This window comes from Magnolia sinica, chromosome 13 (assembly GCF_029962835.1).
Source record: "Magnolia sinica isolate HGM2019 chromosome 13, MsV1, whole genome shotgun sequence".
NCBI classification, from domain to species: domain Eukaryota; kingdom Viridiplantae; phylum Streptophyta; class Magnoliopsida; order Magnoliales; family Magnoliaceae; genus Magnolia; species Magnolia sinica.
The window spans coordinates 44,658,733-44,730,821 of record NC_080585.1 but is presented as its reverse complement, the minus strand read 5'-3'; the positions used below and the strand labels follow the sequence as shown (position 1 = coordinate 44,730,821).

Sequence of the window (72,089 nt, the reverse complement as noted above, 5' to 3'; positions counted from 1 at the left end):
CAACGGGTAGCTGATCCTGATTGGATCTGGATCTGGGTTTGGGTCCTCAAGAATGAGACTCGGGCACGAAACTGACTAAGACTAGGGGTGTACACGAACCGAGCTAGCTCGGTTAGCTCGCTCGACTCGACTCGAAAAAGCTCGATTCGACTCGGTTCGAAGCTTGGTTCGAGCCGAGTCGAGCTGATTTTGTGAGCTCGAAAATGAGTTCAAGCAGGCCCCAGCTCGACTCGACTCAACTCAGATCAAATATAGCTTGAATCCAGCTCGAATCGAACTCGGATCGAACCAGTTCAGTGACTCGGTTACTTTGCCATTGATGTTGCTCACCAACTTTGATAAAATGACTCAACAAAATGTGGCTGGTGGCAAGGCAGGTTTGGGGAGAGAGTGTGTTCACTTTTGAAGACCAACTACAAATATGGTTTGGATTTTGCTTTTGTATGCGACGTCAGCATCTGTGCCCCCCTCAATAGATGCTTATGCGGTACACTTTTTGGGCCTGTTTGGATATGACGAATCCACAATGTTGACATGGATAGCTGTTGTATTATCTTTTCAGCACTAGCCAAGTGGATTTAAAAAGGGTGTTGTTTGGATAGTAAATGAAATATGAGATTTATTAGATAAGAGTCATTTTATATCTTGAGCAAGGTAATGTAGACAAGAGTAACACTATTGTAGATGGAAGTACTGGTTACTTTGCTAGGCCGTAGTTTTCTTTGTAGTCAAAACAACAAAAAACCAACAGAGAAGAGAAACGTTTCCTTCTCGTCTTCATGTGAATTACTTGTGTCTAGGGGTGCACATCGAGTTGAACCAAGTCGATAGTTTTCTTTATAGTCGGTGGGGCTGTCATGAAACAAATACCTTTTTTTCTTTGTTTTTTTGGGGTTTTTATGTTACTTAGAAGGTGTTTGATAAAATACCTGTAAAACCATTGCCCCTGTTTGTAAAACAGTGGGATTTTGAAGTTGCAGTTCAGGTGTTTGTGGAAATGCCTTAATGGCAAACTCGGCTCGATCTTGACTCGAACTCGGCCCGAGCTGCTGACCGAACTGAGCCGAGCTGGCCAGTCAGGCTCGAGGACAGAGCCGAGCTGAGGTCAGCCAGTGTTCGAGCCGAGTCGAGCTGAGGCCAGCTCGACTCGGTTCGACTCGATGTACACCTCTAACTAAGACCCAGTAAGATGTTAACCAGTTAAGTCAGGAACAAGTACTATAGGACCCAACCTAAACCCAACCTGTTGACAGCCCTTGCTTCTTTTCACTTAAATCCTTTTCTTTTCTTTCAGATGGTGCCAAGAAGTAAGCACAAGCATCCACAAACCCTCCATGAACCATAGAACACACCAAATTTGATTGTAGGATTAAAAAAATAAATATCTACATCAGCCTCCAGACTTGAATCACAACTTCAGAACCTCTTATCAGTTGAAATCCAACTATGACAAGAGTGTCATAAACTCACAAACCAGAATGCCTCTTGATCCATGCACCCTGGAAGGCTGGAACAAACACAGGCACCCACTTCACTAGATATGCATAATTGGGGACAAAAAGGTTCATTTAACACAACTCGAGTTCCCATCCATCAGACAGTATCCTATGCATGCATCTGTTTGTTACGCTATTTGTGTGCATTCATCACCAAAGACATGCAAACGGGAGGGAATCCATCAAAATCTAACTGACGTTTATGTGAGAGTTGAGCATGCAGATCAAGAGACCTTAAAAAGGAGTCATCATTTGCTCAAACATTCTACCATGACCGTTGTTCCATAGCCACAGTACGTGTTGCAGCAGAAATTTATGGCCAGTGTTTGGATGAGGCAACTAAGTAATTTGCTTGAGATCACAATTGAGTATTAGAATGTTTGTATGACTCTCAAATAAATCAAGGGTTCTCCACATCAATTCAATTCACCATTTCGGCAGTCAGGTACGTGTCTAAAAAATTCAACAGTCCCCACACCTTAGAGATTAACCTGATATCTAATAATATGTAGATGATAATAATATTTGGCAACTACCATAGTGATTTGGTCCTAATTGCACGAATCTATGATGAAACCGTGAAGCATCTATTCGGTATTTTGGTTTGGTAATGGATCCTAACCATTCAAATGGATGCTTCACAAAAAGACAACCAGTTATCCAAATTGAAAAGTCAAAATAAGGTTAAGGCCTTTGAATCAGTCAATTTTTCATATTTTTATGATATGCTTATCCACAACAGGCCCATGATTTGGACAGCTTGGATTCACATACGTGACTACGTCATAGCGGATGAGTTGTCACCAATAAATAAATGTTGTGTATTCAGTACAATGAATTGGCCCTTTCTTTTGCAGAAATATTTTGTTACTCTGGCGAAGTCTGATGCTCCACATGCATGCATGCTTGCAATAAAAGGTACTTTTTTTTTAGAGCTAACACCACTTTTATTAAGAAAAAGAGAGATGATGAGAGATCAACAAAGAGTTTTTTTTTCTTTTTTTTTCTTTTTTGTTTTTGAAAGGTATCACCAAAGAGAAATTGCAAGCAAGATAAAAAAGAATCAAAAGATGCTCCATAAATGGAGGCAAAAGGCTCGAGAAACAATGCTCCAGATGAGACATCCACATTCGCTCACCTGAAAATCTCATCAGGGCACCACTGACGATTGCAAAAATACCTTTCCTTACGCTCAGCCCAAATCGATCATAAACCGGCAAGATGAGTAGCATACCAAAAATTCACTGAAAACGTGATCATATCTGCTCCCCAGCAGACATCTAATGGATGGTTAATGCAGAAAATACTCAACTGTCCAAATTCAATAAGCAGATGTCCATTAATTTAGGGTCAAGATGAATCGATCAAACATTCTAGGACTATGCCCTACCTACGCTGGGTCCCACTATTTGGACAGTCTAATTTAAGGTACATGTCGCGTGAACAATTTTTATGTGCAAGTGTATGGAGTATCATGCTTCGCCAGAGTAACAAATGAATCTACTTTCTTCCAACAGTAAAAGGAAGAAAAGAAAAGAAAGAAAGATGCTTTCCTGATCGTATTAATAGCAGAAACGCTGAAAATCAACTAACCTGGCCGCTGCAGAAAGGGCCAGCTCCAATGCCTATGGTGGGGATCTGAAGGACAGAGGTTGCAGCAGCAGCTACAGGTGCAGGCACGCATTCTAGCACAACTGCGAAACATCCAGCCTCCTGTAGAGCGACCGCCGTCTCCACAACCTGCAAGACCCAACAATCAGCAAGACACAGAGGGGGGGAAAAAAAAAAAACCTTGGAGGAAGAAGACAACCTTGATGGCACTGGCGACATTTCGTCCCTGAGGCCGGAACCCACCAAGGACGCTAATCGCCTGCGGCGTGAGTCCCACATGCCCCATGACTGCAATTCCAGCTTCTACAATCCCCCTCGCCGCTGTAATTCTAGAAGGCGCCCCTCCTTCTAGCTTGATTGCATCCATGCCCCCTTCCTTCAGCACCCTCACCGCAGTATCAACAGCCTATCCATTTTTTTTTTTTTTTTTTTTTTTTTTTTTTTTTTTTTTTTTTTTTTTTTTTTTTTTTTTTTTTTTTGTGTGGGGGTGGGTGGGGGGGGGGGGGGGGGGGGGGGGGGGGGGGGGGGGGGGGGGGGGAACCCAAAAAAAACACATTCTTTTTTAATTTCTTTTTTTCATAACCAGGAATTTCAACGTGCCGAAAGGCAAAAGGGCAAACGGGTGGGAAGCCGAGGGAAAATAAAAGAGGAAGGGGAAGGCAGGGTGGGGTCCGGAACAAAGGAATTTGAAGTCGGAAAGCAGTTCTCCCCGGTTAGGTGAGGCCGACCGGGTAACCGAGGGGTTACCTTGGAATGGGGGCCCCTTGAGGTCTTTGTCTTAATTTAGGTCCACCTTTTTAAATATTTTAGGCTTTGGGCCCAAACCAATAAACAAACCGGTGGCCTTTCGGAAACATTGGTAATCACCATTAAAACTTCTGGCCAAATTTTGGTCCAATGGAAGGTGGTTTAATTTGGGAACCATAAGTTTGGAGGAAAAAACATTCTTCTCTAATTCTTTTTAAAATAGAGAATTCTCAGTATTGTTTTCTATGGAATGGTTCACCTAAGATTTAGATCTACTTAATTTTTTAAATAATATTATAAAATAAGCTTTCAAAATAGATGGACGGTGTTGAAGTCACACCTCGAACCACCCAGACCGCGCTGGGAAGCAGATTTCGTGCGGAAGCCTTTCGCAACGAAGTTCATGCGAATGGATGATGGGTGGGGCCACTGCCATGTTTGTGGGAAATCTACCCTGTTCATCCATTTTTTGAGATCATTGTAGAAAATTGTATAAAAAATGAGGTAGATCCAAAAGTCAAGTGGGCCACACAAGAAAAAACAGTGAGGATTTAGTGAGCACCATTGAAATAATCTTATGGCTATAAAAGATTTGTACCATGTTATAGTTTTCATGTTTTCACTTCATCCTAGCTGTATTGTCCTTATAAACGGTTTGGATGACATAGAAACGTGGAGTTGGAGCCCCGGAGGGTTTCAACGGTAGAATTTCTTTTCCCAAATTTCCCTCTCGTGTGACCCACTTGAGTTTTGGATCCAACTCATTTTTTATTACATGTCCTGAAATGAGCTCGTAAACGGATGTACGGAGTGAATTTCTTACAAACATCACGGTGGGCCCCACCAAGCATCCTTGCGCAGGAACTTGGTGCAAAAGGCTTCCGCGGGAAATCCCGCCCGAATTAATGGAAGCGTATTACGTGGGTCCGGCCTCACCCAAACGGTGCGGCCTTTAGTGTGGGTCTACCTTGGTACTTGTATTCTATGTCCGCACCGTCCATCAATTTTTCTATATTAATTTAAGGCACGGCGAAACAATGAAGTAGATCCAGCCCTAAGGTAGACCATGCTACATGAAACATTGGTGATTGGACGCCTCACCATTAAAAACTTATTCCAACCCACAGTGATGTTTCGTTAATGTTCATTTTCCATTTGACGAGGTCTTCGATGAGGTCACATAAACCTCTACGTAAGGAGGAAAAAAAAAAAAAACAAACATTAAGTTAATCCAAAACTTTTGTATGCAGCAAATTTTATATATATATATATAGAGAGAAAAAAATTACCAACCCACCTACAAGACCATTCCTCACATGTGGCGCTGCATACAGCCAACTAAACCATTAAAATCAAATTGATCAATATTTATAATTATTTTTGGGAGAGAGGGGCCGCCACCGCCACTGAATAGAGAGAGAGAGAGAAACATTCAAAACTCATTTTGGGCCCACCAAATGTTTTTAAATCCAATCTTCCATTATTTGTGGTTCCCACTTGGATAGGGTTGATTTTGAAATTCAAAATTTAAGGGGCCCACCAAATTTTAAGTTTTTGGATGGTTTCACAGATTTAGATGGGGCCCACCAGTTCCGATAGGGATTTTTGGATTACCATAATTTAAAAATAAATATTTATTAAATATAATATAATTATATATGTTAGTTTTATTTTAATTATTATTAATTATTAAATATTATAAATATTATTAAAAATATATTATTTAATCCCATTTGAAGGCAATGCCCATCTTTTAAAATAAGTTGGAGAAACGGTATATTCCATCTTAGATCTGTTTTATGTTTGGGGCCATCTTGTAAAATAAGTTGGAGAAACGGTATATTCCATCTTAGATCTGTTTTATGTTTAGGGCCATCTTTTACAATAAGTTGGAGAAACGGATGGGCAGCACCTAATCCACTCCCAAGAGGAAGAGTCGTAACGTCGGATTTGAAATCGGAACTTCTCCAAATTGGATTGGGGATTACTCATGGCACGAGGTGGCCCACGCTCCATGGCCCACCGTATATATGTTTTATCTACCCGTCTATTTATTTTTATAACTCATTTTAGAGATGTTTTATTCATCCGCCTACTTATTTTTATAGTACATTTTAAGATATGAGCCTAAAAATAATGTGAATCTAAATTTCAAGTGAACCACACAGTTAAAAAATAAAAAGTTTGAAGCCTACTTTTGAAAACTTTTTAACCACCACATAAGTTTTGCATGGACTTTGTATTTCTATTTTCCTTTGTCGAAGTCCATGTAATCTCACAAACAAGTTGGATAGCTAATAAACATTATGGTGGGCCTTAGGAAAGTTTTATTGGTGAGCGTCATTATCCCCACTGTTCTCCCATAGTGTAATCCACTCGAAATTTGTCTCTACTATTTTCATGTGTTGCAGTTCATTTGAAATTTGGATATACTTCAATTTTGAGCGCATATGTGGAAGTAATAAAATAAAATAGATGAACATCATGGATAAGGCACATACATAACAGTGGGCTCCGTAGAGTCTACCATAATACGGTCACATGGTGAAATAAATTTCTACTAGTATGATGAGCTCTGCATTAACCTAAATGATCTTATTGTAATATACCATTCACCCTTTTCATATTCAGACATCATAACAATATTTTACTATAAGACTTTTTATATAGCACTTTATCGCATATGATGACTGTTGAGGTCAAAATCTGGTCAGCACTCCCCTCAGTCTCCTGAACCGTAGACCATTGCAACGTCTTGATCCTACACAATGACAACAGGCAAAGGTGACCCTGGCTAAGTCGGAGGACCCTCCGATGCCTAAGTCAGGTCAAGGGAATTTGGGTCTAAGTGGGGAGTAATGGAGGATGTCAGATCTTACGTACCTATAGTGGTGGGGTCTCAATGTTTTATACCTGACTATTGGACAGTCTGGGCCCGCTATTGTTGGCACGATTTACCCAATCAGCGGGATTCTGACATCATGGGGATATCATACACAAGCCGTGGATCGTGTAGCACATCGTGCGGATGATGCGTATCTGGGAGCGAAGTATTCGACCACGTTCGCTTATGGTAGTTTCCGAATTTGGCAGACAGAGTACCTGCCTCAGCATATTACCTCAGCTCAGCTCGTCTTGACAAGACGTCACTTAGCCTTGGTCATTTAGCTTGCTGAAGCAAACTTTCTTGGTCCCAGTCAAATTAGTGGACCCAGCCTCTTAATTGTCAAGCACTTTCGAAGCTTTCTTTGGAAACCTTTTACTTGAAGTCCGGGGCAAGATGTCGGATTTATCTTATCGAGTCGAACCTCTTATAATCGACGTCAGTGATCGGATTGTTCGTCTTCCGTCAGATGTTAGGAAAACAACTTATCACTTCCGATCGGAGTGTTGAAGTCACTCCGATCTGCAGTCTCAAAGTAAGAGCACCTTTATGGTGAACGACCTCTTTAGGGACGCTCACACCGGGTCAGACGAGCATCGCCTACGTCGTTCACGCACTTGGTTGAATCAGTTTGGTGCATACCCTTGGATTTATTAGAGACTCAGATCTTCCCATAACAGAAGCCCCCTACTCTTCGAGTTCAAATGTGGACTCGGAGAGTAATTACATAAAAGATCACCCACCCAAACTAATGTAATCATGATCTTCGAATTCGAAACATCATATTCTCAGGATTCTGCACCTGTGGCTTGCTTTTTAGTGGACACGTGGCGGCGGTTGCGATTCCGGACAGTTGCACAACCTATGACGAGTTGCCACGTAAGCTCCAGGAAGAATCACTGTGATAGTTTCACCTACTCAGGCGCCGCTTCGTGTATCCGAGCACACCTCTCAATGTCAGAACCATGCTACCTGGCAGGGGCTCGGCCAACGACAGACAACCACGTGTGCTCGAGAATCAGCTTGCAACGATTCGTCTGCAGCCATCACTCCTCACCATTAATGCAGAGATTTTGTATGGCTTATATAAGCTCCTTTCGGATCTGCCCTCCTCACTTGGATCCAAAATTCAGACGCGTACCAGAGGAGGCGATTTCTGGTTAAGGCGATTTCAATCGACTTGAAGTTTCCGGTGGGCGATTCCAACCAACCAAGCTTTTCCGGCAAAGGCAATTTTCGGTGGTCATACGGTGAGTTTCTTCCGTTACTCCTTTTACTTCTCTCCCTAATGTCATTTGAACTTGAAACCGTCCGGGAATATGATGATGACTCCGAGTCGGAGAGCTCAGATGATAGAAGAGGGGCCTCAGAAGGTCCCTTGGAAGTTGTACCCTTACAACCTTTGCCTCAGAGACAGAAAGAGGCAGGGGCTCGGACTCAACGGGCTGACAAAAGGAAAGCTGCCCGGGCCTCACAGGCCACTACCGCCGAGGCTGCTGAAATGCCCACTCATGGGCAAGCTTCGAAGGCAGTCCCCGGAGGCTCCGTTCTATCGAGGTCTCAAATGGCTTAGATCCGTTCGGAGTTCCAGATCCCAAACTCCGTTCGGATAAGGGCCCCGGAGCCCACGGACACCGCTGACGCCCCTGCTGAGGAGGAAGTTGCAATCTTCCTCTGTGCGCTACAATGCGGGCTTCGGCTCCCCCTACATCCTTTCATCCGAGCCATAACAGCTTACCTCGAACTTGCCCTGGGACAATTTACCCCCAATGCTTGGAGGGTGTTGATCTCTTCCTTCATCATTTGGCGCCAAGTTGGGAATCTGGATCTGACCCCGGAGGAGCTGATGAGCTTGTACCTGGTTAAGCACGACAGCTAAGAACCATGGTACTACTTCGCAACCCGAGGCAGCAAAGGGTCGGGGCTGGTGATGAACCTTTCGTCTTCCAACAAGGATTGGAAGAATAAGTGGTTCTGGGCTGCGGGCGAGTGGGAGGCGCCAGCGGCGGAGCTTGGGACTCTAACGACTCGAGTTCCCACCCGATTCACGAAACCAGGTCAGCTTTTGATTCTTTTTTCCTTCCATTTTTTTAAAAAAATCTCTTTTTGCTTCGGTCATAATAGAGCCTTCTTTATCCTTGTAGATTTTTTGAGGGGCACGCCACTCCTTGACTCGGCCCAGAAGAACCGCATTGCCAAGGCTAGGGCACGATCGGGGGAGCTTCGCTCTTGGACGGACCTGATTACCGCGGCTAATCTTCACTGGTCCGGGCTTTGCAAGTCCCAGCCTCTCCCCACATCCTTCAATGAGTTGTCATCTTATTACATTTGGTGAGGTTAACTTCATTCACTTGGTTGTTGATCCTTTATTCCTCACGCAGGCATGGACGAGGCGTCTGGTTCTTGGAGGAGGAAAGCCGCTCCAACGGCAGAGGAGATGTTGAGGACCGAGTCGAGGATGAAGACTACTGTTCAGAGGAGACAGGCCGCCCCTCGCGGGGAGGGCCCTTCTACTGCAGTTCCAATTGTCACGACTCCTGCTGTAGTGCTTGCTGATATGCAGGTTCCTGCTACGGTGCTTGCCGATACGCAGGTTCCGACAACCATTGTTCCCTCCTCAGTAGTAACCATTACTCATTCCTTTCCTCCCACCGCCGTTCCTCCTATCGCGGAGGCCCCCCACCTGCAGCCCCCGAGCCCTGCATTGTTGTACCCTCTTCCTCTGAACGGGAGGAAGCCATCAGGATGACTGACGATATGCTCTCTCCCCTCGACGCTGGAAATGAGTTCGGAGCAGAGGCCCAAACTTCAGTAGGCAGTCGGGCTGGGGCTGAGGAGGCAGAGGTTTCAGTCGGGCTACCACTTATCTTGTTTGACACCTTGGGCCGCCAAACACGCCCCCAAAGAGGAGATAGCCAAACTCCTTACCAAGTTGGATAGCTCCTTCCTGAACAACATGGCTTCCGTTTCTATACAGTATTACTCGTTGATTTTCTGCTCCTTTTTATCTTTGTTTCATCCACATGCTCATTTTTATATCCCTGTTCAGACTGTCCCGAAGCTCCTTTCGGTTCAGGAGAGAATACGGGAGCTCGAGAGGAGGGATGCCGAAGTGGAGGCTCTCCGAAATGAGGTGGGGATTCGCAGGGATGAGGCTACCCTGTTTCAGCTTGAGCTGGGCCAGCTACGTCGGCAGCTTGAAGATGGGAAGACTAGAGAGCTCCGGCTGCAGAAGGTTATAGGTGGCCTCGAGGTCCGATGCGGGGCGGCGGAAGCTGAGCTGACACGGGCTAGGACTCATGCGGATTCTTTGGCCAAGGAGATTACCCGACTGGGAGAAGTCCTGGAACGAACTAAGACCGAGACGGCAGAAGAGCAGAGCCGAGCTGTCTACCAAGCGGTGGAGGCTCAACGAGTCAAAGACGCGGCTTCCCTGACAGGAGCAGTGGCGGTCGCGATTGATGCCTTCAAGGCTTCAAAGGAAAGGGATGCTGAAGCCAACAAGTTTTACAATTGTGGCTATAATTCTTGTCTTGAAGCGGTCCAGGATTTATATCGGGACCTTGACCTTGAGCCCTTGTTGCCTGATGACGCTGGAGAAGAGCTCGCCGAAGACGCCCGCCTGGACTAAGCCCCTGATTCCCAAGCGCCCCCGACTGCATAATTCTCAATAGCCCCTTCTCCTTTTTTTTTTTTAACGGATGACATTATTATTTTTTGAATAGATTGTATATTTTTTTGACCCTTTGGAAAGGGCTCTCGAATGATGATCTGTTAATTTTTGGAGGTTTAATGTTAACTGTTGATTGTCGAACTAAATCATTGTCCTGTCGGTTTATCTTTAGACATGGCCGAGCCGAGCCGGTCCTTGGACGGGTCGGCTCTCTCCAACGCCTTTTCGATAGATCCTTTTTTTTTAAAGCTTTCCTAGCTTGATTATCATTGAGTTCGAACCCTTGAGGGTTTGACTATTCCCACAATTGGCGAGAAACTTCTGCTCTGAGGGTTAGTCGGATGATGAGCCGATTACCCCATAGGGGAGTCGGCTCATCTTTTGGCTTTTCCCGTCTTGGAGGGGATGTCATGTCGAGTTTTCGTGGGATTACGTTCTGACCCCTTCTTTAAGGGATCAGTCCGTTCAGTTCGCCTCTGATTATGAGAGGCGACTTTTACTTGGTAGATAATTCTGTTTGTGTAGAGGATGAATCATGAACTTTGTTGAAAGCCTTAAAGGCTGGTCGCTCGGAAGTACGCACTTATTAGGGGCCTTAGAGGCCAGTACATTAAGGATAGTAGATCTTCAGATGCTCGGCGTTCCAAGGATGGGGTAGCTGGCGGCCCTCAAGGTCTTCCAAGTGGTAGGAGCCTGGCTTTGTTGATCGGTCCACTTGATATGGACCTTCCCAGTTCGGCCCGAGTGCTCCAGTCCCCGACTCAGTTGTGTTTTGGAAGACTCGGTGAAGGACTAAGTCCCCTGGGTGGAACCGCCTGACCTTGACTTTAGAATTGTAGAAGCGTGTCACCTGTTGATGCCAAGCGGCAACTCGGAGCCTCGAGATGTCTCGGATTTCCTCAAGAAGATCCAGGTTAGCCGCGATCTGTTCAGAGTTCTGGTCCTCTTGGTAATTTCTTACCCGAGCAGTAGGAAGACCGATTTCTATTTGCACCATTGCTTCCGAGCCGTAGGAGAATGAGAATGGGGTTTCCCCAGTAGAGGACTGAGCTATGGTCCTGTAGGCCCAAAGGACAAATGGGAGCTCCTCGGCCCAATTACCTTTTGTTTTTTTCAAATTTGTCTTGAGATGGTGTTTGATAACCTTATTAACCGCTTCCACTTGTCTATTGGACTGTGGGTGCCGAGGCAAAGAATATGCATTTATGATGCCGAGGCCTTAGCACATGCCTCAGAACTTGTCGCTATCGAACTGTCGACCATTTTCGGATACGATGGTGCGGGGAATTCTGAATTGGCAGATGATATTTTTCCAGACAAAGTCAATCACTTTCTGTTTGGTGATTTTCTTGACGGGCTAGGCCTCAGCCCATTTGGTGAAGTAGTCGACTGCGGTGATGGCAAACTTGACCTGTCCTTTCCCGATAGGCAGAGGGTCGATGATGTTGATCCCCCACTGGTCGAATGGCCACGGTCCACTCATGGGGGGTCATTTCTTCCGCTGGTTGCCTCGGCACAGCCGCATGACGTTGGCATTTGTCACATTTTTGAACATAGTCATTTGAGTCCTGCTTGAGGGTCGGCCAGAAGTATCCTTGGCGAAGTATCTTCTGGGCCAGGGCTTGGCTACCGGAATGGTTTCCGCAGATTCCTTCGTGAATCTCTCGGATCACGTAATCGGCTTCATCAGGTCGGAGGCATTTGAGGTAAGGCTGGGAATACCCTTTCTTATACAACATGCCATCCAGGATGACGTATCGAGCCGCTCTGACTCTCAGTCATCTCGCTTTCAATTTATTAGGGGGGATTTCACCGGACGTGAGGTAGTTGAAGATTGGGTCCATCCGGCTCGGAGTAGTGTGTACTGAATTGACTGTCTCTGCCTGGCCAATGCTTGGATGTTCTATGAATTCAACGGGGATGAATCGCGTGATCTTCCCCTCTGCACCCGAGGCGAGCCTCGCAAGGGCGTCGGCCCATGAGTTCTCTGCCCTTGGGATTTGCTAGATAGTGCAGCTCCAGAATTTTTCAATCAACTTCCTCACCTCGTCGAGATAAGTGATCATCCTTGTCTCTTTAGCTCCGTACTCCGTGGAAATGTGGTTTACCACCAGCTGCGAATCGCATAAGACCTGGAGAGACTGAACGTCCAAGCTTGCCGCTAATCTGAGTCCGACCAGTAAGGCTTCATACTTTACGTCATTGTTAGAGGCTTTGAACCCGAGTTTGATTGCATATTGGATAATCGTAGAATCGGGAGTGTACAGGACGATTCCAGCTCCAGCTTCTTTAGCATTGGACAATCCGTCAACATGGAGGACCCATCCCGGGTCCAACACTGCCTTTCGGTCACTTAAGGAGACAGGGGGAGTCATCTCAACTTCGGTGCCGATCTCATCTGCATTTGGAGTTGTGAACTCGGCAATAAAGTCCGCCACAGCTTGGCCCTTAATTGCTGTCCTTGAGCGAAATTAGATGTCGAACTCTCCGAGCTCAATGGCCCACTTGGTCATCCATCCTGAAACCTCGGGTCTCTGGAGAACTTGTCTTAGTGGATAGTCGGTCAATACAACGATGGAATGAGCCTGGAAGTACAGACGCAACCTTCGGGCTGAAACAACAAGGCTGAGTGCTAATTTCTCCAGGGATAGATATCTTGTTTCTGCAGGTACCATTGCCTTGCTCACGTAATATACCGGGTATTGCTTGTTTCCGACTTCTCAGATCAGGGCCGAGCTAACAGCCTAGGCCGAGACTGTGAGGTACAAGAATGAGGGCTCACCTTCTTCAGGCTTGGATAGGAGGGGGGTGAGCCCAGGTACTGTTTTAGCTGTTAAAAGGCTTGCTCGCATTCTGACGTCCAATCTGCCTTCTTATGACCCTTTAATTGTTAAAAGAAGGGGAGGCATTTGTCTGTCGCTCTGGATATGAAGCGTCCGAGTGAGGCGACTCTTCCCGTGAGACATTGTATTTCCTTGATGGTCCGAGCTGAACTCATGTCAAGGAGCACCTTGATCTTGTCGGGGTTTGCCTCGATGCTCCGCTGACTGACTTGGAACCCAAGGAACTTTCCCGATTCAACCTCGAAAACACACTTTGTGGGGTTCAGCTTCATCTAGTATTCTCGGAGGACACTGAATGTCTCCCTAAGATCTGTCAAGTGATCGGACGCCTTAATACTTTTCACCAGCATGTCATCGACGTACACTTCCATGATGCGTCTGATCTGTCTTGCGAACATTTAATTTACTAACCTCTGATACGTCGCCCCAGCGTTCTTCAGGCCAAATGGCATGACCCAGTAATAATAGAGTCAATTGTCTGTGACGAAGGTAGTCTTCTGTCTGTCTGGGCAGTGCATCACAATTTGGTTATACCCGGAATAGGCATCCAGGAAGGAGAGCAACTCATGACCGACTGTACTGTCCACCAGTTGATCAATCCGAGGCAATGGGAAGCTATCCTTGGGACATGCCTTGTTCAAGTCTTAGTAGTCTACACAAACCCGCCACTTCCCGCTGGACTTTCTGACAAGCACCACATTTGCAATCCAGTCGGGGCAATACACTTCCTCTATGAAACCGGCATCGAGTAGGATGGAGACCTCCTCGGTAATAGCTTCATAGCGCTCGACGTCGAATGGTCTTCTCTTTTGTTTTACTGGTTTATGATCTAGGTCCACGTTCAACCTATGGACTAAAACATCAGGGGAGATCCCTGGCATATCTGCATGCGACCATGCGAAGATGTCCTTGTGTCGTCGCAGGAACATCAACATTTCGAACCGTTGCTCGGAACTTAATGATGTATCGAGCTGAACAGTCTTGCTCGGGTCTGCTTCATCGAGGGGCACTTTCTCCAGATCTTTTACAGACGAGTTCCTAACTGATCCTCGGGGGTCCAGAACGTTGATAGTAATTGCTTGTTTGACGGATCCCTTTTTGACTACTATCGCGTAACATCTCCGAGCCTCGCGTTGATCACCTCAGATGTAGCCTATTCCGCCCTTAGCTGGAAATTTCATCGTTAGGTGATAAGTAGAGATGACTGCCCTCATTGCATTGAGGGAGGGTCGGCCTAGGATGACATTGTGCACCGATGGTACATTGACAACAAGAAAGTCCACCATAAGGGTGACTTGGTGTTGTCCTTCTCCAACAGTTACTGGGAGGGAAATGGCTCCTTCAGAGATCACTCTTTCTCCGACAAAGCCGTGCAGGGGGGGTCTTCACAAGTCGGAGGCGTAACCGGGGAACCCCCATTCTTTTGAAAGCTTCAGAATAGTTCACATCGGCCAAACTTCCGGTGTCGACCAGGATGCGGTATACTTTGTGATTTGCTATAGTAATCGTGACCACCAGGGCATCGTCATGCTGATGCTAGATTCCGCGTGCATTATCTTCCGTAAAGGTTAGGCTGCACGGATTGATCCGGAGCTCCTTGCCAGGCCGCTCGGTCAAATGGACGTAGTGTTCGGGATCGGACTTCCGAAAGTAGGTTTTTCGGGCTCTGTTTGAATCCCCTCCACCAGCTGAGCCCCCGAAAATGGTGCGAATTCTAGCGGGTTCTTCTGTTAGGTTATTCGGTCGTTCTTGGTCTCGTTCTTCCTTCCGAGTGGATCTCTCTTTTTTAGTATATCGACGGAGATGTCCTTTGCAGATAAGAGACTCGATTTCATCCTTGAGATCCACACAATCGCCTGTATTATGGCCGTGGTCTTGGTGAAAGCGATAGAACTTCCTCTTGTCTCGCTGCTCCGAGTCGGCCTTCATGCAGACAGGTCAATTTAGAAGTTTCTCTCCCCGGATATCTAACAGGATTTGTTCGGCAGATGTATTGAGGGGGTGTAGGAACGAAATTTTCCTTCCGGTCTGCGGCTCGGTTGGTGATTGCGAGGGGCGCGGTCATCTGCCCCTTTGCCAGTCGGCTGAGATTCTTCATTCCTACGCCTCTTCCCTTTGCTAGCTGCGTCAGTTACTTGCACACTCTTGCGGATGTTAGTAAACTCCTCTGCATTAGCGTACTTCTGAGCTCTTGCCACTAAGTCTGCTAACGTCTTCGGCGGGTTCTTCCCAATAGAGAAAGTGAACCTTCCTTCTCTCAAACCACTGAACACTGCCGTGAGCGCCATTTTGTCATCGTAGTCTTCCACCTACAACCTTCCTCGTTGAAGCGAGCAAAGTAGTCCTTCAAAGACTCTTTTGGTCCTTGCTTGATAGTGAGCAGGTGAGTGTTGGGTTTTCGACTTCTCTTACCACTAATGAATTGGGTAAGGAATAGTCAACTTAACTCTGCGAAGGAACTGATGGAATTGGGTTTGAGCTAATGGTACCAACTCCGAGCGGATCCTGTAAGGGTGATAGAAAATCCCCTGCACATCATCGCATTCGTTGCTGTCTGGATCTGCATCCACGAATGGTAGGCTTCTAGATGCTCAAATGGGTCACCGGACCCAGAATATTGGATGACAGGAGGTATTCGAAACCTCTGCAACATCACTTCATCCATGATGGTGGAGGTGAATGGAGGTTTGGTCTCTTCCATCATCGCCTGAACCGTGGTGGGAACTGTCGACAATTGCTGCTTCCTTTCCAGGGTTAAGAACTTATTGTTGAGTTCCGCAAACCGCGCTTCCTAGGGATCTTTATTCTCAGCGACAATCTCTGGAGCATCTTCTATTTCTGGAGTCCTCCTTTCCTTCCTCCGCTCTAGCTGATGACAGAGGTACGTAGGTGCCAGGGCCGAGGTGATCGAGTTGTTAGTGGGAGCCCGAGTGGCGGAATTCCGTGCCGAGACTCTAACTTGTACCGGTGGAGGATTCTGACCCAAAAGCGTCGCCCGAGAGTGTTGGGGTGCCTCGAGCCTCATACTCCTCGGCACAGAGTGAGCCTCTACGAACGGTCCGATCGGTTCGGGAACGGGATCCTCGCGAATTGGGTATGGCTGTGGTTCATGTCGCTGCTTCATTCTGTTTACTTCATCGCGTAGGGCCTGAATCTCATTTTGCATGGCTCGATACTTGCTCGCCCGGTTGCGAGAACGCTAGGAAGGCCCCGGTACTGACTTGGCATGAAGTAGTGACGAAGATCAAGTTTGCTCGTTTGGCTCTGGTTCCGCAGCTACTGCTTTCTTCTTTCCTCTCGCCATTATATTTGAGGGTAGGAACCTGACCTTTCGTATCAGATTCCCACAGACGGCGCCAAAAAATGTTGAGGTCAAAATCTGGTCAGCGCTCCCCTCAGTCTCCCGAACCGTAGACCACTGCAACGTCTTGATCCTACACAATGAGAACAAGCAAAGGTGACCCTGGCTAAGCCGAGGGACCCTCCGATGCCTAAGTCAGGTAAAAGAAATCTGGGTTTAAGTGGGGAGTAATGGAGGATGTCAGATCTTGCGTACCTGTAGTGGTGGGGTCTCAATGTATTTATACCTGATTGTTGAACAGTCCGGGCCCGCTATTGTCGGCACGATTTACCCAATCAGCGAGATTCTGAGATCATGGGGATATCATACGCAATCCGTGGATCGTATAGCACATCGTGCGGATAATGCGTATCTGGGAGTGAAGTATTCAACCACGTTCGCTTATGGTAGTTTCCGAATTTGGCAGACGAAGTTCCTGCCTTAGCATATTGCCTCGGCTCGACTCGTCTTGACAAGACGTCACTCAGCCTTGGTCATTTAGCTTGCTGAAGTAAACTTTCTTGCTCCCAGTCAAATTAGTGGACCTAGCCTCTTAATTGTCAAGCGTTTTGGAATCTTTTTTTTTGGAAACCTTCTACTTAAAGTCTGAGGCAAGATGTCGGATTTATCTTATCGGACCTCTTATAATCGACGTCAGTGATCGGATCGTTCGTCTTTCGTCAGATGTTAGGAAAACAGCTTATCACTTCCGATCGGAGTGTTGAAGTCACTCCGATCTGCTGTCTCAAAGTAAGAGCACCTTTATGGTGTACGACCTTTTCAAGGACGCTCACACCGGGTCGAACGAGCATCGCCTACGTCGTTCACGCACTTGGTTGAATCAATTTGGTGCTTACCCTTGAATTTATCAGAGGCTCGGATCGTCTCATAACAATGACCATATGCATTTTTTCCATCTTAGCTTAATTTTTAGTCATTGCGAAGAATCTTATGGAAGAATATAATACTTGAGATAATCAATAAACACTTACCGCCGATCATCCACGGGGATCTCTAATCTCTAAATATGATACAGGAAGTACTTAGATACAGTATGGTTAGCGTCCTATATTCATTATTGGTTGTGGTGTGGCCCACCTTAGTCACGGGTGCATATGAAGGACGGCATGATGTCTCACCGTTTGTGTAGAGGTGCCAAAGTAATATCATGAGCCGTTCACCTAACCCGTCTTGCAAGAAAATCAGAACTCCGACGCCCCTCGGGTGGGTCCCACGCCTACTTGTCTCTGTTAGGCGCGGGTTAGGTAAGTCCCGAGTAACAGCATAGTGGGTTAGTCACTGACCGTGAGCCCACGTCGATGTATGGATTGTATATCCACTCCATAAATCTGTTGTTTTTAAGGCATATCCAAAAATGAAGCAGATCCAAATCTCAAGTAAGCTATATCATAAAAAAAAAAAAATTGGTCATTGACCATTAAAAGCTTCTTGTGGGCCACAAAAGTTTTGAATCAAGCTGATATTTGTGTTTCTCCTTAAAATCTGGTCTCTATGACCTTATCAACAGGTTGGATGCGAAATAAAAATTACAGTGGACCTTAGGAATATTTTCACGGTGGGCGTTCAATCCCACAGTTTCCTTTGGTGTGGTTCAATTGAAATTTGGATCTACTTTATTTTTGGGACCATAACTCAAAATCAGCTGAAAAAGCTGATGGACGGATTGGATATACAACATATACATGCGGATGGGCCCCATGATCAGGGACTCACCCACTAGCTGTTACCCCGACTCCCCTAATCCGCGACCGTCCGTGCGTAAGCTGTTGCGTGCTTCAGGTGGGCCCTACACGTTTTTTCCCCGTATTTTCGCGACTCTTTCGCCAAAACAGACAGCTTTGCTCTCAACGTGTGGCGGGTGTCTGCGGACGGATCCACGTGGGAGCAGCTTGCGTCTGTCACACGTGTGTCACATTTAGAATTGAATGATAAACATCCCAAATTCCCGTGTAAAGCGGATCTACTTCGTACTTCTCTACCAGTTCCAACGACTCCGGCTCGTTTGGCATCTTTATTCTTATCCAACAATAGCTTTTCAAATAAGAGTTATTATTATTTTTTTAGCTCGTTTGAAAGATACGTTGGTTTGATAAAATCACAGTTTCAAAACATAAAAAAGCTTTTATTTAAAGTAAATATGTTTGCTAAAACCTTTCAATAATAACTTTTTTTAAAGGGATATATAATATTATTTTAAAAATTACAACAACTTAATTATAATAGCAGTTAAGATAGTTGTTTTTGGTAGATTTTATTGTAAATAAACAATGCCTTAAAAAAAAATGGATAGTTACCATCCTTATGATGTAAGACATTTGGGCCATTCATTATGTCTCACATTGGATGTGGATAGTCCATCATATGGAGCCAACCTTCCATGTGGTCCTTCTATCAAGTGAACCAAACCTTCAAAGTAGCCCGTCTATCATGTGAGGCCCATTTTGGATGTGGATATTCATCATTAAGGCCAGACCTTTGATGTGGACCGTCCATTTTGTGAGGCCCACCTTGATGGTTATTCATCAAATGGAGCCCACCATCAATGCTAATTGTCCTTTATGTAGGGCTCTTCAATGTCCAATACTCATCATCTATCATGTGGAGTTCACATTTGATGTGTCCATAGTATGGGCCCACCTTCAAAGTGGATTATCTATCATGTGGCGTCCACTTTTGATATCCACCATCCATTGTGTGGGGCATTCCTTCTATGTGGATCATCTATCATGTGGGGCCACTTTAGATATGGGTTGTCCATCATATAAGACCTTGAATGTGAATCGTCCATCATGAGGGGGCCACGCTTTGATGTGGGCCATCCATTATGTTAAGCCCACTATTCCATTATGTGGGCCCACCTTAATGTGGATCATTTATTCTGCAAGCCCCACCTTCGATATGCATTGTTCATCATGTGGGCTTACCTTTGATGTCAACTATCAAGTGGGTCCCACCTTTGATGTGGATAGTCCATCATGTTGGGCCACACTTTGATGTGGGTTATCCATAATATGGAGCCTAACTTTGATATGAATCATGCATTATATGGGCCCACCTTGATGTTGACCATTCATCATGTGAGGCCCCACCTTTAATGTGGATCGTTCATCATGTGAGCCCACCTTTTACGTCCACCATCCACATATAGATCCCAACTTTGTTGTGGACCATCCATCATATGGAGCCCACTTGATGTGGATGGTCCATCATACAAGAGCCACATTTTGATCCAGGCCATCTATCATGTGGGACCCACCTTTGATGTCCACTATTAATTATGTGGGTCCCACCATTGTTTTGAACTGTCCATCATATGGAGCCCACTTGGTGTGGATAGTCCGTTATGTGGTCTGACCTTTGATGTCCACCATCCGTCATGTGGGTCCTACCATTGCTATGGATTGTCCATCGTGTGGGTCCCACCTTTGATATGTATTGTCGATCATGTGGGGCCCAACCTTCAACATGGGTCATTCATCATGTGGGCCCACCTTTGATGTCAAGCTTCCACCATGTGGTCCCACATTCAATGTCCACCATCCATCATGTGGGGCAATACTTTAATGTGAGCCATCCATATGAAATTGCGTGGAGTGCCTACCACAACATGCAAAAGTTTTGTGGAGCTTAGAATTATAGTTAAGTACTAGAGAGGGAGTGAATAGGACTACTAAAAATTATTTGCCTAATTAAACAATTTATCAATTAAAACAATTAAGGCAGGTAACACATATACTTCCAAGCCAAGTGGGCCCAATTGTATAAACTACAAAGAATTTAAATTAATTAAGCTACTAGTCTACGAGCAAGATAGATATTTTACGTGTGCGTGTACTATCAATCAAATGCTACCATACAATTCATTCAAGCATTCATATACTTCAACAATTAAACTCATAAGAATGAATAGAAGTATGCACAAATGACAATCATGAACATAAGCATATATAGTGGTTTGTCTTCTTGCCTACTCCACTCCTGGTAGACGCACTTTCCTCAAGTGTACTGGATTTCAGTATCTCTGAGATTTTAAATCAGATTCACCTCTAATATTTATAATGGTTTCTACTAGTCTCACCACTAACCTACACATACACACTCGTGCCAATCGACCACGTACACACCCGTGTTAGTGACAATCCTACACAAGAACTTACAATTACTCTCCCGTATTAAAGGAACATGTTTCCATCCATGTCAGTGTCTACTATGGAGACTAAATTGGTTTTTCATTGGCTAACCAGCAACCACCATTGCTCCTATTGATATTTACTCCCGTTAGAGGCTCCCACAAAGACTAACATGCACGCACTCATGTCTGGTGAATTCACTCCTACACAAGAACCTATTTAAGTTTAAATCATAAACTATATACTCAATCATACACATGCAAAAAGTATGAAATGGACTCAAACAAATAACAACCTTACTTGTCAGATTGAGCCATATTGTAGCATCTTATTTGAGATACTCAATCGATGCTCTCTCACGCTTTGCGAGAAAGGGTTAACTATATGATTAAACACCTTACATGCGATGTAATTATGAGGTAACTAGGTGATGGAGATGATGACGTCTCCTACAACTACAATTAAAGGGATAATTGTTTTCCAATGACGATTTACGTAGATAGGTGTTCTAAAGGTTAATAGATAAAGAATTTACTTATGTGATTAAGTCAATTCTTTAGAAAATAGTTGAGATCAAGTACATCTTCATAATGGAGGATAATCCTATTAGAGGGAATCCAAGTATCTTGAAACTATGCATATACGTTGAATAGGAATCGCTCAAATTATTTTAGGCAAAAGCAAATTATTTAAATGGAAAAATTGCAACCCCAGTTAAAGTCAATAAAACCTGTGTGAATATAAAGCATTATTTGCCATTACAATTTACCCTTGACTTTTAACAATTTGTAGTTTATCCCCTGAAAAATCTACAATTTCTGTAATTTCTTTAAAACTGACTTGAAGTGAAAAATGAAGAAGAATGAGAGGAGAGGAGAGGAGTTTTTTTTTTTTTTTTTTTTACACACGCACACACATCCCAACATACTCACGTCGTAGTGGGATTTCACCACCTATGGATACTCAAACCCTTGACCGGGTTTTGAAACTCCTGAGAGTCTACCACCGGAGTAAGAGTACGGATCCAGGGGAGAGTAGATTGCAGGAGTTGTTGTGATTCAGAATGGCATGAAAATGAATTTTTATAGAGTCAAGTTGCTTTGAGTCTCTTTTCATGAAAAGTCGTCTTCTTTCAGGTATTTTTTCATTAATGACATCCCTCTACTACAAATTTTGAATTCAAATCATTAAAAAAAATAAAATAAAATAAAAAATAAAAAATAAAAAAATCAAACCCATTCACTAAGGGCCATTATGACTCACAAACGAAAAGTCACCAAGTTTCACCAAAAGCCCCTTTATCTTCTTTCTTTCTTTCTTTTTTATTTGAAATACCCAATATTTTTTTCAATTTTTTATTTATGGAAAAAATTCAACATTGTGTAACCACGACGTCCATGAATTGTGTAGGAAATCTGAACACACTAGATCATTGTTGGTGCTTTTCTCACTTATTGGGTTAGTAGGTGTCGTTGGGTATGTACCTCTCGTTAAATTGCCTACACCTCTATGTATGCATCATCCCCCGGTGCCTACGCCTCTACTGCCTATGCCATTCCCACTCTTGGGGCTACCTTTCTCAGTTGGATAAATTGATACCTCCACCTCTACTTATGTTGCACCTCCGTCTTGCTAGCTCCTTCAAGGACATAATCCAAAAATTGAAGTAAATCCAAATTTCAAGTGGACCATATCATAAAAAATAGTGGTGATTGAATACCCACCATTAAAAACTTCCTAAGGCCCACCATAATGCTTACCCTAATGTTTACTTGTCATCCAACCTGTTAATAAGGTCACACAAACTTTTGTGGCTCACAAGAAGTTTTTAATAGTAAATCACTCTTTCTTGCGGAGATTTGTCTCTGCTTCATTTTTGAGCTCATGTAGGAATATTGGCCAGAAAAAAAAAGAAGATGGACGGCAATGATATACAATAAATACAATAAGGTGGGCTCTATGGTCAAGGTCACACCGGGTTGGGTGAGGTCAGGGCCACACCTAATCAACTCCCCATAAACGAAATCCAAACCGTGCAGGGTATGCTCTGTCCCATCATCGATGGATTGTTACAAGATAATCTATTCAGTTACAGAGTCTTAACATTTGACTTATGACCTACGAATAACTAGTTACTAGAAGAAGCACAACAATCAATCTGTATGGAGTTTTCATTGTAACAGGATCTCTTAATCTTGGCTTTTGGATGACACTCCTTCCACACTAGCAGTAAATAGACCAATGGTTTGAATCACCAAACAATGGTCCGTACTCTTCAGAAATGAAACCATCATACAACGTACAAGATTGTGGCCCACTTGTATCAGGTGACTCCTCAGAGAAAGGGAAACAAGTGTCATGTCGTAAGAGATTCAGGTCTTATCTCTCCGACCTAGATTGTGTACTGATTAACTCTACTTTGTGGGGCCCACAGTGATGTTATGTGTCATTATCCACGTTGTCCATCTGTTTTTTGGGATCATTAAGGCATGAGACCAATCCAAAGCTTTAGTTGACAGCACCACAGGAAACATTGAGATAATGACGTGTTCACGATTGAAACCTTTCTGCCACCCACGGTGATGTTTGTTTATCATCCAAGTTGTTTATAATGTTACAAAAACATTGAAGAAGGCAAACAAAAATATCAACTTGATTTTGGTATTTGAGATTGGATGGTCAACCTAGAGAATTATCACCGTAATGAACTAATAAAGGGTATGCCTAACGCTTGTGAGCAAGCCAAAAGAGAAACAATAACTACCATTATACACATTAAAATAACTAGGGTAGAGAAACAATAGAATTTTCAAGAAAGCGAATATCATTCAACTGTCTTATTCCTTATGGTCCTCTAGCCTTAAACTAGATATCACTTCCCCTCTTCAACAACTACCATAGAGATCACTTCCCCTCTTCAACAACTACCATAGAGAAACAATAGAATTTTCATGAAAGAGAATGTCATTCAACTATCTTATTCCACAGGCCTAAGCCTTAATTTATAATAAGTCCTTGACAATTTGCAATAAAATCTACAGAATCTTAAAGTAGAGAATTCATATCTACCCAAGATCTAAAAAATAGGAAATTATCTAAATGAGAAAAAAACTTAGATTACTCTTTCCTTACATAAAGATAAGAAAGAAAAAGGAAAATTTTCTAGTGTAGAGATTTAAAAGAAAAGAATAGTAGAGATATTTCCTAATATGGAGCAAAGAAGAGAAAATTAGAGATATTTAATTCCTACTATAGAGCAAGGAAAAGGAGAGTAGAGATATTTCATAATGTAGATATTTGAAAGAAAAGTAAAGTAGGAACGAGCTAAAAAGGAAAAGTAGGCATTTTCATGTGCACATGTGTGAAACATGCACACGCAAATGCATCCAATCACCTACAAACCATGTACATATCTCGGCGAAGAGAATCAAACTCTAGTCTAAGGAGAGCACACCCACAATGCTTGTCATTTGCCCAAACCCTATGCAAGTTAGGTATATCTATAGATGCATACATAACTATGAGAATGCTCACACACAACTACTTAGACGTCCAACTAACTTAGAAATTGGAGAGGAATTAATGTTAATGAATATAAGAGTTGTTTCACGTCACTTTCGAGACCTAATGGCTTAAGTAAGCCCATCGTAGTGCTTATGTCAAATCCACCCCGATCATCAAGTGTGTTACTCCCACAGCCCAAGAATCAGCCCCATCCCTAATTAAGGTGAACCACACAATTAGGAACAGAGCAAAGCTCCCCTTTCAAATTGTTTCCCTTGGTGTGGCCCACATAAATCACGAATGGGCCTTCATTTTAGGCACCGGGCCTAAGTTTTGGCATGGCATCTAATGGTTGTAGTGGATGACATATAATTATCATGATGGGCCCTATAAAAATCAAGGGCGGATGCTCTCTTCCAATAGGTTCTCTTAGTGTGGCCCGCCTGAATCACTAGCCTTATTTTTTAGCTCCGGGGGTAACATGGGATTACAAATCTAATGGTTAGGAAGGATATCACATACAAATCACGGTGGGCCTAGTCAAAAATCAAGGGTGGGCATCCAATAAGGAGAGTCTTACGTAGAGCTTAGAGCTGGACATAAACCGAGCTAGCTCGATTAGCCCGCTTCACTCGAAAGCTGGGTTTGGGCCTAGCCGAGCTATTTCTTTTAGTTCTCAATTTATAACTTATATATATATATATATATATATATATATATATATATATATATATATATATATATATATATATATATATAACTTCAGTGGTCCTCATAAGTTTCCAGGAATTTTGAAAACTCAAAACCCATAAAGTGATGGCATTTCATTATTTTACATGAACAAGTCACAATCAATGATAAGTTAAAAGAAAGTGAGAGAGGATAAGAAGAGAATGGATTTACCCTCTTCTCTTCGAACTCTAAACAAACCTTCTCAGCGTTCTCTCTCTTCTCCCCCTCTTCCTCTCTCTTTCGTTTCCTTTCTCTCTCATGTCTCTCTTTCCGTTTTCCCTCTGTCCCTTTCCCCGCGAAAAGAAAAAACCTGCCACTTACGGGCGCGAATGGCTGGACGTGGGGAATTCCTGCGCTGGGAACTTGGTTGGGGCGACTGTGATGTTTTTGAGAAATCCACTCCGTCCATACGTTTTGTGAGTTCAATTTAAGATGAGCTATCAAATTGGTTGAATGGCGTGAATTTAAGGCACATATATTACTGTGAGCCCGCTGTCAGGGTACCACCCACCTCGATGGATCCCTGGTCTCACCTAATCCGCTCCCGCCGCGCAAACCTTTCGCACTAGCTTACTGCCACGAAAGCTAGATGGGGCACCGTGATTTTGTTAGAAATCCACTCCGTTCATCAGTTTTTCCAGTTCATGATAGAGCATGTGCCGAAAAATGAGGTAGATCCAAAACTCAAGTGGACCAAAATGGAAATGCCTAATGTAGAAACCTCCGTGGGTCGACCGCAATGTTTATATGTCATCCATGCCGTTCATGAGTTCATTCCCACCGAGATGAAACTAAAATACAAAAATATTAGCCTGATTAAAAACTTCGAGTCCAGTAAATGTTTCAACAGTGGAAATTGCATTTTCCCTGTTTCTTGAGTTGCAGCCCACTCGAGTTTTGGGTCTACCTAAATTTGAGCACTTATCCTAAATATGATCTCAGAAAACAGATGGATAGGATGGATTTATCCCCAACATTATGGTACTGGCCCCATTTAACTTGTGATTGCAAGTTGCACGCTTCCCCACACATAAATGCTAGTGGGCCACAGCAATGTTTCCGGAAAGTTTATCCGGTCCATCCAACGTGCCGGATCAAGTTCTTGGGCTTAAGGGTTGGCATTTCTCCATCTACTTTTTCTTATAACGTGGCTCATTTGAGTTTTGGATCAGCCCTTAATTTTGGGGCATGTCTTAACATGACTTAGCAATTCAGATGAACGGGGTGGATTTCTCACAAACATCGCACTGGGCCACACCTAGCCTCCCATTCTACATAATGCTATGGCAGGCAACCCGGAGCGGATTAGGTGAGTAGGTTCCTCACCACCTTAGGTTTTTATATCATGACCCCTTAAATGAAGGAGATCCAAATGGCATGTGAACCGGATCATAGGAAGTAGTGGTGATTAAACGACCTATCATTAAAAACTTCCTATACCTAATGTGATGTTTACTTAATGTCATTTATCATCTAACCTATTGATAAGGTCACATATACATTGATGAACGGAATAAATAAATATTACCTTAATTCAAAAGTTTAAAAGCCCTTTAATGGTCAATCACCACTTTTCACATGGTATGGTCCACTTGAGAATTGGATTTACCTCATTTTTGAGCTCATGCATGCTGTTAAATGATCCAGCAAAATGAATACATAATACATACATCAAGGTAGGCCCCTTCGTATGGTCCACTTGAAAATATGGATGCGGAATACACACATCAAGGTAGGCCCCATGGTAACGGCTGCACCATCTTGGGTGAAGCTTATGCTGCGATTAATCTGCTCCCTCAGTGTCATTTTGTTAGACGGGGATTGCTTGCACCAGCTGCAGCATAAAGCTAGGTGGGGCTCACCTTGATGTTTGCTAGAAATCTATCTTTTCCATCTATTTTGCCATATCATTTTAGAACATGGTCTCAAAAATGAAAAACTTAAGTTAGCTGTAAGATAGGAGTGAGGATTGAACGTCTATTGTTGAAACATTCATGGGTCAGGAAGTTTTGGGTCAAGCTTATAATTTTATGGTTTCAACTCATCCCAATAAGATGATGTGTTCACGCTTCTTTAACTTACATACAAAATAATGTATTTTGATAATAAAAAATTTATATGTGAGCTCATTGTTGTTCTCAATTCAGTCCGTCAATGCCACTCATACGATCAAGGGCATGGATCAGAAGTACGTGTGCATATATAATTGTGCAGGTGTATTAGAGTCTACTCAACTCAAGGATATTGACCGAATTAGTTGGTACCCCTATGCTGAGATGGACATATTAGAGATTGGATTTGGACCCAGATTTAATGCGCGTCGTACTCAGGTGATTTGAGAAAGGAAAGGGGTTAGTCCTTACGAATGAATTCTTTTTGTCTTATACCAGTGATTACAGAATCGGCCAGTTTAAGGACTTTTCTATTTCACCGATGCTTTACATGGCATTCCTCAATTATAGTAGAAGATTCGCACATAACAAAATAAATATTGGCATTAACACGATTGATCTTTATTAATGTGTTGGCCGTATTACAACCACCGTGCTTTACACTCTTATTAAAGTGAAAAGTAAAATAAATACCTGATGTGCCTATAGGAACAGACAATCGAGGCAAATGGTCAGCAGGATATGACGGGGGTATGAACAATTGAATCAAAACTAAGATGAACATGGATATCTGGCAACTTAAGGTTGTAGATATTTAATCCACTCCTAAGATAAACGTACTCCAACAGCAGGAGCTGCTGGCTAGTAGTGAACTAGGCTAGGAAAAAAAGCATGAATGTAAAGTAGACATATAGATAAATGTGTTTGGCATGGGGCTTCAAGCTCTTCTTCAAGTGTTCCTTTTATAGCTTTGTCGAGGCGGTGAAAGGCCCTTGCTAGGGTTCTAGGTCATTTGGGATTCTCCATATAAGCTTTCCAGATACGCAACATTTTCCTCAACAAACCAAAATTTGTTTATGAAAGAAAGAGCTCCTGACTCGCTGGCTTTTGGGTCTTCTTTCCTTAGCTGATCCTTTGTGAAGATCTTCATGACCCACTAAAGATCTAGTCTAGTGTCTCTAGAGTTCCTTTTATGAAAACAATTAGACAAATGTCCAAGAAACTCGAGGGTTGATATCTATCGAACGTGGCCATTCAATGTCTCTTGATGGCCTCCTTTGTCAACTTTAAGGTGCTAGTTGATCCATATTAAACCACTTCATTCATTTAATCACCTTAAATGGTGATGGCTTGGAGTGCCGGAGGGATTCGACCCCTGATACTGATTTATTATTTACACCCCGTACTTTTCGGTACTTGGGTATTACCACTTAAATCAAATTTAGCACAAGCGCTTGTGAACTTTGATAGAATTTCAAAAATCTCATACTAAATTAACGAATCCACAGCATATCAAGTCTATATAGTACCATCAGGTAAGTCCACCATTAGATTGCATCGTAAATCATCTGCTGGTGAATTTAACCGATAAGTTTCAATTAGGTAGCCTTAAAAGCCTTTAAGATGAATAAGGATTAAAATTAGAAAGGAATTAGTCGTTGGATCAAAAGACTTGATTATAAAGTATTTTGACTAAAAAAGCATCGTGGTATTCCCACATGCCCCAAATATTAGAAGGATTAAACAAATGCCCAACCTAGTCACCTTACACCTTTTAAAAAAGGTTGGGATGAAATTACCCCTAATAGCCTTTTGCATTCTGCCGGCATGCGACAGAGGCGGGAGGGATTTGGATGGGATAAACACTGTGGGTGCCACTATGGTGTTTTTGAGAAATCCACATTGTTCACATATTTTGTCAAATCATTTTATTACATAATTTCTAAAATAAGGTAAATCCAAAGCTCAGGTGGGCCACACAATCGAAAATAGTGAAGATCATATGCTTACAGTTGAAAAATTCATGGGGCTGCATAAGCTTTGGATCAGGCTAATATTTTTATTCTTCTAGTCCATCCCCATGGCAAGGAATTCATGACCATTTGCGCTACTTTATGAACAATTTGAATTGCATATAAACATCTCAGTGGAGCCTAGAAAAGTTTGAATGGTAAGCAATTCATTTTCACTATTTTCAGTCGTGTGATCCACCTGAGTTTCAAATCTATCCAATTTTTTTGTCTCATGTCTTGACATGATCTTCCAAAATGAATGGATGGAGTGGATTTCCCAAGACTGTTTTTGTAGTCATGTTGATTCGAGGGTGGGTCAGACATGCATGAAAACAGTAGCAGATTGCAGTACCAAATCAAGAATTATGATGAAGATTCATAGTCGAAGAGTCATAGATGCAAAGAAACATTAAAGTTCATCCAATTCAGAAGGAAAATCCAAGTCTCTGAATCCAGTTAACTGGAATAATTCCCTTCACTGGTTGCAGCCTGTCGTAGTGTTCACTGACAGGAAGGGCAACCACGGTTAAATCTGCAGAAAAATTACAGAGCCATCAACATCATATCAGAAGCACTAGACCTATCAACAGGTACTTGGGATACCCGACCCAATTTGAATGGGTCCACTTCCAATTTTTGGATTTGTTTAAAAAAATTAAATCAGGCTGGGTACCTGTCAGCTATCCAGTTAATTTTAACGGGGTTGATAGGACATTCTTGACCTTCTAATATGAGGCCGACACTCGACAGATAGATAGATAATGGAGAAATCAAATAACAGTTCACATTCAAATAAAAACAGGGCCTGAGATTGGTTACTGGGATCTTCCAATCTGAGAGCTTCTCTGGACATGCTCTATCCACAGTATGAATCACCAGAGATCAATGGTCTGGGATGCTGAACCGTGCCCCTACTTTTCAGAAATTAGAACCCATTTATAATGTGTATCATACAACTCTATCACTCCCCTATGGAAACTCTACAAGTGGAAGTAGAGTTCCAGTAACTCTACATCACACCTCACTTGGGCTGTGAGTTGTGGGATTTTGGGGAAGTAGAGATTGGACGGAACCTGATTTCCTAGTAGCAAAAGCACGCCAAAAGTTGGAACTCTCAGGTTTCAGTCGAATTTGGGCTACGGTAACCCGACTTCCGCACACCCAAATGGCCCTAAAGTTATCCAAGAAACACAGCTCAAAGGACTTGTAAGATGAAATTGTTCATCTAGCATGAAACAGGCCATCCAAAATGCAGTGCAATGCGTAGGGTAAAAAATAGTGTAAGGTGAATAAAGTCAATCACATAAAAGATCATGATAAATAACTGCAAGAAAAATGTTGTGAAGTGACAGGTTCATATGATGGTATAAAGTGGCTACCTAATGTCACTACTTACTAAATTTTTAGCAGGTCATATGTTAACACAAGCAAAGAACAACTTTCACAAGATGCATGCAATGATAAGGTCGTATTTATGTCAGAGGTTTGCTTGAATAGATCTTAACATATTGCAATGTGATATGTCGAGAGTTTAGCCTTCGAATCTAGATTGTATTCCAATGATCCATAGTGTTTATACGATGAGTCTCAACCTGTATGATGGATATCTGGCAAATAGAACCTCTTAAACTGGATCAATTGAATCATTGGAAATTTGGGTCTTTGGCTTTGAAAATGGATGGTCACCATTACCTTTGTGTAATCAAAGGGTTGAAATGTTCAGATTGATGAAATTTTCAGGCATATTCCAGGGGCAGACCTACCACATAAACGGTTTGGATCATTGAAAAAAAAAAACCAATTCCAATGGCTAAAGTCCTGACGAATCACATTGCAATACATCGGGATGTATTTGAGCAAACCTCTTTATGTCATGATATTCGATTGTATTGTTGGATGTAATTTGTACAGACCTCGGCCACAACAGTGTCAATGCATTGTTGAAGCCCCTTAAAAGCAGCAGCCTCTGCGGTGGACATAGCGGTTGACATTTCTTCACATGAAGCAGCATGTGCCCCATCCACAGGAAGTAAAAGCCGAGAAATGGAGTTTGTAAAATACTGCAATAAAGAAACCTCTCCATTACCATTTCAATTCATTGGCCTAATAACATCTGAACCACATGATTCAACAACGTAAACATACTTGTTGGACTATTGCCACGCTGCTGGAACAACGTTGCACAGCAACCATGAAAGATCTGAAACTGCTTTCACCAGCAGCAGCAGCAGCCTCTGCCTGCACATAACCACCAATTCCAATTCTCTAAGGAGACATTTTTAAAATTTTGCAGAAGCATAGAACTGTTAAATAGCAGGTAGCAGATCGACCATTAATCTATAAAGCATCTAAAGAAAAGGCATGTAGTGGAGTACTATCATACCGCAGAAGCGGCGGCAGCAGCAACCCTTCTACTGACAATTGCACCAATCATAAATCTTTCCCTTAAAGCTGCAGCTTCATTAAGACTCTCTCTAGCTCGCTCAAGACCATCTGTTATATATTGACTTACCTGCAAATGGAAAAACATGGGAAGTACTTCCGATATGGCTATAAGATGAAAGCAGCCCCTATTTCAATTAAACAACGAAAATGGAATGTTTGTGCTACACTTACTTGATCGAGCAAGCAATTGAAAACTGATTTCACACAAGCTGCAAGAGTAGTAGGCTGTACAATGACACCTTGAAATCAATTTACTGATAGAAATAAATAAGCAAAAGATTAAATGCTCAACTAGTTTGTTCCAAAATGCATGAAGCAGAATCTGTCCTTTCAGGTTGTAAAAATATACTCTAGAAAAAAAAATTACTACCCAAGCACAAACATGAAGAAAATTATCTAATGTAAAATGCTACAGCATAAGACTTTTAAAAGTTATGAAATTGAAAATCCATCACAAAGGAAGACTTGGTGAAAAATTCAAATAGGCATAGGGAGAAATTATCTTGCAGAAACAGGAAGAGAAAAGGAAAATTTTGACAACAATATCACAAAAAAAAAAAACTATATAGAAAGTGACAAAATGTTTCACCGACCAATTCCATGACATGAATTACAATGTCAACCATGCATTTAAAAAAGGCAGGAAACCAAGTTCAGCTTGAGAGGGACTCTTTTAGGCTTTCTTCAAGTTGAAGGTGAAAAGAAAGGCCATGTTGTTCGGATATGTATGAAAGAATAGCACATCATTCATGATGAAAACTATGTCAGAATCCTTTAGTACTAGAAAATGAGCTACAATGCAGTAGCCCATCATTACTCAGATCATTGTCTGTATGGGTTCTGGCTATGGATATACTCCAAGACTCAAATGAAACTGTCATCCAAGGACAACTTTTACCTGGGAAGAAAACAATGTGCACCTAGAAATTGCCTCTTCATTCCAGCGCACAAATTCTGTCACCACAGTAACAGATATTTGCTGGTGTGAAGGTAGAAGTGAACCTGCTTTTGAACGTGAGATTGTCCCTGCTGAGTCAGGCAGTTGCTGCACTTCAGCACGCAACTCATCCATCTGCATATGATAATAGCAAACCAAGGAATAAGGTTGATGCAATGGATGAACTCCAGAAAAACTTAGCTAAATCAAATTATAGTATGAACAATAGGAAGACATTAAACCTTCCCCTGATAGAGTTGTCTTAGGGATGCCTGCTCATGTTCAGGATATTCATCTTTGTGGACAAGAAACAGGGATTCAGTGAGGCCTGGACCATGAGAGAGTACAATCAGCACGTAAAAAGAAAGAATAACATCCACAAAAACCTAAAAATTTGGTGTGGACAGGATAAAGGGCTCAACAGTCTCGACTTCTGTTTGATGGCCAAAGCTTAAAGAATGTAAAGGTTTAACCCATTCTTTCTGGCACAAGAGAATCAGTTGAAAAAACCAAAAGAAAAAACTCAGTAACTATAAAGAAGGATCTTCATTATAAAGCATAGTGTAAGAACTAAGTGGCCATTTCATCAAGAGACATAATACTACAGTACAACAAAGAGCTGACAGTGGCTATCCTTTTCATTGTCGTGATGGACCCATTCATATTCTCGGTGGAAAAGTGTTCACCCTAAAAACATTCAATAAATATAAAGACAGTAGACGGTCTCTTATAAAACGTAATGTAAGTATACACACACACACACATATAGTGGAATGCTCACCTGCGCATCAGTTCTCATGAGAACCCATGAGAACTTTTTGAGAACTCATCTCACGTGATATGAGCACAAAATCTGAAACGTCCACGTGATGCGCAGCCCCATAAAACCCCCGGGGCCCAACTTTCAACCTGATCCAAAACTGCAATGGGCCATGGCAAAAGGAAATAGTTTCCTCCCTTGATTTCTCCTCTCTTTGCTATGGCCCACTAGAGTTTTGGATTTTTTGAAAGTTGGGCCCTAGGGGTTTCATGGGATGCCGCATCACATGGACCATTCAGATTTTATGCCCAGGACACGTTTGCAAAGTTGCGCACGAGTGTGCATGTAAAAAGGTGCATAGGAGAGCGTGACTCTGTGTGTGTGTGTGTGTGTGTGTGTGTGTGGTACTTATGGAACCGTTTGATCATTGAAGGGAAATAATATTGCGGCATAAGAAACCACTTAAAGGGGCTATAATTCTAATCATGTCAAAGTTTTCACCAAATAGTTGGGACAAGGCTATGATAGAAGATGATGATCTTGGTATTCCATCCTTTATCCCGCTACATGAAACACAGGTGATGTGTCTGCATTAATGCCCATCTATGTCTAAAACTTAGGTACATTTCACAGTGACAACCAACCGGTACTTTTCTTTCTTTCTTTTTTAACGGTTAGACGAAGTGGAGATGACATTTTACTGGTATGCCTATTTCCATCTAAGTTCCTCATTGTGTGGTGCTTTTGAGCACCAAGGCTTAAAGAATGTGATTACCCTGCCTTTGAATAAATGATGCTATTTGGCAATCACTCAAGCATGGGTATTTGTGTTGACTGAATAAATGATCGACCAACTCCTCATTGTAGCATAAGTGCATAACAAGCACACGTTTGGAATCATCATTCCACACCGTAATAAATTGTCAATGATAAGGACCTTTCTGCCCACAAATGTCACCGCCTTGGTGGCGCTCCATAAGACCAAACATGAGTTGGGTGGTATTCAATTTGTTGGACAACCCCCCCAAAATAATAATAATAATAATAATAATAAATAAATAAATAATTTCTTGTAAAGAGACTTCACCGAGAACTTTCCAGATTTGTCAATGAGCCACATTAAGGTATCTTCCTATGAAAGTATTGGATGCCAAGATGCCAAGAGACCCAAAAGCCTTAGAAACTCCTCTACCTCCTCATCATTAAGATTTCTTCTACAGGGAGGGGCCCAAATTGCTTCTTCACCTTGAATGGAAAAACATTCTTCTACCAACACATTCACATCTATGGTGACTTGCTAGACGAAGAAATAAAACATTTAGACTTTTATTCTCGACCCATGCATCTTGCCCAAAACCGGATCTTCTTTCCATTCCCAAGTGAAAGTCCCATATTTTCAAGAACTATTTTTTATTTTTTTGAAGAGACACCGTCTTCCATAATGAGGAGGACCTATACAAAGAATACTCTTTTATCCATCTACCCCATTCGTTGACTCCATATTTTCTACCCACTACTTCTCTCCACAAGCTTCCTTCCTCAACGCCAAACCTCCAAACCCACTTTCCCAATAATGTTGTCCATTAACTCTAGATTGAGCAATCCTACACACCCTCCAATTTGCACACTTCCCATTTTAGCAAATAGAATTTATGGTTATCTTCTAAATCTTTCCATAAAAAATATCGCTTGATCTTGTCTAGTTTAGCCACCGCTAATTTTGGACATTTGAATGTGGACATAAAATAAACTAGAAGATTGGACATTGCCGACTTGATTAGTGTCAGCCTCCCACCTAAAGAAAGATGTCTGCCCCTCCAAGATGAAAGTTTTCTTTCAAATCTTTCAATCTTTATCCCACAGATGCTTAGCCGGCTTCCCAATGCATAAGGGAAGCCCCAGATATGAGGACGGGAAGGAGCTAGTCCTACGTCTAAACCAAACTGCAAAACCATTAATCTCCTCCGCAGAGCGGCCCACCCCCAACATTTCACTTTTGGCCATGTTGACTTTTAATCCCGAAATAGCCTCGAAACAATGAATTATTGATGCAGGACAATTAACCACTTGCTCTAAAAGCTCGAACTGATAGAGCATGGCGAATTAATCCCTTTATTTCATAGCCCAGGCCCCACATCCATGGGTTAGGTCCTCGACCGAACCCTTCTCGTGGGCCCCAAATCCATGGGTTCCGCCCCTTCATGGGCCCCAAATCACATGGGTTCCTCCCAGCGTTCGAAATATCGATATCGCTACAAGTTTCGTTGGCTAGGGATACGGAAACAATATCGATATCGTCGATAATATCATTTGATAACCGGAAATGTGGGAAACGTGGGGAAAACGGTGGAATTTTCAGCAAAACTTCAAGACATGTTAAAATGCACATATCTGCATATTTAGAAATTCAAATAAAAATAAATAATAATAATAATAATAATAATAAGCAAAAAACAATGCATATATAACAAGTTTCCATTTAATGGGGCCTTAAAAGCATGTACTGTTGTAAGAAATCAGTCCAACCATCCCATCCGCCCTATTTAACCATCTAAACATCCATCAATATTGCAAAATATCAACAACACATGATATTTCACCAAGAAATCATCAACAATTGGAAAGGAAACGAAAGATTGTGGTCTCAATATCGTGCATGTTGCGATATCGATAATATCAAGATATTATTAATATTATCAATGACAAATTGAACACTACATACAACCATGTGCCCATGGAAAATAATAATAATAATAATAATAATAATAAATTGAAATAAAAAATTTTCTGATAAACAAAATTTTGATGATTTCAATACCTAGGTGATATTATTGAAATATCGTCGATACACTTATGATACAAGCATTACTTAGAATTTACATAGTAAAAAATATTGGCGATACATTGGCGATATTGATGCATTGGCAATACAAACGACGCCTACAATTTACATAGTTGAAAATATTGGTGATTACATTAGCAATATTGATATGTTGACGATACTTAGCGATATATTGCTAATACCTGGAATTTATGATACTACCAGCATTATTGGTATCGCTACCAATGTTATCAGTATCACTGAGCTCGAGATAAAGATAATATAGGAGATATTTTGATAATATCAGAGATAATTCAAACACTGGTTCCGCCTCACATGGACCCCAAATCACACGAGTTCCGTGGGCCACCCACTCCAAGTGTGCCTCCGCACCCCATAGGCCACCCCACTCGAGCCCGGTGTGAAAATGCCCCTGCATTAATTATTGTCCTAAGATTGTCGACTTTCCTTTCGTCTACCTCGCATAAGAGTAATGTGAGACCAAGAAGCACTCCAAAATAGTGTCTCCAAATCCCTAGATTTCCAATTTACGATTTACAATTTGAGTAAAATCTTAAGCGAAATGATTTGAATCCATTTTAGATGAATCCTACAATTCTATTTTGAATCCTACGATTTACGATTAAAATTTTACTTCTCTTTTGTTTTAAGCTTTACTTGGCTTTCATTTTATGTTTTTAAATTGGTGGGGACTTCAAGAATCATTTAGAAGAGGTCAATTATTTTATTCTATTCTTTATAAAAGATTACATGATGAATATTCTCTTCAGCGTTAAATTTTTTTTACTTCTTATTATTTCTTACTTCTTAACTAGTCGAAACACCAAATTGATGTATGACTTACCTAGAATGTTTTTATAAATGGTTGTGATCAAATTGATGTCTTTGGCTGATAAATTCAAGAGCGCAGAGAGATTGAGAAGGGTGTTTCTTACTCATAAAATTCACATTGGGTGGAAAGAGTGGAGATGTGCCTCTAAGAGTTTTATGTGATAGCAGCATACCAAACAAACTTAAGGGGAAATTTAATAGGAAAGCTATAAGACCAGCCATGCTTTAGATAGAATGTTGGGCACTTAAAGAACATGTTCACAAAAAGAGTGCAGCTGAAGTGGTGTTGAGACAGATGAACGGCAAGACGAGGAAGGATATAATTAGAAACCTATGCATCTAAGGGAACTTAGGTGTAGCATCAATAGGTACTAAGATTAGGGAAGGTTTGGCCATGAGAATTGGAGACCAAGAGCTGCGCGGATCAGAAGTGACTATTCCAATTAAAGGCTATACAAAAGGGCCAAGGGAAGGCCCGAAAGGGCATGGGGGAGGTAGAAAGAAAAGACTTGATGACCTATGATTTAAAACTAAAGATATGATTAGAATGGAATGACAAAACATGATTCGTTTAGCCAGCCCTAAGTAGTTGGGATAAGCTTAGATAATGATGGTTAAGATAATGATGATGGTTAAGCTTATGTGGATGGCTTCTATTGGTTGGATTATAAATAAAAAGGCCTCTCTATGTAGGAGAGAAGGTATCTTCTTTTCTTTTATCGAAAATTCTTTGCATGTTTGCGCATGTATGAAAGAGAGAACCTTGAACCATGTTTATCCCCGGGTCCCACCATATTACACCTACCCAGTGAGCCAACCATTGTATCATTAACTTGAAGTCACCTTCACTTGCATTGTTTTCCTTCTCTTGTGCTATGATTCACACTAAACAACCCTAGATCCAAATGGGTGCAACATCAGCTGGTATCAGAACGTAAGCAATTCCGGATAAAAAAATTTCCTTTCACATTATTTCTTTCTATTTTCATCATGCCTCAAGCCTAAAGAGGAGGACAATTCATTGGGCCCTCGGATGAACTGGCAATGGTATGAAATATGAGGAAATTGCCAAACAAGCTAAGGAAATAGCCAAACTTTGAATGCCAGTGGAGGAACTGACTACAACCACAGCAACCTCACAATCTGCCGCATGATGATGTGGAGCAAAATTCCAAGGAAGAGGAGGTCCTCCTCATAAGGTTCTGCTGAGGGACTTCTATGAGCTGGATGACAATGTTAACCCCTTGCATAACCATTCTTTGTGTCAGGAATCAAATGTAGGGGCTACTCCAGTTCATTATTCAAACCAACATGCATATTCAATATCCAGCTTATAAGGTATACGCATCTGCATTGTGGGAACAACTATGGGTTACATGACAGCATCGATGGCACACCCAAGATCGTTTTGTGGGATAAGATGAGGAAGCTCCTATAAGAGATCTTCATGCCCTTGAATTGCATACATACGATATATGAGTGTCTTCACACTCTTCAGTGGGAGATCGAACCGTACATGAATACATTAAAGAATTCAATTAGCTCGTAGTGCCCAATGACCTGTGAATCCAAGGATCAAAAGGTTGCGAGGTATGTTAGTAGGCATTGACCAAGCATCAGGGACGTTCTCCAATTGCACCCTCTATGGACCATAAGGGAAGCGTATCAATGGGCCACAATTGTGGAAGGCTACCATTAAGAAAAGAATCCTACTATCATGGTGTAACGACAAAAGACGTACATAGTGAAGAAAAATGACAGAGGATGGCTTCAAGGTCACAATTTCCAACAGGGATTTTTGCCCTTAACATGCCTTACTTCCCCTCCACCTACTCTAACATATCTCCCTTTGACAGTTTGGGTATTGCTGCCACAAGCATCTCAGCTTCCCTCAAATGGAACAGCTAAAAAGAAATGGTTCACTGTGCTTTTTTGCAAGCTAGTTCTCCTTGCCATGACCACTTCTATACACACAAGACTACTACGCTGAATAAATTTGCAATCTTACATTTTCAATGTAGTACTAGTTATGTCTGCATCAATTACTTAGAAATTTGGGACATGCTCTGATTGCTTTAAATATGTCATTTTCATGTTGTATTAGTAGAATGCACATGCCATTTAAATGGCTCCTAGTGGCAAAAACCTTCAACAAACTGTTTTGAATAAACCTAAATTTGAAAAGAGCAACCTCATCCAAAAACTTCAAATGAGCAACTAGAGAAATTGAGGTTTCAGAATATATAGGGAACGCGCAATCCCAAAAAATATCAGATTACCTTCAACATCCAAGTCACCACACCCAACCGACCTCAACTCTTTAGCAAGTTCCTGTGTCTTTTCATATGCCACTGCTAGAATTCTAAGATACTAGAGCCTCACCTCAAACAACAAAAAGAAGTAAACATCTGAGGAAACTTAAGATTTGTATCAGGGAAGCACGAAAATATATTATAATAGGTTCAACTCACTTGTAGAAGTCCACCTTCATCAACAGGAGGTATGTTCAAGAGTGAGGGTTTCACCAATAGTTTGTCCAGAACTGTTGTTACTCTCTGCTCTAAAACACGCTGCCAACATCCACAGTAAAAAATAATAATAATGATAATAAATAAAAAATACTTGCGAATTGCGATACATTGAAAAATATCATTGACATAATCCTGAAATTTTGGGTTCCAGGTAACATTCACAAAAAACCATACATCCTGAATACCTGAACTAGGATTGACATCACGTCATTAGGAGAAGGGAATACAGCCATAATGGTGGCAGCCTCTTTCCGCACAGTCTCTGAAAAACAAACCACCCAAATGTATCAGATCCACCATCCACATCTGTTAACCAAATGTTAAAGAGGTCAAGGAACAATTTGTAAAACCTGTGATTTCTTTGTACAGAGCAGAAAGACCACGTGCAACATTACTAGGGCCAGCTTGCAAGCCCTGATCACCAAGAACCAACCTGGTGTCTGAATTCATCACTTCCACATCAATAAACATTGGTCGAGATGCCACATAATGTTGCATGGCACTAGTACCCCTGTTAAACTGCATTGACAAACGAACCAGTGAGAAACCAAATTTCACCTAATCATCAAATTCTATTTCTAGCTTACTGGATTTATCTTGAAAATTTAATTTGCATACATTTAAGGATGTTATTACTATGAGCATATGATGCGTATGCGTCATGGAGTTCTACCAGTCATGCCCTGAGCATCTCTATTGCACGCATAGCACTTGTGCACAGTGGCACACATGATACTTCTGTATAGTGGTCAGGACTGTTGATTTTGTGTGAGCCACATGGTTGGGACAAATCGTGAAAACTCAAGGAGATTGGACCATGCCACTATCTGATTAGTGGCATGGGAAAAGGAATAGTTAAGCTAAAACCATGGAGTGGTCCACATTCGATAGGCAAGACTCAAAACAACGAGATGTTTCACCAAGGTTTTTGGTCTTCAATCAGTATGGTCCACCAGATCAACAGTCCCAATAACCATACATGTTTGTCATGCTTACAGTGAGGAACTGCATAGTACTGCTATATAGTGAGCTGCATGATAGATAGATGGATAATAAGATTACAATTTTTTTTAAGTGTGGCAAATTGGGACACCGATGTTGCGCTTGTCTTCACAGATAGTGTGGACATGATAGAATCTCAAACATCAAAGTGGACCACAGAGAAACAAGAAGGTGATATGGATGACAGCAACATCAGTTGGAATGAATTCTATCAATGTTATTTGAAGTTTAAAACACTTTAGGTGGATTATTTATTTTTCTGGGTTTTCATGTTTATTGGAGCTACACTTCAATTCCCAAAGGTATTTTCCTCTTGTTGAGTTGATTCTCCTTCTTTGTTCAATGTTCTTATTTGTTAACCCAAGAACTACAAACCACAAAAGTAGAGTGGTAAATTTAGCAAATAATCATTACCACAATCTTTTCCTATCAAATAAATGGCATGTAGATAATTGTCATGCTCCCAAGAGCATGGTGTGCTGTAAAAGCCATTACGTAAAGGTAACGGTGGCAACCGTTACACGTTATAGGGTCGTAAAGGCCGTCATGGCCATAACCAAAAAAAAAAAGACCTGTAAAGGCCATTACAACCCCAGTAACAGCCTGTTACGACCCCCATAACGGCCTTAATGGCCCCCTAACGGTCCATTACGAGGACGATACAGGTACTTCAGGGTTGTTTTTTTCAATGATAAAAAGAAAAAGACCATAACAGCTGTTACAGGGGCCATAACAGCTGTTACAACCCAAATTGTAAAGGTAACAATGGTGGCCGTTATGGCCACCATTACCGTTACGGAATACCTTGCCCAAGAGCGTATAATCATATTTAAGGCCCATCCAGAGCAAGGTTACAAAGGGGTTGTAACGCATGTAGGATAGGAGAGACACAACAGCACCAGAGGTGATCAACAAAAAGCAAGTACATATGGAATGAGGGAGTAGGTGCCAATAGGCCAAGGAGGGAGAGGTCCCATGATGTGTTGGTGTCATTGGAGGCATAGCTTGCACAAGTGGAGCTTGATATAGGTGCTAAGCAAGAGCAGTTTGAAGTGATGAGAAATAGCATTGTAGAGCTTGACAATGGGCTTGAAGAACTGAAGGGTGAGATGCCTTAAACGTGTTGGCCGACACACAGCATCAAGAGAGGGAGGCCTTCCAGGATATGGTGATGGAGATTAGTTGCACGAAGTGTGAAGTCGAGACTAGGGAAGCATCTATTTTAAAATGTTCGCAAGTATAAAACAACTAGGAAGTGGGAGCCGGAGCATGAGCACAAAGCACGATTCAAAGCAAAAGCAATACCTTGATAGAAGGATCATGCAACTAATTGGAGACCCTCAACATGCTAAAGGAGTAGTCTAAGGAAATTAGAGGATATTGGGCCTTATGGAAATGGGCTATGGCCAACGGGGGTATGTCCAGGGTGGTGCAACGAAGGTATGGATGTTGGAGCCTAAGACCTTCAATGGATCAAGGGACACTAGGAAGCTAGACAATTTCCTATGACAACTGGAGCTGGACTTTCAGGCCATCTCACTAGAAGATGAGTGAGGAGAGGTGAGGATTGCGGCAATGTACCTCAATGACACGGCGACTCTATGGTGGAAGCGAGTCGCCATGGGACATGGAAAGAGAAGCATGCATGATTGACGCTTGGGATGACTTCAAAAGGGAAATCAAGAAGCAATTCTATACCAAGAATGTTGAGTACTTGGCACAATGAAACTTTTAAAGTTTGAAGTAGGCAGGCTCGATTCACGAGTATGTCAAGGTGCCCTGAACTGTTCAACTTCATGGACAAAAGTTGTAGCATTAGGCACAACAGAAATTGCAATATCAGGGCTTGTAGGACCTAGCTTCAGCAATGCAGTGGCAGAGAGCCTGATTAAGTCCACAGGGGGGTGACTATTCCAGGACGACGATCACCTTGAAGGGATAGTCATAGCGAGGACTTCACTGAATATGACAGATTGGGCAAGCCATTAGGCGGCAAAGATGGCAAAGGTGTTAGGGACGAGAAGGATGACAAGGACAAATGGGATGTATCCAAGCAAGTCCAGGCTACGGGATCTGAAGTGCTTCATCTACAATGGACTTGTGTCACTAGTGATTCCCAAAGAGATGGGGCTAAACATCCTAATTACGAAGATGAAAAGGAGGACAACTAATGGGGATATGCATATTGGTTTGGTGCAACTCCTTAACACTATAGAGGACAAGTCCAACAACTAAGAGAAGAGCTAAACTTGCTTCATTTGTGACAGCGACAATAAGAACTACCCACATGAGAAGCCCTTAAGCTCAGTTCGAGTTGGGGAGGAGGACAAGGGCCGAGAATCAAGTTCCCACATGCATGCAAGGGCAAGTGGCAAAGGAGGCCAGGACCAAGGTGTTCCATAACGATAACGGTGGCCGTAACAGCCACCACCGTTACCTTTACGATACGGGGCATAACGGCTATTACGGCCTCGTAACGGCCATTACGGTCTCTCTTTTTTATTTTTTATTTATTGAAAAAACCCTCGAAAAACTTGTATCTACCCCGTAATGTTGATTAAAAAGTATGAAAAACCTATATATGTCCTGTAATAGACCATTAAGGGACTATTATGGCCTTTATAGAGGATGTAACGTGCTATTAACGGCAATTACAAGTCATTTTTTTCCATAACGGTTGTTACAGCTGTTACAACCCCATAACGTGTAACGGTTGCCACCATTACCTTTACGTAATGGCCTTTATGGCACACCATGGCCAGAACACTTGAACGAAAGTTCTTGTATGTAGAATGACATGTCTAATAGGGCTATGGTGGACACAAGGTCGACCGACAACTTCATCATAGGAGAGGAGGCAAAGCAATTGGGTCTGATGTTGGTAAAGGACACAAGCAAGATAAGGCAATTAACTCGGAAGCTAAATCAATTCAAAACTTGGCAAAGGACATGGAACTACGTGTTGGTGGGTGGGTTGGCAAGACCAGTCTATCCGCCATTTCGCTGGATGATTTCTAGGTGAGATTGGGCAAGGACTTCTTATACAAGTTGAAAGACATTCCAATGCCCTACGTTGGGGTGATGAGCATCTTAAATGAGAAGCATCTATGCATGATACTAATGGTGCATAAGGGTAAGGCAAAGGTTGGGACAATCTCAGCCTTGCAACTAATCGAGGGAGATTAAGATGGAACGAGGTAGTGTGACAGTTCGAGGAACCAACATGGAGGATCACGGGCGAGTGGTCGACGAGTGTCGACATAATAAGTGAGAGAGATTGTTAGAAACTTATCATTCTCATGGGCAAGTCTTGGACTTAGCCAAATTTTGCTCTTTTTAGCATTAAATGTATGCTAGAGACAGTGTACATAAGGTGTAGAGTTGTGTAGATGCTTCTAGAGTAAGCTAGAAATATGTAGGGAGTTGTAGAGAATCGTAGAAGTGTTTAGAATAGTGTGCAGATCCCTAGAGTGCTCTAGAGTTCTCTAGTGGGGTTCTCTAGAGAGAGTAAAGTATTCTAGAAGGTTTGTAGATTGTTCATGACCGTTGGATGATTGCCACATGGCACCATCCTAGTCATTGATTGAGAAATCTAGAATGTTCATAGGTCTATTATAAGGAGGGTTCCTGATTTGTAACCATCCAAAAAGAGTTGTAAGCTTGGGAGCTCTTGTTCATGCAAAAAGATTCTCTCATTCTCTTGTGTCTCTCTTGCATTCTAGTGCGCTGGCGCATATCATGTGGTGTATGCACTTGAGGGAAAGGTTGATTCGTTCACAATGGGACTGTTTATCGAGTAATGAATGATCTATGCTTGGGAAAGAACTCGCAATCACAATTGGCATCAAATTGGATAGGATACTGTTAAGGGTCAAATATTGCATATTATCCCCCATTTATATCTTGATTTTATGAACATGATAATGCTTAATGTTCTATTTTACTCATATTTGTGTTGCAAGGAGAATTTAAGAGCTTAGATTTGATGCTCAAAAATCACCAAGGCAAGGGATGGATCTTAGGAGACCAAGATTGAAGAATTCACATGCCAAAGATCCAAGAAAACCAAGTGAGGAATGAAGAGAATCAAAGATTTGAAGTGAAGAAAAGGAATCCTGAAATCGTCCTGAAAAAGCATATTCTGAAACTCTGGGTCATTCTATGAAATTGCGCAGAGTAAAGTCTATTTTGAAAAATTGTGCAGAATGAAGTCCATTTTAGCAAACTGCGTAAATTTGAGACGGTTTCTAGAGTTTTCCAACTAGGTGCGAAAGTTGGAATTCCACAACTATAAATAGGACTCCCTAGGATGTTCTTAGGCATCTTCTAAGGTTTAAAGAGTGGAGCAAAAGGGTGGAGAAGTCGTTGCTAAGAGTTTTTCTTCTTCTTCCATAGTTGTTTTCATGTTTTTCTTAAAAGACTTTGGTCCAATCATGTCTATGATCGGCTAAACCTCTTAGCTAGGGCCAAGTGGTGAAGCTTATAGCGTGATGGAATGTTTCTCTTGCTTTGATTCATGTTTATGTTGAACCTTCTTTGATTCTAATTTGATATTTAAGGAATACTTTCAGTTTTTAATGGTTTATTATGACTCAAATTACAATAGATCTGCAATAGCTTTGAGTATCTTCTTTTCCTGATTTTGAGATTGTGGGATTGGTAAATCTTGTTGTTGGCCATCGTCCCATGGGCATGGTTTAGTGATGGAATCCCTTCCAATTATCACAATTCTCCTCCATTGAGAATTAGGTCAAGGAAAGTTCAGATTTGATCTTAATTGTTATATCTTCCAATTTGATAGGATAAGACTCCAATTCCAATTGCGGTACTTAAATCAAGTAAGAGGGCTCCCTAATCACTGCAAGTGGATCCTTGGCGCTCTAGTTCACTTTTGATATTTGATAAATTCTTCACAATTACTCTCTTTTATTCCATATTTAGATTTAGATCTTTTTCTATTTCTAGTTCTAGTTCTTTTTAGAATACGTACAAGTTTAGTCCCTATGGATTCGACCTCATTCTCACGAGTAATTACTACATCGCAACCCTACACTTGGGGTTGTGAACAGATACCCCTTTTTAGTTTTGTTTTGAGTGGGAGAGGAAACAAAATGGATTGGAGATTGGCACCTAGTGCCATCTCCCTCTCTGCAGAAACAGGCCCTCCACCAATACTTGAGCCATGAAAAGCAAAAACGGGGCGGTAAATTTTCCCCGACATATCTTACATTAGAAAATCCTTTTGATCTCTTAAAGTAACCAAAATGTTGACAAAAATAAAATAAAATACCATATATTCTTGCATCGATGTCACGGAAGGTTCCATATACACTATCCCCTTGTCAGTAACCGCTGTGTGAGCATCTTCAATCAAGAAGGAATATAGATAGGTACAACTACAACTTGCAAGTTGGCAATACACTAAAAACATTTTAAAGTGTCATCGAACCATCAAATAGAAAAGGACAAGAAAATGTTGAGAGCAGGATAAGATAACATTTTTAGACAGAATAATTTTCAGAAATTACTTGTGACAAGATTTTAGCGCATTCTCCCATTGTTGATAATTCTCGCCTCTGTGAGGCTGCATCAAACCTAGCCAATAATCTATTCTCCAGTTCTGACATAGAAACATAAAACCCACAGCTCAATAAATGGAAGTGTCATTTACCAAGCAAACAACAAAAAGGAAGCAATGGACAGTCATCAAGTTACCGTTGCAATAGTCTTGGAGATTTGAGACAGCAACTTCCAAACCCCTGCTCGCATTTGCATTTCCCATAACAGACGGCACAGCCATGCCATGCCCTCCAATATCCTCCTCAGCAAATGCACCTGAAATAAGAGGGTGCATAGTACTATAGTTATGAACTGCCAGCCTTACTGTCGTACAAGGCAATACTTATTTCATTTAGATTTGAATAAATTAGAAAAAGAAATGGAACCACACAAGGAAAGATATTCAATCTTCTCTATTTCATGCCATCATGCAAACAATTTTTGTTGCATATCAGTTTCTTATAAGCTACAAATGTAGTTTGTCAAACTAACAAGTTTAGTGACAGCTACAAGTAAAATGTGCATTGATCAGCCAGTGCAGGTTTGCAATGACACTATCATCATCATGGAGTTGTCCCGAATAACAACGACACTAAGGGCCTATTTGGATTGGTGGAATCCAGAAAGCAAATTTGGAAAGGGAAGAATCAAATCAGAGGAAATTTGCATGATCAGGAAGGAAGAGGAAGCCAACTTCGTGTCTCTTGCTCTTAGCCATTATTTGGGGTATATGGCTTGAGCACAATAATAGGACTTTCAACAACAAGTTGGCTTCTCTAGCGCAAGTGTTTTTCAAGCCTAGATGGAATAGACTAGAGCCACCAAATTGCATAGGGATTGCCCATTGGGGATTTTCCAGGTGAGTCAGGGGGTAGTTGGTGTTCCTCTTTGTATTAGCTGGATGATCTCTCATGATGTCATCCTCTTTGTTCTCTTTTCCCATTACTTTTTTTTTTTTTAATATTTGGAGTTACCCTTCAAAAAGAAGTTACAAAGAGCCTTGAGAACAAGGATGTGAGCGCATAGACCAACACATGCATTCTGCTAGAAATTTAATATGTGATGGCAGAATTGAAGATAAGGGGGCACAGATTGTGGTTCAAAGTTGTCCTGATAATGGGCCTAAAGGTCCAGTACTACCTTACATCCTTACGATTGACAACGCCTGGTCTGATACTGAAACATGCCAAGTGCCTCACTACTAGGAAAAAAAAGAGCAACCAAAGCATCCTCTACAGGGGTGCCTTTCGAGGATAAGCAGAGAAAAGTTGACCACTCAGGTACAAGATATGTGTATGGACTTTGATTACCACCAGATAAGCACAACATAACATAATGATAAAAGAAAAACATCAGAATTAATGATATGTGGAGGTCCGAAAAGGGAATATGTAGTAGTTTTTTTCAATGAAAGAATGTGATCTTACGCAATTTCTGTGCAATTGAAGCAGCCTCAGCAACACGACTGTCATCAATAAACAGGGATGAAAGTTCCATTAGGTCACCTGGACTGCTATTGAACTCCATCAAGTACTGCAGGAATAATGTTTAGAACATGGCATAAAGCATTCAGTAAAGGGAAAGAGAGAGAGAGAGAGAGAGAGAGAGAGAGAGAGTGCTCAACAAGATTCAAGATGGAAAATAATTTAATGTGTATACCCTTATAAGTTCTATAGTTTCACTTGCAGTTTCTCTCTGAGAATCTGCACTCTGATAAGCAAGAATCAAATTCATTAAATCAACATGCACCATAATCCAATTTTGTGTGCATATAAAAAAACACAGAGTAAAAAAGTACAAGAAGCACCAGAGATTGTTAGTAATCAAAGACTAAAATGCATACTATGAGTGAACAGAACAAGCTCAATAATCATATCCAGCTGGATAGTGTAGCTGGTTATGATGCCTCCCCAATAGGCATGACCAGGAATAGTCTCCACAGGCTTCTAACGAGGTGAGGCCTCAAAAAACCAGACCAGAAGAAGGAAAAAAGGGGGGAAAAATTTACTCAATGATCAATCCTCATAAACAAGGTATTCAATAATGGTAACGGTAGCCATAACGGCCAGCCTTATGGTCGTTACAATACGGGCCATTATGGCCCTGTAATGGTCAAAAAAAAAAAAAAAATCAAAGGAAGAAAATGTATCAGACTGTTATGGCCGTTACAGGGCCATTATGGCCCATTTTTTCCAGAATGGCTGTTACAGCCCCATATTATGTCACAGCACCCACCGTTACTGTTATGTAATGGCCGTTACAGCCATTATGTGACCATTTTTTAATACCATGCTCATAAAGAATCAGTTTTACCTGCAGATGATCTCCAATTTTGGCAGCAGTCTGTCCCACGCTAGAGATACGTGAATCCAGCCTAGCAAAACTATCAAATAGCCCATCTACACCTTTTTCTAGCTGAAAACATGAATTTAAAATTGTAAATTAAGCCAAATGTACATCACAAAATTCATCCTTTACCACATTTACACCTACAACACCCAGAACCTTCAAAGCCCCCAAGGTTGCTGGATATAACACTAATGACATATCATGGCTATGGATATGGATAAAACACCTACAATTACAAAGTACATGTAAAAATTATGCATGTATACACACGCACACTCACACATATCTTAAATGTATATTTGCATAAGAAAATAATTAAGCATATAGTTGTGTTTCATGCCTTGAGATTTGGGTGCCAAGTGAACCCAACACCTGACCCATACACATTCCCCACAACATATGCATACATATGTTACATAGGTACTGCATAACCACAGTAAGTGAGCATTTAAATTTGTTGTTCTTCTAGCAGCATGATAAATAAACGCTGCTAGCACACAATCACCAATACCATGCCTCATCTATTTGGCATCACAAATAGTGGCAGAAGTTTTGTATTTAAAATTCACCCCCACCAACAATATGCCTAATTTCTTTTCAAGAAGTTGTTCTTGCTGCAAGAACCTTTGGTTACAGTTCATCTTTTTTTTTATTGATTCAGTTGTAGTTCTTTTCAATCAATCTTAGTAAGATAACCTAGATGTTCCTGATTTTTAAAAATAAAATTTTAAAAAATATATATAAAAAAAAAAAATTAAAAAAAAAGATTAATCAGTGGGATAAGTAGATCCCTTAAACGGGTACTGCATATCGGTTATGCTCTTAAGTTTGTACACAAAAGACAAAAGTGCTTCTACAGCAAAAACTTTTCCGACGTGACATGCAAGTGGAATGGTGAAGGGTCCTCGCTTGGCATATGTGCATGAGATCCAGGACATTCATCAGATGAGGACCACCGTGAATATGCACTGGCCCAAATTAAGCCTGATCAACTCGTTAGGTTGATCCTTCAAAAACAAATATTCATTAGGTTGACCACACTGGTGCGAGAAGCACAGATCATTCAAAGAGGAGACCAGTTGTCCACATCAAAATTAAGCAGACTCGCCTGAATTTCAGATGAGAGCATATTCATCGTAGAAACCACCTGATTGATGGCCTGGATCTCTCACATGTATGCCATGTTAGCACAGATGTGGAAAGGCCCCCTTCCCTATCTCACTTGTGAGTCCTGTGTGCATTCCCTTCAACGAACCTGAATAGTACTTCCCATTCAAGACATCAGAAGAATGTTTAGGTTTGATCTTGAAGAAAGAGGTATTATACAACTTTCCAGCCAAATGTCTGTGCAGTGGTACTTTTGGCATTCATTTTGTCCAAGTGGCACTGATGGTTCAGTCATTCAACAAGTTGATATGATGGGTCTCACCATGGATGGCAGCATGGACCAAACCCCCAGCACTAGAGAAGCCTTAAAATCCTTCAATAGGACGCCAGAAATGGACGGTTAAGAAAACATAACAATGGTTCACATTAAATCAAGAAAATGCTAAAAAGTTTCATGATAGAATCTTTTAATCTGGGGCATCCTTGGTGCATGGATCATCCTTGGTTACACCTACTATACTAATCATCATCATCATCATCATTCAAGCCTTATCCTAATTAATTGGAGTCAGCTACATGAATCTTGTTCTGCCATTCCACTCTATCAAGGGCCACACCTTCAATTAGACCACAAGCATGGTATACTGTAACGGTAACGGTGGCCACTACACCACAGTTACCATTACAATACAGGCTGTAATGGTCATAATAGTCTTTTCATTCAAGGGGGGAAAAACTGTATTGGCCCGGGCCCATAACGGCCATCACAAGGCCATTATGGGTCTTTTTTCCATAACAACTATTACAGTCGTTACAACCCCATAACATGTCAATGATTGTCACCGAAACTATTACATAACGGCCATTACATCACACCTTTAGGTCATCAAGTCTTTTTCTTACTACCTCCAAACACTTCCTTTTCAGCCTCTTCCCCTTACCCTTTTAGAACCTTCAATTGTATCAACACACTCCTAAACGGCGCAATTCTTGGTCTTTGTTGCACATATCTGTGAGACCCGACCCGAGTTCACAGGTGTGTATGTGTGTGTGTGAGTACGCATCTCGTTCATTTTGGTCCGTGGTCCTACCGGTCAAATTCCAGCGACCCGCGACCCTCGGATTTTGTTTGCGGTCATCCTTGAGTCCAGTCACGTAGACCCGACTCGGATCGACCCTAGACCTATGCCATCTCGTTCGCATCGTTGTTGCTGTTCCAATGACGCGTCTTGTGCGTTCATCCGACTTATAGATCAAAAGTTATGAGCATTTCATCATATGGCCCACTTTTTGTACAAAAGCATATGGACCACTCCCATAGCACAAGTTCCCATGCACACCACCCACACACACTACAAATTCCATGGAACAAATACCACCCATTCTAGACACCACCCAAACCTATAAGTCTACAACTTTGTTTATATCATCCTACTTGTCATGATGAGTTTTCCTACCCAAGGCGAGAGAGCTCATGATTACTCCTCTACAACTCTCCCTCCCTCTCTCCCCTCTTTCATTTCTCTCATTTCCCTCTTTTGCAAGGTGGGACGTCGACCATCTTCCCCATTCTCTAGCAACTTCTCCCTCTTCTCTTTCCCAATCCCACCTTCTAATCCTCATCACCACCATTAGAAGCCTTCCCTTGAAGCTTTGGAGTTAGTTCTTGAAGAAGGAAGGAGTGATCTTAAGGTGGGTGTTACCTATTGAAGCTTCTCTCTACTTTCCTTTTTCATCTCTTTTCTATCATGCTTGGGAGTATGTAGGACCCATCAATCAATGGTGGAGGTCCTACATGGCTCCATGAAGTGAGGCCAAAGGCCCACTACATGCATGCACGTTTCCATGGTGGGCCATTCTCCATGGACCCACCATAATGGATTTCCTTCTTGAATCTAGATTATTTGGATCATTTAGACCTGAGATGCATGGTAGGGATGGCATCCCCACCTCAGAATTTCTTGGATTTGTATAGATTACATGCATGCATGATCTATGTAGGTGTGTGGTGTGGATGTGTTGGTGGAGGGTTCATAGTGTCGGAACCCTCCCCTTTGGCCGTGATCTCTCTCTCTCTCTCTCTCTCTATTTTTCTCTCTATTTCTTCCTCTTTTGCTACTGATGTTGGTGGCTCATTGATGTGATCAGAAAATCCTAGATCCACCAGAATTTTGGGGACGTCCAGGCCCACCTGATGGACGTCTCGGCCCACCTTGACATGCATGGGTTGGATGGCCCTTAAACCTTGAATTTCTTAGAGATCTTTGCAAGGTAATGGGTTTGAAATTTTTATGGTCCATCTAGGTGGACCCCACTTGTATTATTTGGGTATAAATCCCTCTGGATATTTTTCTACGGGCTGTCCACATTTCAGGCCCATTTGTTGCATAGTTTTTGGGCATTGTTGCCAGCTTGTCAAGCTTTTCTCCCTGATTTCTTTGGGGGTTTTCTGAGGTGTGGACCCCACCTTGATGTAGGATGGAGCCCACACCCTCTATCTCTTGATTGAGACCTATGGGATGGGCCAAAGAGGGCTGGACATCTAGAAATTTCTGGATAGTCCAGCAGGGTTGCAGGTAAGAAATGAACCTATTACACCTTGATTTTGGGGAAAGTGGGCCACTCCGGTGGAGTCCACTTGCTGTCCATACATGGGAGCATCAAATCCACCTATTTTTCCTTTGGTTTAGCAAGCCTAAGCCCACCCCATGAGGTACCAAAGATTGGGACAACAACAATTTCAGCAGCAGATTTTTCAGAAACACCTTGCTGTCCATAATTTGTAAGAAATTTGCCCATGAGGATGAACTACTGGGCTGCCCATGAAGCCCACCACAATATATGGATTTATGACCTTTATGGTTGGGCCCAAACCTTACTTGAGGGCCCACCATATTGCCTATGAGTTGAGCTTTATGTATGACCCATTAGGCCACGCATTGCTTGGGCCTTAGACCTTACTTTACATACGTAGCAGGCTACCTTTTGGGACCCAGTTGAGGTTAGATGTCCTCCTTAGTGGCCCTAAGGTAGGCTCATAAGGCCCTTATAGGTGGTTGAAGGACTACCTTGGACCTTGTTAGGCCCGTTTCCTTTTTAAAGCCTTAGGACTCCCCTAGCTCGTGGGTCATTCCAAACTGTTGGGCCCCCACTAAGAGAACTTCATTTCTCCTTAGAGTATCTGTCTATATATATCTTGTCATTGTCCCTCCTTGGGAAGGAGGAATACATATTCCACAGGTAGCGCACTTACGTCGTTGTGACCCATACGCATCGTTTGTGTGAATTGATTGCATTGTATGGTAGTCATAGAGGGACGAAGTTTCTCCCCTTACGCACAATGAGTGACTGAAGCTCGTGCATGATCTATATGTGTGACTCATGCATTGGCATCGCATTTCAAGATGATACCACCCTTGCTTCATTAGGACCCTGCCTCCACAGGGATGTTCGTGGATGGCCGTATGTGTGGACACCGAAAATATTACTTGAGCATACCGGGTGCATAGGATGCCCATGGGTGAAATTCCCAAAACTTTCATGTTACCAAGGGACTACCCCAACGCCATGACCGAGTGAAAACTATGAGCGCACGAGGGCCTTATACCGTTAGGTCGCGACTCCCACTGTCGTGTAGTCGGTTGGGTAGGGATGTGGCCTTATCCGCCTGTGAGGGAGGGCATTATTAGGCTGAGTCTGACCAGCTCATGAAGTGGGTCCGCTGCCGTTGAGCCTTGTTGGTGATTGGTTGTCCACAAGCGGATAGTGAGGTCTCTTACGCTCGTTTGGCTGTGCGGGTCTGTAGAGCGGCAGTCATCCAGCAGTGTAATGGACCCCAGTGATTTCCTTATGATTGGAAATGTACTTGATATGTGGATTTGATATAAGCACTGACATTACTTGCATCGCATTCACATCGGCTGTATAAGCCCCTTCATGCATCGCCTTGGTATGGCGCCCAGTACTCATTACACCATATTCATGATAAGCCTCGGTAAGGCTAGTGATATTGTCATTGAGCATATTCCTCTTCCTGTAATTCCTTCTATTCTTCTGTGCACCATTGTCACACACTATCACCACCCTCTAAGCTTCTATAAGCTTATGCACGATTGATGCGTGCAGGAGATCCTAGGTGGGCGTCGTAGCGGCAGAGCTTGGAGTAGCGCTGAGCTTGAGGACCTAATGTTGCAGACTGTCCTTTCCTCTCCTCCTATTATTTTATGTATGTCCTTTTGGACCTTATGGATATTTGTAAAAGTTCTAATTCATAGTGGATTTTGTGTTGTATGCCTTTGTTATGATCAGATATACTTGTTGTGATCTTGGGTATACTCGTATTGGAAATGATTATATTGTTATGGAAATCCTCCTTGTAGGATCCCAGGATCGGAACCTGCCTCAGGAGCCGAGAATGGGATACTACGGAGGCTATTGCGGCCAGAACCGGCCATTGGGTTCGTTGTGAGTCCGGTTACCGAGTCTGGGGCGTGACAGGAGTTGTATAAGTATTTTATTTAATTCTTACAAATTATGGACAACAAGGTGTTTCTGAAAAATCTGCTGCTGAAATTGTTGTTGTCCCCATCTTTGGTACCTCATGGGGTGGGCTTAGGCCTACCAAACTAAGGAAAAATTAGGTGGATTTGATGCTCCCATGTATGGACAGCAAGTGGAGTCCACTGGAGTGGCCCACTTTCCCCAAAAGCAAGGTGTAATAGGTTCATTTCTAACATGCAACCCTGTTGGACTATCCAGAAATTTCTACATGTCCAGCCCTCTTTGGCCCATCCCATAGGTCTCAATCAGGGGATAAAGGGTGTGGGCTCTATCCTACATCAAGGTAGGGTCCACACCTCAGAAAACCCCCAAAGAAATCAGGGAGAAAAGCTCCACAAGCTGGCCTAAAACAATGCCCAAAAACTATGCAGCAAATGGGCCTGAAATATGGACAGCAACATATGTTGTCCATTTTCAGCCCATAGAAAAATATCCAGAGGGATTTATGCCCAAATAATACAAGTGGGGTCCACCTAGATGGACCATAAAAATTTCAGACCCATTACCTTGTTAAGATCTCTAAGAAATTCAAGGTTTAAGGGTCATCCAACCCATGCATGTCAGGGTGGGCTGGGACGTCCCCAAAATTCTGGTGGATCTAGGATTTTCTGATCACATTAGTGGGCCACCAACATCAGTAGCAAAAGAGGAAGAAATAGAAAGAAAAATAGGGGGAGAGAGAGAGAGAGAGAGAGAGATCACGGCCAAAGGGGAGGGTTCCGACACTATGAACCCTCCACCAACACATCCACACCACACACCTACATAGATCATGCATGCATGTAATCTATACAAATCCAAGAAATTCTAAGGTGGGGATGCCATCCCCACCATGCATCTCAGGTCTAAATGACCTAAATAATCTAGATTCAAGGAGGAAATCCATTATGGTGGGTCCATGGAGAATGGCCCACCATGGAAACGTGCATGCATGTAGTGGGCCTTTGGCCTCACTTCATGGAGCCATGTAGGACCTCCATCATTGATTGGTGGGTCCTACATACTCCCAAGCATGATAAAAAAGAGATGAAAAAGGAAAAAAGAGAGAAGCTTCAATAGGTAACACCCACCTTAAGATCGGGTTGACAAGGCACTCAGATCAGAATCAATCACAAATGACATTGCTCGAACCCAGTAAAAGATTTAACGAAAATGACAAGGAGACTCAAAAAGGGAAGAAGACAAAAGAATGGACCCAGATACGAAGCAAAAAACAGGATCATAGAAAGGAATCCAACAGATATGACTCCTTTCCAACGCTCTTCGTTAAGGGATACCCGTCAAGCTGGTATCCTTTAAACCTTGAAAAGGTTTTTGTGAGAGCAAGGGCAGTTATGGGTGTGATAATGCCCAGAGACAAGAAGAGCGGCCACTACAGGGGCTTCGCACTCATTAGGATGGGCTCCGAGGAAGAATTAAGCAGAGCGGTCGAAATGCTCCACGGACAGAGTTTCAAAGGAGAGAAGCTACTTGCGCAACGAGCTCGCTTCGGACCGGAGAGAAACCAAAGAAAGGGCGCACTCTCATAGAAATCAGACGGTCGTGTTCTCGTTTCCGATATATCGGACCGCCATCCTGTTCTGGTTTCAAATGTTGTCAACCATTCGACAATCTCATATCGGGAAGCGCTGCTGAAGCAAACTCAAGTCACGGAACAAGCTTATTCTCTGACAGAGACGGGATCCACAGGAGGAAGAATCAAGGAACCAATGCATCCAAAGGAACCATTCTCGATTACCGTCAGTAAAGAGCGTATAGATCAATCTAAAAAGGAGTTGCATGATTCGGTGGTTATAAAAACGAGAGAGGGGTTGCCGATATCCCAGATAAGGGAATGGATCGACGGCGTTTGCAGAATTTGAGCATCCCAGTTTTCCATCAAACCCATCGGATACAACGAGCTTTGGGTTAAACTCACACCGGGGCTGAACCCGGATATCCTTATCACGGCAGGAGCAATTCATAATGACGGGCATGTAGTTTCAGTTTCAATCTGGGAGGAATTCTCTATTTTTGGCTTCGAGGAAGTTTAGATCCTCATTTGGGGGATACCCCTTGAACTCTGGTATGACGAGTTCTTCATCTCAGTGGCTAGTCTTTTGGGACAGTTAATAGAACTGGATCAAAAAACAAAGATCGGAGAAGAAATGGCAGTCGCCAGAATGATGGTGAGAAGGAAGAAAGGAGACCCAATCCCGCCTCAGGTTTAGGTAAAAGTAGAAGATAGGGAGATTTTACTCCCGGTTCAGCGAGAGGATTCTCGGTCTCCATATCCGAGATGGGGTGACATATGGCATGCTAGAGAACCTCCGATCACTCCTGGAAGCTCAGGACCTACCGGAATGGAGCAAGGAGTTGCACCGTTACAATACTCCCGCAGAACACTAGACAATGCTACTACTATCTCTCAGGATGCATTTATTACCAGAGTCAGTAATCGGCCGCCTTATCAGATACGTGGCGACGAGAGGCACACCCAATTCGAAAAATACAGCTCTCCTGAGACAAGTGGCCTTCTCTCAGCACCTTGGGCTGAAAGCGCCTCAAACGCTTTTACGGATCTTAATATCCATCGTCCATCGGACAACGCTGAGATAGGGGATGAGACGCGTGGCATCTCTATACCGAACGCTGTGCATATCGAGACAGGCATACAGCTGGAGGCTACAGATCTCAATTCGGGTCTTAGACCCGCACCCGCTATCTCTTCGGGTACGCAAATAAAGGATCAAGGACAGCTGGAGGCTGCAGTTCTCGATTTGGGTCTAAGACCCGCATCCATTCTCTCTTCGGATATGCAATTAGCGGATCTATTCAACCGATTTAGCAGACCCGACAAATCGGGTCCATTCGTCACCGGGTCAATGTTATTACACCCGAGGTTTTTTAATCTCAATCTCCCTGTTTTATCTCACCCCTCTGCAGACCGTAATCTCATCTCCAACCCCTCAACCTCAACTAACGCCCTCATTATACATCCAGCTTCATATAGAGAATCCATTCCATGCAACGATTTCCATGTGCAACAAATTTTCCCTCTTTCCCTATCCAGTCCGAAAAAGATGTTCATAGGAACCAAAATTTCAGATTTAGACCAAGGATCATGTTGCTCTGACAATCTGCCTACACAGCCATCGGTCCGATCCTCTTCTCCTGTCTCATGTCGTGACTGGCCAGACCACAGCCTTCTCGAGTTATTCCAAGAACATCCAGATTTTGAGGTTATAGAAGCAGAACCCCTTCAGTCCTGTGTGGGAACAGGTCCGATTACTATTGCAGACGTTTCTCAGCAGAAGATTAACTCCGACAGAATAAACCTCCTAGAGAAGATCCATAATAAAAAATGGATTAAAGATGCTTTGGGATGTGTGGGTAGATCTCTCGGCCTATCTTTTGGAGATTGTCCAGAGGATTTTATTGCTTTATTCCAATGTGTAGAGTCCAGTGGAAGACCCCTCGCAGAACAGAAATCTCCTCGAGGCCTCAAATTTACTCCTCGCAGCAATAGGGAACTACAAAATTTACTATCACGGCAAAGGAATCTACCAACTCCAACGAAAAGGGTCTCCATACAGGGCGTTCGGCGTAGTTCCATTCCTAAATGAAGCTGATCTCGTGGAACGTGAGGGGAGTGGGGTCCAAGCAGAAAAGAAGGGCTATCAGGGACACTTGCTTTAGATATAATCCAGAAATTCTTTGCCTCCAGGAAACCAAGTGCAGCAATTTTGATGACCGTTTGATGGGCTCCCTGTGGAGGGCTATTGATGCAAGATGGGTAGCGAAGGATTCTATCGGCAGTAGCGGGATTCTAATAGCTTGGAAGTCATCTATTTGGCAGGCCCCAAACAGTTGGAGTGGAGATTTCTCGGTTTTGGTTATTCTTCAGCATATTTCTTCAGGCTTCACCTGTCTCTTCTCCTCTATTTATGGGCCTACTCAAGATGGGGACAAGGGGTTATTTTGGAAAGAACTTTCAACCTCCAAACAGCAATTCTCAGGGGCTTGCTGCCTAGCAGGGGATTTCAACATCTTCAGGAATGTGCTTGAAAAATCTCACGGTAGATCAGTTTCACCTGCTATGAACTTGTTTTCTTCTTGGATCGAAGAAGAGGAGCTTGTGGATCTTCCTCTGCTAGGGGGTAGATTTACCTGGTCAAACGGAAGAGTGGCTCCTACGATGAGTAGGCTGGACAGATTCCTTGTCTCTACTGAGTGGACAGACAAATTCCCTCTATCTTCTCAATCTATTCTTCCCAGGATCACCTCTGACCATTGCCCTATATCTCTCGAAGTGGAGGAACAGAATTGGGGGCCAAAACCCTTCCGTTTTGATTTATCGTGGCTTAAAATCAAGGGGTTTCATAAGATGATAGTCAATTGGTGGACAGGATTCAAGGTTGAAGGCTCGGCAGATTTCAGGTTGTCCTCTAAGTTGAAAATGCTGAAATAAGAGATTAAACAGTGGTGTCGGACTGAATTCCAAAACAAGGAAAAGGAGTCTGAAGCGTTGATTACCGAATTGTCAGCCATAGACGCGCAGGCTAAATTACGCACTCTGCCTCTTGATGCGCTGGTTAGAAGGTTGCAGGTGATTCAAGATATCGCTGATTGCATTCTTCGAAAAGAAATATCTTGGAAACAAAAGTCTCGTTTGAATTGGTTAAAGGAAGGCGATAGAAACACAAGATTCTTCCACACAATGGCAAGCATGCATGCGAGGAATAATAGAATCAGCAGTATTCTGGTCGAAGAAGTTCGAATAGAGGATAAAGATGATATAGCTGAGGAGATGATTTCTTATTTCAGTTCCCTTCTCAAGGGAGAAGAATGGAGCAGACCCAAGTTAGATGGTATCCTGTTTGACACTATTTCAGAGGAGTCAGAAGCTCTTAAAGCTCCCTTCTCTGGAGAAGAGATCAAAGAAGCCATCGACTCGCTTGGGGCTGATAAAGCCCTGGGTCCGGACGGTTTCCCGATTTCTTTCTTTCATCATTTTTGGGAAGTCGTCCAATCAGACATAACGGATTGGTTCAAGGAATTTCATAACAGGAGTAGAATCTCTTCCAGTCTTGGGGGTACTTTTATAGCCTTGATTCCGAATCTGCCAGGAGCCGTAGCCTCGAAAGATTTCAGGCCTATTAGTTTATTGGGGGGTTCTTATAAGATTCTCGCTAAGGTTTTGGCCGTGCGTCTAACAAAGGTGATCGGGAAGCTCATATCAGCAAATCAGAGTGCTCTCATAATAGGCAGGCAGATTGTAGATGCAGCTCTCGGTGCCAACGAACTGCTAGACGCAAGTGTCAGATCGGGTAAGAATTGTAAGTTAGACATTTAAAAAGCCTACGATCATGTAGACTGGGGCTTCTTGCAATATATGCTTCAACGCATGGGGTTTGGGGTCAAATGGAGAGCTTGGATGAGAGAATGTACTGGATCAGCTTACTTCTCTATTTTACTAAATGGTTCTCCTAAAGGCTTCTTCAAAAGCACCAGAGGATTGAGACAGGGAGATCCTCTTTCTCCCTTCTTATTTCTCATTGTGGGGGAGGCTTTGTCTAGAATGCTCCTTAAAGGGCAAGAGGAAGGCATTCTAAGAGGGATAGAAATCAAAGGTATGCCAAGGCCTATTACTCACATTCAATATGCGGACGACTCCTTAATCTTCTCTGAAGCCTCGTCTGAAAAGGTGGACAATCTTCATACTACTATTTGTTGTTTCCAAGCGATCTCTGGCCTTAAGGTGAATTTGCTAAAATCCAAATTTTTCGGGATCAACATGGATACAGAAGAGGTAAAACGTCTCGCCCAATCTTTTGGTTGCACCGCCGACTCGCTGCCGTCTTTTTTTGTGGGACTGCCGTTGGCTCCCCTCCAAAAGCTCTATGGGACAAAGTCATTTTCAGAATTCAGTCATATCTGTTGAGGTGGAAGAGCCGATATCTCTCTTTAGGTGGTCGTCTCACCCTTAAAAAAGCTGCTCTCTCAAACATTCCGATATACTTTGTCTCTTCTCAAATGCCCATCTACAGTTAGAGAGCTCATCGATAAATCTCGGCGGGATTTCCTTTGGCAAGGTAAGGATTTGGCGAAGAAGTTCCACCTTCTAAAGTGATCTGAGGTCTGTCTCCACCTGTCAGATGGGGGAGCGGGAGTAAAAGACCTTACAGTTATGAATAAAGCTCTCCTTGGTAAGTGGATATGGCGGCTTGGGGCGGAAGAAGGGAGCCTCTGGAGCTCCATCATTAAAGGCAAATACGGTACGTCCTTGGGTGGTTGGTGGGTCAAAGAATCGTCATCCCATAAATTTTCTTATATCTGGAAACAAATCTCAAATATGAAAAAGGAAGTTATCCCTAATGTCGGTTTCGTGCTTGGCAATGGGGCCAAAATTCGGTTCTGGGACGATATTTGGATTGGAGATCAAAAGCTCAAAAATAGGTTCCCCATCTCCTATTCTATAGTCATCTCCAAAAAATTGTTTGTTACTGATAATTTCTCGGTGGTCGGTGGCAAATTTGTCTGGAATGTAACCTGTAGAAGAAGCCTTCAGGATTGGGAACTTCTGGACTTCACGGGCCTCCTCGAATGTCTCTACGAAACAGCTCCCTCTCCCTCGTCAGAAGACAAGATTTTCTGGAAGCCAGATAAATCGTCTCTCTTTTCAGTTCGTTCTCTCTACAATCTGATGCACAAGCAGAAGACTGAATCAAAACTCAATCTCTCTTTTTTGTGGACATATGCGCCCCCCCCCGAAAATCTTGGCGTTTGGTTGGCTTGCAGGGAAAAAGAAAATCCTAACGGTGGATAATCTGAGGAAGAAAGGGATGATTATTCCTAATATTTGCCTCTGCTGTTTGAGGGCAGAAGAGTCAGTCGATCACCTGCTCCTCCATTACCGATTTGTACAGTCCATTTGGGCGGAGATTATGCTCAGCTTTAACCTTTCTTGGTGTTTTCCAGGCGAAGTGAATCAGTTCCTCCTAGCGTGGCACGGGGTGCATCTAGGAAAGGATAAGACTATCATCTGGAGGATGTCTGTCCTCGCAGTCTGGTGGTCCATTTGGGGAGAAAGGAATAGTAGATGTTTCAGGAATATCTCTAATTCAGCTGGGACTATAGCTACAAGGGCTAAGCATTATACGATAGGATGGGCTGCAAATGTCAAGGATCTTTATGGCCATGATTTTTTCTTTTTAGGCATCTAACTGTGGTCTGCTTCCTCAGCAGCCCTCTGTTTTCTCTTTGTATTTGCTTTTTCTTTTAATGAAATCTTTCATCTTTCAAAAAAAAAAAAAAAACCCACCTTAAGATCACTCCTTTCTTCAAGTACTAACTCCAAAGCTTCAAGGGAATGCCTCTAATGGTGGTGATGAGGATTAGAAGGTGGGATTGGGAGAGAGAAGAGGGAGAAGTTACTGGAGAATGGGGAAGATGGTGGACGTCCCACCTTGCAAGAGAGGGAAATGAGAGAAATGAAAGAGGAGAGAGAGGGAGGGAGAGGTGTAGAGGAGTAATCATGAGCTCTCTTGCCTTTGGTAGAAAAACTCATCATGGCAAGTAGGGTGATATAAACAAAGTTGTAGACTTATAGGTTTAGGTGATGTTTAAAATGGGTAGTGTTTGTTCCATGGAATTTATAATGTGTGGGTGGTGTGCATGGGAACTTATGCCATGGGAGTGGTCCATATGCTTTTGTACAAAAAGTGGGACACATGATGAAATGTTCATAACTTTTAATCTATAAGTCGGATGAACGCACAAGACGCGTCGTTGGAACCGCAACGACGATACGAACGAGATGTCATAGGTCTAGGGTCGATCCGAGTCAGGTCTACATGACTGGACTCAAGGATGACCGCAAACAAAATCCGAGGGTCGCAGGTCGCCGGAATTTGACCGGTAGGACCACGGGACCAAAATGAACGAGATGCATACTCACACACACACACATACACACATGCGAACTCAGGTCGGGTCTCACAATATCCTAACCATCTAAGTCTAAATTCCATGATCTTATTACCTATTAATGCTACTTCTAATTTCCCTCTATGCATTGCTTACACCAACTATACCAATGGATTAGATAATTGAACCATGAGCCCCAATAGCACAAACTAGGTGCATAAACATGCTTTACAAACCTTTGGCCCGTGCATTGTGATAGCTCCTTGAAAAATCCAAAAGCAAAGAAACCAATAGGGCTTATTGATTTCTTACTGTAGGCTGGACACAAGGGCCATTTACCCCTCAAGGAAACCTATCTGGAAGTGGGTAACAGCAGCAATGATGTGGGGAATACGGAATAGAGATATCAAAGAGATTCTAATGATAAATGGGAATCAGTTGAAGCTGTAAATCAAATGATCCTCCTTTTGGTCATTAATTGGGCAATCTCTTACCATGAATTTAGAGGGATCTCTTTCTCTGACCTCACAAGGAATTGGAATTTTATTACCCAGGATGCAAATTATTTGTTGTTTTATTCAGGGGTGTTTATTATTTTATTTTTTTTTGGGTCTGTTTCTTCTTTTCTTCCCTTTGTTGTAGCGGCTGTTTCCGTTGTGGCCAGTTGTTGTATCCATGTTCTTTTTGTTAATAATATTTTTGTTGCCATTAAAAAAAAAAATGATGTATTAATGGATAGAGCTCCCTCTGCTTGCTTTTAATTAAATATCGTTGCTTAGAGAGAGAGAGAGAGAGAATCACTGCTAAAAATAGTTACATTTCAGTCAGCCTGCATATAAAAGCATTAAGTTAGCTAAAGGGGGTACTAGATGACACCAGATTAACATGCAAAATACCACCTTCTACTAAGTACTAACCTCAGAAAGTGTCTTACGGTGCTTCGAATCTTGGATAGAGACCTCCTTCTTGAGATTATCGAGTTTTGCATCAATCTTCAAACCAAAAAAATATAAAGAAACAACTCAAACAGATGACTTGAGTGTATATATCTTGTCCATTGCCTACCATATCAAGGGTATACCTGCTGTCGAAGATCAACTAACTCTCTGCAAGAATCCTTGAACAAAGATAGGAGACCATCTACTTCAGGAAATAGTGGAGTAGAGGCTCCCTTCGCTGATTTTGTTGTTTCAGATGAACCTCGTAGGTGTCCATTGGATAAAATATCCTGTCCACCCTCTGATGAATCCACATCCTCTTCTTTAAAGGAGGGAAGGAGATCATTTACCAAGTTCCCAAATAATGCGTCAAAAGAAAAATCACCCTGTAAAAAAGAAACTTTCATGTCCACTCCATAGAGAGATATGTTGAGATTAATCATATACTAGCAAATGATTCATGTTCTGTGAATATCTACAAAGGATTACCTTAAAGTCGTCTGTGTCCAAAATGAGCGGTAGGGAACTAACAGATGAAGCCTTTGAAGAGGGAATAGCCGTGCCTGTTCTATCTCCCTTGATTCGACCTTTACTCTCTTTCATCTAGTGCATGTATGAAAAAATAAAGAGATTCGAAAGGTCAAAGGCTGATCCATGTTTGCAACTAGGAAATAATTCAACATATTTGACAAGGATTTCTGCAAATTAGAAATGAACAGCCCATGGAAAGCAGTAGTCATTTCACATGTACCAGCTGTAGATGAAAGCAAAATTATTGAATATCCAAAACCTTTCAAACTATGTAACTTGAACACAGACATGCGTTGATGTTGATACGGGATGTCAATCAGGGTGTCTTTTAAAAGTCAAATTCAACATAACTTCAATATAATTATTCAAAATAATAAAAATCATCATCTTTATCATTTTAGCCTTTCTCCCAACAATTTGGGGTTAGCTCTTAAATGTTAGATTGGTAGAATCCTTCACAGAAGCTGCCTACCTGACATCGAACTTCCTCTTTTACACAGGTTCTTGGAACCAGATTTGGCAAAGACTCACATTAACACCACGCACTTCCCAGCACTCTTATAATATTCATGTTGAATTGCATCGTTGTGATCCTACTCATGGACCATTTTGGTCCTGCCAGTGGTCTTTTGTTATTATTGGGCCAAAGTATACTTTGGGGTAGAATTTAGGCTCATGGGCTTTTCTTATGAGCATTTAAGTGAACGGGGGACAATTTTGTAAGTTAAATAAGTCGAAGCCCTAATATAATAAAATATGAGAGAGCGTGAGAGGCTGTTATAGCGCCTTTCTCTTCCTTCTCCTCTTCTTCTTTTCTTCTCTTATCTTCTCTTATCTTCTCTTTTTTCTCTTTTCCTCTTTCACAATTTCATACTGTCACATCATATCAGAGTGAAATCCATGAATGATTCAACACTAGAGAAATCTTGGAGTATTCCAAACACCTATTGTGCTGATTGAACCTTAAAAGAGGAGGATCCTTTTATGTTTTTCACAGAAAACACAATGTTTTCTACATTCGTTGTCAAGTGAAGGCACCTGGCTGCAAAGGGAGTGCCAAAAGCTAACCTGAATTATGGAAACTTGCTGATTTTCATATAAAGGTGATGTTGCAATTATTGTTTCTCCATTATCTTGTAGTGAAAGTCATTTTGAGTAGATTCTTGCTGTCCATGACCTAATTAGTGAGGTACATAATTGATGTTAGGGGTGAAACATAGATCATGAAGAGTTGGAAAGTGATATTCACTATTGTTGTGGGTTGTAGTTGAGTGTGAATCTAATTATAGATCAGCATTTTTCATTACAAATTAAATTAAATTCGTTCAAAGTGGCCTATGGATCCTAAAGGTGTGGTTATTGGTTCTTCAACATTGGGTGAGAAGCCCAGTTCCTCGTTTAATGCATCAATTAAGTCTGTGAAGCTGAATGCAAGGTATGCAAAAACAGTTATGTAATAGTAACGGTGGCCATCGTTATACGTTACAGGGTTATAATGGTCGTTATGAAAAAACAGCCTGTAATGCCTCATTACAGGGCCAATATAGGTTTTTTCAAAAAAAAAAAAACATAATGGCCTTTACAGCCCTTATTGTAATGGTAATGGTGGTGGCCATTACGGCCATCGTTACCGCTATGGAATACCGTGGCTAAATTGTCTGAATTACTTACTCTGGGCTAAATCTGTTGAAGTTTTCCTTTTAGCTCAAAAGAATATCACTTCCTCATGGAGTCTAAACCTTAGGATTCCGATCCAAAACATAGACAGTGCATGTGTGATGATGCTCAAATTAGATCTTGGCAATAAGCAAAGAAAAAAATAAATTAAATAAATTCAGAAAAAAACGATAACAAAATCCCTGGATCTTCTCTCTAATTAGATTGATTTCCAATACCAAAAGATACTTCAAATTGGGTATTCACAATAAGTTGAAGAAAAATCAGACTATAAGCTAATTACAACATTGGAAATCAACACCAACAAGAATTTTGATAGGATTCCAGAATGGAAACCCAGCTAGATGGAGATTAGATGGTTTGATTTTACATAAGTCCTATTTTTGCAGGACACATGGCATGTGAGTTCTCATTTGAGGTGTTAAGATTGGGTGTCAATGTGGGCAGATTAAATTAGTTACCTATTTGGTTGTTTTTATTTTGCTAGTTGCCAAATATTGTGAATCCTTGGCTATTAAAGGACTTATGAGTAATATCATTATATTGAGCATTTTCCATAACCAATACTGCTTGCTGTAGGAAGTTGATCTTTCCTCAAAGTTGATAGCAAACAACCGACCAACGCACCAAAAGCTCCAGAACTGATGGGGAAGGACCGGTTTATCCCTATATGCAAGCCCTCCTAGGCAAACCCAGGCGAGACCTCCCCATGGGCAACCCCCGCATCGCACAGGTCCTTAAATCACATGGTCCCACAGTGGCCCCCACCTCACAGTCATTCTGCATCTCAGCCCACCTCGTGAGCCACCACACCCAGCATGGAGATATAGTGCATCCTTGGAATCACACTACGATGCCCCAACATCATCCACTCATGCCGGTAAGGAGACTCAAATACTGGGCTCCCGCTCTGATATCACTTGATGCGGGGAGTACTATCCAACATACCAAAAGCTCCAAAGTTGATGGTGAATGATTGGTTTATCTCTATATGCAGGACCTCCTAGGCAAACCCAGGCGAGACCTCCCCATGGGCAAACCCCGCTTCGCACGGGTCCCTGAATTGCATGACACAGGGGTTGCCCATGGGGAGGTCTTGCTTGGGTTTGCCTTGGAGGGCCTGCATATAGGATAAATCGGTCAGTCCCCATTAGCTCTAGAGCTTTTAGTACATTAGTCGGTTGCCCACTATCAAAATAGTATCAGAGCAGGAGCCCAATATTTGAGTCTCCACACCGGCGTAGGTGGATGATGCGGGAGCATCTTGGCGTGATTCCAGGGATGCACTATATCTCCACGTTGGAGTGGGGTGGCCCACGATATGGGATTTATGAAATGCAAAATGGCCATGAGGTGAGGCCCACTGTGGGACCATGCAATTCGGGCACCCGTGCAAAGCGTGGATTGCCCACGAGGAGGTCTCGCATGAGTTTGCCTAGGAGGGCATGCATATAGAGATAAAACGATCCTTCCTCATCAGCTCTGGAGCTTTTTGTGAGTTGGTCGGTACTCACTGCATCAGAAGTGGATCAAAACACCTAGATCTTGCTCATTCTTAAGCAAGGATCATATCATTTGGTATCAGGGGATCAATCCTGAGGATGCCCAAGCGCGCGACACGAGCTCAACACATGGAATCGATTGAGGCTAAATTTGGAAAGTTGGAAGAAGACGTGCAGTAACATTCGGCATTGTTGCAAGAGATCAAAGAGACCCTTGCTGCCATGAGCCTCCATATGAGCGGTTGGCATCTTCAATAATCAAGGATACAATGGATCAAAGCAACGGTTGAGATATGAGGAGTGAATCCAGCAAGTCTAACAGTGGCCCAATAGAGATGGTGTATTGCTCATCCAAGCAAGGTATACATGTCTCGAATTTCCAACATTTGCTGGCAAAGATTCCACACCATAGGATTAGAGGGTTCTATTAGCATCCTTCCACATGGAAAGGGATGTTGTTCAGAAGTATCAATGGTATGAGAAAACACATGCGACAATAACATGGGTTGGCTTCGTCAAGGCCCTGTGCCGTTGTGCATACGTTTTGAACCAACTGAATACAAGGAATTTCAATGCCATGCTCGTGAGACTACAATAGATCGGAACTATTTGAGACTTCCAAACTAGTTTAGAGCGAGTTGAAGGACGGAAAGAAAAAGTGCTTGCATTAAGGTCGAAATTCAAATGTTTCAATCCACTACTTTGGCAACCACAATCATGTTGGCAACCTGGCAAGCATACAGGAAGAGAAACTCCAACAGCTTTGTTGCATCGAGGAGACCAACTAACACTCATTACTACTCTAATGATGCCCAAAGTAGGAGTCGATCCCATAATACTAGATGGCAATGCTAAAGAGGAGATCGAGACGGAAGAGGGATCGAAGGGAGATTGAACCTTGAGGACAAGGTTCTTTGAAGGGGGGAAGAATGGTAGGATTTGAGACTAGAAACCCAGCTAGATGGGGATTAGATGGTATGATTTTGAATAAGTCCTATTTTGGCAGGACATGTAGCATGTGAGTTATCATATGAGGTATTAGTATTGTGTGTGATTGTGGGTAGATTAGATTTTAACTATTTTTGGATCTTTTGGTTTTGCTAATTGCGAAATATTGTGGGAGTCTTTGACTACTAAGGGACACATGAATAATATTATTTGATTGAGCATTTTCCATTAAAAACCATGCTTCTTGCACAAGGAGGCTGATCTACCCTCGAAGTGGATCAAAATGTGTAGATCTTGTTCATTTTTAGCAAGGATAATATCAAATTCAGACCCTACTCCTATTGAAAGATGAAATGATCGCCAAACTACCAATTATTCTTAGATATCAAAAACAGCACTCGTTTCCATGACAACGGTATCATCGATATTTCTACAATGACCAAAACAACCTCTGAAAAAAAAAAATGGAAATGGAAAAAGAAAATAAATTCGGCAAAATGGTAATAGAATTCTTCGAATTTTCAATACCAACATGCATAAATTTAGATCCTTCCAATTGGGTATTCGCTACAAGTCCAAAAAATAATAATAATAAATTAAATTTTTAAAAAAAAAAAAAAGAGCTAGTCAAGGAATCAGAAATCGACATGAACAGACGGTTTACCTTCTTGCGAGCAGACTGCAGGAGAGTGAGAATTTGCAGGCGGAGGAGATCTCGATTGGACTGAGGTTTTTCTGTTTCGCAGATGATTTTCAGTTTGCAATGCTGGCGAGGCTTAATAAGCAGCCCCAACATTCGCGCGAGGATACTCAAGTTAAAGGTCTGAGTCGCTGGCCCCACGTGCTGAGTTGGCGGGCAGCCGAAAAAAGGGTAACGGATTGGCTACTCCCCCTGCCACCAGCCCGGTGGCTGGTAATCGGTGCTCCGTGGGCCCCTCCATGATGTATGTATTTCATCCATTCCGTTCATCCATTTTTACAGATCATTTTAGGGCTTGATCCCAAAAATTAGAGGGATATAAATTTCAGTAGACCACACCATAAGAAAACAATAGTGATTAGATATCTACCTTTAAAATCCTCCTAAGGTCCACTGTAATGTTTATTTGAAATCCAATCTGTTTATTAGGTCACACAGGACCAGATGAAGTGAAAAAACAAAGATCAGCTTGATCCAAAACTTGTATGCCCCCGAAAGGTTTTTAATGGTCGAAGCTCACTCAACACGGTTTCTATAGTGTGGTCCACTTGAGATTGAGATATATCTAATTTTTGGTCTCATATCATAAAATGATATGGAAAAATAGATGGACGGCATGGATGAATCACATACATAATGGTGTTTTATGGTATGGAAAAATAGATGGACGGCATGGATGAATCACATACATAATGGTGGGTTCACAGAGCACCGACCATCACCATTGGCCGGTGGGGTCCACAGGAAGCGGATTGGCTGGTGTACCTCACACCAGCTATATAGCTAATGTATTGACGTCACCAAGTCCTGTGGATCTGATAATGAGGTATGTGTTATATCCAAACCGTCCATCCATTTGACGAGCTAGTCTTAAGGCTTGAGACGAAAAATAAGACAGATATAACTATTAAGTGGACCACACTGCAAAACCCGGTGGGGGATTGAACATCTACCATTGAATCCCTTTTTGGGGTCATAGAAGTTTTGGATAAATATGAAATTTGTTTTTCCTCTTCATTCAGGTATTTTTGACCTTATGAACAGATTGGAAGTAAAATAAACGTTATGGTGGGCCCTACAAATTTTTTAACGGTGAAAATCATTATCTCTGCTGCTATTTATGGTGTGGTCCAGGTGATCTTTGGATATGATTCATTTTTTGGATAATATTTTAAAATGAACTCTAAAAATAGATGAACAGTGTAGATATAATAAATACATCACTGTGGGGCCCATGTAACTTTGATCTCCTTTGAATCGTTCATACAACTCGGAGCTCCAGTAGCGTCAGTGCTCGTCTTCGCACTACACGTACATACAACAGCTATATAGCTGGTGTGAGATACACCAGCCAATCCGCTTCCCGAAAAAAGAGCGCATTAAGTGCGGCTCCGCCCTCACCCAATACGGTGCGGCCCTGATCAGCCAATCCACTTCCTAAAAAAAGAGCGCATTAGGTGCGGCTCCACCCTCACCCAATACGGTGCAGCCCCGATCGTGGGGCCCACCTTGATGTATATATTGTATATCCATGCCGTCCACGCGTTTTTCCAGCTCATTGTGGGAGCATGAGCTAAAAAAGTTGAAGAGATCCGTCTTGATGTCAAAATCTGGACCACCCTTCGATCGATGTTGTGAACCCTTGTCTAACACTGGGCCTGCACAAAAGGTGAGCAAAGGAGACCCTAGCTAATCTGGGGGGACCCTCCGATGCCTAAGTCAGGTTAGGGAATCTGGGTCTAAGTTGAATGTAGAAAGAGGGTGTGAGATGTCGCATACCTGTAGCAATGGGGTTCCCTTGTATTTATACCTACATATTGGATGGTCTGTGTCCGTTAATCTTGGCACGATTCACTCAATTAGTGGGATACTGTGATCGTGAAGATTTCGTCTGTAATTCAGGGATTGTGCAGCGCATCGTGTCTTAGAGGAGCGTATTTGCGGGTGAGATATCCGATCGTATCTGTTCAAGGCAGTTTCTTGCTTCAGTGCCCAGAACGTCCACATCTAGCCTCGGCCTCGGCTCTTTTGGTCTTGAACTCCCAACCCCAAACCTCGAACCCTGACTAGTGTGCAGATTGACCTAGTCGCATTATTAAACAAGGATTGTGGTTAAGAGCCGAGACAGGCTTCGGCCCGAGCTGAGGATAGACTCGGCCCCACTTGCTCGCCATACACCTCCGATGTCTCTCATCCGAGCTCTGAGGTGGGCAGCGGACTTTACCCATCGAGTTGGATTTCCCATAATAATCTGAATCTTAAGTGGACCACACCATAGAAAAGATTTTTTTACTGAAGAGCACCATTAAAAAACCTTTTCAGTGTTGTTGTTATTTCAATATTGGACACGCGTGCCCGAATTGAATGTACAGCTCAATTCAAACCTAGCATATTATGATCCAAGCCCTAAGATAGGCAGATACTGTGTAGATGGATCAGGTACAACCGAAGTTGTATAACATAAGTTGCTTATTCAACCAATTGCAGGGATTTAGTTAAGATGATTATAAGATTTTTGATAGGTGGGGTTTGTTAAGATGATTATAAGATTTTCAATAGGTGGGGTTTGTTATCTGAAAATTGTCAAAAACTATGACTTCCATAAAGAACTTTTTCTCGTGAGTGTAGATAAAATAAAAATAAATTTTTTATGGCTGACTCTAAAGAACAATTGCAAAGCATATCTTTGAATAAATAACCTTACTTGATATTTGAATTAACTTCGACACATGAGTGTAAATTCAAATTACAATTAAAGTTATTATCTACTTGATTACCACTACAAATTATAATAATGAATATAAATGGTTGATAAAAGTAAATATTACGATAAGGAATGATAGATGTTGATACAGTTTTCCGACAGACCTTCCCTAGCTAACCCTTCGTGACATGCATAGACCAAAACAATGGACAAAGGAGACCCCGTCTTGTACAGGGGACCTTTCGATGCCTAAGTCAGGACCTTGTGTCTTTTAATGAGATAATCTTAAGGAAAAGAATCACAAGTCGAGTATTATGGTAAGTTTTTCGTACTTTACATTGGATGGGGATACCTCAATTTATAGGAGAAGGAAGACAGTTGTAGGGAGTCGTTTTTGATACGTTGGAGACAAATCCATTCAGAGATTCGTTTGGGATGGTCTCGAGATTATCGTCATCTATGGTTCTTGGGATCTGATTTGATCCTCCGAAAATCTTAGGAAAGATCTTTGGGCCATCGAAGAGATTCCCGGACTATTGTTCCGGGAGAAGATCATGTAAGTCATATTGAGCTTTCCGTTGAATCGGCGTACGCCTTGTTTTTAGATATTATCCAGAGCTATAGTCAAGTTATGGCTGAGCTATGGTCGACCTATGCCCGACCTATAGCCGACCTATAGCCAAGCTATGGCCGACTTATAGGTTAGGTCAGTAATTGGCCATTTGACTGGACTTACAGTTGCATCCTCTTTGAGCGTCCTTATAGTTGCTTCAACCTCCTTGAAGGTTGACCTGTCTTCGGACGTAGAAGCCCCCTAAGGCTCAAATCTCATTAGGTCTGTGCTGGTTTGTAGAGTTGGTCCATTCTATAAGTCGACCTATCGACTCATCTAATTTTTCCCCCAACAGTAAAGCCCCCTTACTTTTCGAGCCGGTCTACGGAGGCTCGGAAAGTAAGTCAAGTATAGCTAGGTCGGGTTATACATAATTTAGGTCAGGTCATGTCAGGTATGGCAGCTAGCACGGTGCTCAATGCATGTCAATAACTGAACACGACGTGTTGCTTCGTGGTTCGAGGTCACGTGGGGAATCAGGCCACCGTTTCGGTGACAAACTAATGAGGGCATGACACATGGCTTAGTACTCGTTATTAGGGTCGAGTGGCGCATGGAGTTGTGTCACGTGTCAGGAGGTGGTAGTCGACGAGACATCGTACGAACCCAGCATTGATGGGCGTACTCAAGCGTCGCCACATGGCCTCCCTTCCCTAACCCTCAGTCGCTTTTGCTTGTGTTTTGCCTCCCCTATCAGGTCGTCTTCCCTATCAAGAACAGGTGATTTTCGGCGACTGTATTCACCGTTATCCGGGTGTCC

At 42.3% G+C, this 72,089-nt stretch overlaps 2 protein-coding genes across 4 annotated transcripts in view; both read right to left on the bottom strand.

Annotated features, from left to right (window-relative positions):
• LOC131224258 (3-methyl-2-oxobutanoate hydroxymethyltransferase 1, mitochondrial-like) overlaps window positions 1-7,785 on the bottom strand; it is a 17,260-nt gene extending 9,475 nt beyond the window's left edge. Inside the window, exons 1-3 of the mRNA XM_058219792.1 lie at window positions 7,711-7,785; window positions 3,307-3,513; window positions 3,090-3,236 (exon numbers count right to left, since the gene is read on the bottom strand). Of these exons, the coding sequence (XP_058075775.1) occupies window positions 3,090-3,236; window positions 3,307-3,513; window positions 7,711-7,785 (429 nt within the window). The remainder of the gene's footprint in view (window positions 1-3,089; window positions 3,237-3,306; window positions 3,514-7,710) is intronic.
• A 21,388-nt stretch (window positions 7,786-29,173) lies between these two features.
• On the bottom strand, window positions 29,174-68,132 carry LOC131223694 (exocyst complex component SEC10b-like). Of its 3 annotated transcripts, XM_058219163.1 has the most exons (20): window positions 67,977-68,132; window positions 63,144-63,257; window positions 62,798-63,040; window positions 62,634-62,708; window positions 48,106-48,207; window positions 47,452-47,502; window positions 47,220-47,325; window positions 45,949-46,068; window positions 45,762-45,853; window positions 39,582-39,750; window positions 39,417-39,493; window positions 39,172-39,270; window positions 38,980-39,070; window positions 32,510-32,595; window positions 32,229-32,402; window positions 31,502-31,555; window positions 31,269-31,397; window positions 31,031-31,123; window positions 30,799-30,945; window positions 29,181-29,417 (listed from the first exon to the last, which is right to left on the bottom strand). In XM_058219163.1, exons 1-20 carry the CDS (start codon window positions 68,106-68,108, stop codon window positions 29,412-29,414), a joined length of 2,160 nt encoding a protein of 719 aa, XP_058075146.1. In that variant the 5' UTR covers window positions 68,109-68,132; the 3' UTR covers window positions 29,181-29,411. The 3 variants fall into 3 exon arrangements, with proteins under 3 accessions (XP_058075147.1, XP_058075145.1, XP_058075146.1); XM_058219164.1 differs by lacking the exon at window positions 67,977-68,132 and adding an exon at window positions 64,857-64,988 and having other exon boundaries at window positions 29,174-30,945; XM_058219162.1 differs by having other exon boundaries at window positions 29,175-30,945.
• Between the last annotated feature and the right edge of the window lie 3,957 nt (window positions 68,133-72,089).

Coding starts and splice junctions, on each gene's coding strand:
- LOC131223694 (XM_058219162.1), bottom strand. CDS start 68,108: ATGTTGGGGCTGCTTATTAAGCCTCGCCAGCATTGCAAACTGAAAATC. Junction 39,271..39,416: donor TGATGTCAATCCTAGTTCAG/GTATTCAGGATG, acceptor GGATGTTGGCAG/CGTGTTTTAGAGCAGAGAGT. Junction 31,556..32,228: donor GCACATTGTTTTCTTCCCAG/GTAAAAGTTGTC, acceptor GTCATTGTACAG/CCTACTACTCTTGCAGCTTG.